This window comes from Humulus lupulus, chromosome 8 (genome assembly GCF_963169125.1).
Source record: "Humulus lupulus chromosome 8, drHumLupu1.1, whole genome shotgun sequence".
Taxonomy (NCBI): Eukaryota; Viridiplantae; Streptophyta; class Magnoliopsida; order Rosales; family Cannabaceae; genus Humulus; species Humulus lupulus.
The window spans coordinates 144,323,019-144,395,107 of record NC_084800.1 but is presented as its reverse complement, the minus strand read 5'-3'; the positions used below and the strand labels follow the sequence as shown (position 1 = coordinate 144,395,107).

General features: G+C 40.0%; 1 protein-coding gene, 1 long non-coding RNA gene and 1 other non-coding gene across 4 annotated transcripts; 1 reads left to right on the top strand and 2 right to left on the bottom strand.

Moving 5' to 3' along the window:
• Positions 1-20,024: 20,024 nt before the first annotated feature.
• Positions 20,025-40,092, bottom strand: LOC133798536 (uncharacterized). 2 transcript variants are annotated; one of them, XR_009875925.1, is made up of 4 exons: positions 39,618-40,092; positions 35,834-35,973; positions 30,632-30,700; positions 20,025-25,876 (listed from the first exon to the last, which is right to left on the bottom strand). It is a non-coding gene; the product is annotated as an uncharacterized LOC133798536 (long non-coding RNA). The 2 variants fall into 2 exon arrangements; XR_009875924.1 differs by lacking the exon at positions 35,834-35,973 and having other exon boundaries at positions 39,618-40,090.
• On the top strand, positions 29,840-29,945 carry LOC133798971 (small nucleolar RNA R71). Its single transcript, XR_009876184.1, has one exon. It is a non-coding gene; the product is annotated as a small nucleolar RNA R71 (small nucleolar RNA).
• Positions 40,093-40,359: 267 nt separating the features above from the next.
• On the bottom strand, positions 40,360-44,277 carry LOC133798535 (protein IQ-DOMAIN 3). The gene is made up of 6 exons (XM_062236868.1): positions 43,958-44,277; positions 43,353-43,441; positions 42,912-43,232; positions 42,141-42,368; positions 41,814-41,933; positions 40,360-41,260 (listed from the first exon to the last, which is right to left on the bottom strand). The coding sequence occupies exons 2-6, from the start codon at positions 43,425-43,427 to the stop codon at positions 40,559-40,561; spliced, it is 1,446 nt and encodes a 481-aa protein (XP_062092852.1). The 5' UTR covers positions 43,428-43,441; positions 43,958-44,277; the 3' UTR covers positions 40,360-40,558.
• Positions 44,278-72,089: the final 27,812 nt, after the last annotated feature.

Sequence of the window (72,089 nt, the reverse complement as noted above, 5' to 3'; positions counted from 1 at the left end):
GATCCTGAAGCGCAGCCTCCATCCCAGGCTGGTCGAGGCAATCCCCCGCTGCCAAGGCAGAATAGGGCTGGGCAGCAGCCCCATAGTCCTAGACGCCATAGAGGCGAAGAGTCGAACCCACCGAGCAGGGGGAAGCATCCTTCTAGCAACAGAAGGAACTCAGAGATAAGTTCTGCAGTCCGGGTCCCCCCACGGCATGATAATGCACGGGGACCTACCGACCAACGCAGGCTACCCTCTAACGCTCGAGAAGTTCCGACCCGAGGGGGCAACCAAGGGGACAGTCGATCCCACCATATCCAATCGAGGTTCAGAGATGGCCATGGTTACAACGAGGCTGACTCAGGTAGGGGAAACACTGGTCAGAGAAATGAAGAGAGAGGTGGGGCAGAAGCCCACCACCTAGGGAAGATCAACCCGAGAGACGTAACGCTGAGGGGCAGCCCATGCAAAATAATGTCTTTAACCGGCTCGGAGCAAGCGAGCAACGGCGAAGAGACGAAGATTTAAGAGATGTACTCAACGATCACCAGGAACAGCATGACGAGTACATTCCCTCAGCAACAGAGGGCTCGAAAATTCCTGACGTCGTGCAAGCCCAAATAGATGCCCTGAACCAGGCAGTACAACAATTGGTCGGGGGAAGAACGTCTCATATCGAGTACGACAGGAGAAGGGGCACTCCTTTCGTTCAGAGGATAGCTGTGGAAGAAACTCCCAGGAAGTTTAAGATGCCCACACTTCCAAACTTTGATGGGTATGGTGACCCAGTATCTCATGTCAACAAGTTTGAGATATAGATGGACATTCAGAAAGTGTCCGAAGACGCTCGGTGCAGGATCTTTCCTGCAACACTTTCTGATGCTGCGCAGGAGTGGTTTTTCAAATTCCCTCCTGCAAGTATTGTTTCTTGGGAGCTGTTTGTAAAGGAATTTTATGGAGAATTCTATGTCGGTCATGTGCACCCAACTGAGGCGAACCAGCTGGTGGAGATACGCCAGCAAGAAGGAGCGCCACTGAAGGATTACGTCCAGTGCTTCATGCGAGCAGTGGCTGGAGCCAAAACAGTAGGAGATGAGGGAAAGATGATGGCCCTAACTGCGGGAGTTAGGCATCGCACGCCTTTGTGGAGTATCCACAGAAAGCATGGAGTTAAGACAAACATCATTTAGTTCATCCTCATCTCATTTCATCCATGTAACATGCCAAGGTGTTCAAAATGCCTCATTAACATAGAGTTCCATCTCGACGGAGACCAACTCCAGGCATCTAGGAGAGACCCCCACCTGCCAGAGAAGGCAGGTACTCCAAGACCACCAGGTCAGGGCTGAGAGAGGGATACAACCCCTTCTGTGGACACCCTTGCCAAAGACGCTCATGTTCTACTAGTGTTCCTGATAGGCACAAAAGATGTACTTACTGTGGAATTTTTCGTCGGTTCAGACTCCAAGGTATAGGATTTGTAGTAGGCTCTGTTGGGAGTATAGCTTATTATCACAAAATTAATATGATAATTAAAAAGAATTAAACTCAATATAATCTCATAAGCAATGGAAGAATAATACAACTTATGTTAAGGGAAAGAGAGGACCTCTGAATTTAGAAAACCCTAGCTACATAAAATCATAAGTTTATGATTTAATGTAACAAATCAATGGAGGTGAACATGAAGGCTTGACACAATATAATTTTTGTCTAAAAAACAGTATTCCTAGCCTCTCATAAGAGATTTCTTGTAGCTACTACAATGTCAAAATGAGTCTTGGAATTAACAAGTCTTGGTCTTCAAACAAGTCAATTTTTCTTGATGAAGATCTTAGAGAAAACTAGTAATCTTTTTGAGTTTGAGAGAGAGAGTGTGGAGAGTGATCAATTCACAAAAATCTCAAATGAACCCTTTAAATAGTGTAGGAACCATCATTAGTGTTAACTAATGAGATTAGAGCATTTTAAAATATGTTTTGGAGTCAAAACATGTAATTGTACTGGTTTGTACAGATGACCCACGCAACACATCGCCTGGCACACGATGCGTCACCTGTCTAGTTTGTCTTATGCTAGGTGATGCATCGCTTCTTAATGCCACCAAACTTTTTGGGTACTCTTATAAACCCTAAAGAAACACTTTGGACTCAAAATGATAATTTTAAAATGCCTACAACAAAAGTCAACCAGCTCATGTTGACTTTAGTGAAATAGTTATGATTTTTCACCTCTTTGTGCATAACTAATTTCATAATGTATTTAACCAATCCTAACAGACTCTACTATTTGATGTTTTGGAGGTCGACTAAAGTAAACCAACAGTTCTTTCTCTGCATTTTTTTGGATTGGTTCCTCCTCTGTTGTATCCATTTCTTGAGTATTTTGTGGAGTTGTGAGACTCAAGGTTCGGTGGACTGAGCAATATCTAAAGATAATGCCAATCATGTTTCCCAAAGACAAGCATCACTTACAGTCCTCTCTTAAGTGAAGTGTTGGGATAGAAAGATTGTGTTTCATTAAATGTAACATCTAAAGAAACATGCATGTGCCGAGTAAGAGGATTATAGCACTTGTAACCTTTCTTAGTGGAAAAGTAACCTAGAAAGACACATTTAGAAGATCTAGGATTGAATTTGGTGTGATTAGGCCCTTAGATATTAACATAAGTGTTAGGATTGGGTAAATACATAGTGAAATTAATTATGCACAAAGAGTTACAAAATCATAACAATTCCACTAAAGTCAACATAAGTGGGTTGAATTTGTTGTAGGCTTTATAAAATTATATTTTTGGGTCCAAAGTGTTTCTTTAAAGTTTATATGAATACTCGAAAAGTTCGGGAGCATTTGGAGGTGCTTTGAGAGATGTACCGGGTCAAAATTCAGTGCCACAGGCGTTGCATCGCCTGTTGAAAGGCAATGCATCGACTATTCATGAACAACCCAAACAGGAAACGAATCGCGTGGGCTTTTGTATAGCTACATGTTTCGGCTCCAAAACTTAGTTTAAAATGCTCTAATCTCATTGGTTAATACTAATGACGGTTCCTACACTATTTAAGGGGTCCATTTGAGAATTTGGTGAACTGCTTATTCTCCACTCTCTCTCTCTCTAACTCACAAAGGTTACTAGTTTTCTCTAAGATCTTCATCGAGAAAGCTTGACTTGTTTATCCCAAGACTCATTCCACCATTGTCGTAGCTTCAAGCAATCCTTATGGGAGACTAGGAATAGAGTTTTTTGGACAACAATTCAATTGTGGCAACCCTTCATGATCCTCTCCATTAATTTATTACGTTAAATCATAACTTTTATGTAGCTATGGTTTCTACCAAAAAGTTTCATTCCTTCATTTTATTTAAATTGTGTTTATTCTTCCATTGTTTAAGAGATTATCTAGAGTTGTGTTACTTTGAATACATTAGTATATTGTGATTGATTATCCTAAATTACTATATTCTAGTTGTGTTATTTTGTCATATTCCCAACACAAAAATACTCTATCCCGAAACCCTAGATTTCTCTTATAAGATTGTTCATCTCTAAGGTTATTATTTCAATACTCTAACCAAACACCATGAAAGAAAGTTCATCTATCTCAACCCTTAAGTTCATGTCCCAAGATCTAGTTAGGTAGATCGTTTTGATGGCTATAACTTTGTTCGGTTGTAAGACAAGATAAATGTAACGCCCTGGATAACCAAGACTATTACACTGTGTGTTTAAAATAGTGCAGGACTTGCTAATCAAGTCATTTGAATAAAAATGTGATCCTAAAGTTATAAACAAGTTAGGGTTAAAATATTTTGGTCATAAACAGATCATTTTCATTAAAATAAATGTTTAGAACATAGGATCCCAAATACAGGGTTTAAAGGATAAATTTATGAAATTCCAAAAGTCAAATACAATCCAAACGCCACTCTAATGGCAAAATACGGATTTTAGGTTCTCTGTCCTTGTACAAATCCCTCAGCCATGGCAGACAAGCAGCTGACAATTACACCCCGCCCCCAGAGCTCTCCAACTCATGGTTGGTCCATCTTACCCTTGCCTTTACCTGCACCACGTAGCACTCGTGAGCCAAGGCCCAGCAAGAAAACCATAACAGCATAGCATAATCAATAATGATAATCAAATAATTCGCAAGATAAATAACAAGATATTCAACAAGCCATAGCAAACACATAATCAGTGATGATAGTCAATGAATCACAAGCCAATCACTCTGGTATTTAATAAGCTATAAGCATTAGATTAACAATAGTAAGCATATTTTTACTCAACTATTTACCACAATAATCATACAATACTCAGGGTCGACGCCCTCAGGCCGCTCCCTCTATTTAGCCCACTGACTCCAGCTCGCTTAGGCCGAGCCCAATGTTTATCTAGCTTACCCCAGCTCTGATTGGCCGAGCTGCGTCCTGTGTGCAAATTATCAGCCTTGGCTCGCTTAAGTTGTTTATTTCATGCTCACATGGAATATTATAATAATACAACATTTGTATTCAGATATAGGGAACCTTAGTCCCAACACAGCCACAAATGGGTGCAGTTTTCTTACCTTTAATTCCTGGTGGAGAAAACGAAATGGTTCCGAGCAGGATCCTTAACCCCGAGCTTTGGCGATAAACCTAGTCACAGTTTCTAATGGGTAATTGTTAACTTCCAATCCAAATAAATACCTAGGAGATAGAAACTAGCTCTGGGACCTCAATTTCTACTAAATTGGGTAGTAGAAATTGTCCCAAGCTCCTAGGTTCGAACCCCCGAGCCTTCTCAATTCTAGAAACAATTCTAAGGCTAAAATTCTCAAGCGAGTCGTGACTTGGCTTAGTGGGTCATGATTTGCCCCCAAGTCAAATAGCAAACAGGCAAGCCAAAGGGGGAGGTGGGTCACGACTTGGCCTAGTGAGTCGCAGCGCGCCCCATCTCAGAGAGCATCCCCAGGCCAAAAGACCACACACGTCGCGGTGCCCCAGGGCTGGGTCGCAGCACACCCCCTTCGAACCCAGAAAATCTGGGTTTTCTCCTCCTTATTCCCAGCCAAGCACAACAAGAATTCAACCCAGAATTTCCCTAGCAAACCACCTTAATTCAACACCAAACTAGTTACGAATTCAAGACTAAGTCACTTACTTTAAACACACAATTCCTAACAATTACCCTAGAATCAATACCCCCAATTCAAACACAAAATTCACACTATATTACTAAAGTTAGTACTGCAATTCAGCAACAAATGCTCTACCCAAACCTAGTCTAAATCATCCAAATAATCAGAATGTTCCTAACATAACTAAGGACAAGAATTTACCTCTGCTATGGCTAAATTTCCCACCAGCTTCCAATCCATGTCCTTGAGCTTAAGTCCCCAAGCTCCTAAGCTGAATTTTTAGGGTGAGCAGCCTCAATTCCTTAAGCCTTCCCAGCCTAGAACCAACCTTTCCCTTCCATTTCCTTCCTTAGCCTCAAAACACATGAGAGAGATGAGTAAACCGTGAGAGAGAGATGAGAGTGTGTACTAAGGTTTATAACACTTTCTAACTTAATTCCTAAGTATAAACTGAGTATATCACTCGATAGACAAAAACTCTTTTTCCCTCATGCTATATTAAATCCTTTAATTATTCTAAGGGTAAATTAGTCATTTTCCCCTAGTTCCCACTAAAACCTCAACTACTCCTAATATTAACTAATTAATCTCGTCATCCAATTAATTACCAATTGTTTATCCAATACCTAATAATCCCCAATATATTCCCAAAAATACCCTAGGCCCCCCCGAGTCGGGTATTAATCCCCGCTGTGACTATTTTGCCAATCTTCTCACTAAGACTGTCTCGAACCATATACTGCGAATATAACCACATAATAATGTGGTCTCAAAAATTAATCGCATTTATGACCTCAACAGGAAAAAATTACAAATATGCCCTTATAAGCTAAATAGGGCCCACATGCATATTTAATACTCATAAACATGCATTTCACATATCCATATAATCATATAATCATATATGCCACAAAATCATGCATCTAAACAGTTAAATCACACATATACCAATTATGCCCTCCCGGTACGCTAATCAAGGCCCTTAAGCCTTATTAGCAAATTTTGGGTCATTACAACTATCCCCTCCTCCTACTGAGAATTTTGTCCTCAAAATTTACCTTAATAACTCAGGGTACTGATCCCGCATCGCTGATTCAAGCTCCGAGGTCGCTTCCTTTACCATGCTATTCCTCCACAACACTTTAACTAGAGGAATCGTCTTATTCCATAGAACCTTGTTTTTCCTGTCTAAGACTTGAACCGGTCACTCCTCATAAGAAAAATCAGTTTGTAATTCCAAATCCTCATACTTCAACACATGAGTTGTATCTGAAACGTACTTCTGAAGCATAGAAATATGGAATATGTTATGAACTCCTGACAACGATGGCGGCAAAGCTAATCCATAAGCCACCTGCGTGATCCTCTCCAGGATCTCGAAAGGTCGAATTAATCTAGGGCTCAACTTACCCTTCTTCCCAAACCATCTCACCCCTCACAGTGGTGAGACTCACAGAAACACGTGGTCCCCGACCTGGAACTCCACGTCCCAACGCTTAGGATCAGCGTAGCTTTTCTGTCTGCTCTGTGAAGCGAGCATTCGAGGTCGGATCTTCTCAATAGTCTTATTGGTTTTCTGAACAATGTTCAGTCCCAAATAATTTCTCTCACCCATCTCATCCCAATGAATGGGTGATCTACACTTCCTCCCATATAAAATTTCATATAGTAATTCCCATCTATTTCCATTATATCCCCAAAATACCCCTAGGCTCCTCCCAAGCCGGATATCCGACCCTGTTGTGACTTTCTAGCAAAATTGCTCCCTAGGATCGTCTCGGATCACACATCTCAAATATATCCCCATAACACTGGGATCTCACTCATAACACATGCATATTTCATACATACAATCATGCATGTTCAATCACATAATTACAAAATTCATATAATATCACAATTAAATCAATTATTTCTCTCTCGGAACACTTATCAAGGCCCTAAGCCTTATTAGCAAATTTTGGGACGCTACAACTATCCCCTCCTTATCAGAATTTCATCCTTGAAATTTATTTCGTCCTTTGAAATAGAATAGTCCTTAGCTACTCCATCTAAGACCTTTCCTCTCTCCTCCTGTAACTGTGCATCTACCCACTTACCCTCCTTAATCTGCTCTAACAGAGTCGACTGTAAAGTTATGTTGGTTAACCGCCCCACAACCAACTCTATCCTTGCTCTGGACATCTCCTCGTCCAATTCTCTCGATATCTGAGTAGAACTAAACAACTGTCCTGGGCCTCTCTGGCTCAGTGCATCCACCACTACATTGGCTTTCCCTAGGTGGTAAAGAATGTCAAAATCATTGTCCTATACCAACTCCAGCCAACGTCTCTGCCTCATGTTCAGGTCCTTCTGGGTGAAGAAGCACTTCAAACTCTTGTGATCGTTGCATATCTCGCACTTCTCTCTATACAGATAATGTCGTCACACTTTCAATGCGAATACCACCACTGCCAACTCCAGATCATGGGTAGGGCATCGCTGCTCATACTCCTTCAACTGTTGTGATGCATAAGCTATAACTTTCTCATTCTCCATAAACACACAACCCAGTTCCAATCTTGATGTGTCACAATATACTACAAACTTTCCTCCCTCCGAAGGAAGACTCATCACAGGTGTTGTAATCAGTCATCGCTTCTATTCCTGACAGCTATTCTCACACCTGTCTAACCAGACGAACCTAAGATTCTTCCATATCAATTTTGTCATCGATGCAGCAATCTTCGAGGACCCTTCCACAAACTATGTGTAATATCCTGCTAACCCAAGGAAGCTCCTAACCTTTGAGGCGTTCCTTGGCCTCAGCCAATCTCTCACTGCCTCCACCTTAGATGGATCCACCTTAATCCCATCCTTACTAACAATATGTCCAAGAAATTTCACTCTAAGTAGCCAAAACTCACACTTCTTAAATTTGGCATACAACCGATGCTTTCTCAACCTCAGCAAGACATGTCGGAGATTTTATTCATACTCTACTTCTGAACTAGAAAAAACCAAAATGTCGTCGATGAAGACTCACAAACTGATCCAAGAAGTCCTTGAACACCCTGTTCATTAGGCCATTAATGCTACTGGGGCATTGTTTAAACCAAATGACATGACTAGAAACTCATAATGCCCATACCTCGTTCGGAAAGTCTTCTTCGGTATATCCTCTTCCTTGATCCTCAGCTGGTGATAACCAGATCGAAGATCAATCTTCAAGAACATCGTCTTTCCCTACAGCTGATCAAACAGGTCATCGATCTTTGGTAAAGGTTATTTATTCTTGATGGTCAACTTGTTTAACTCCCTATAGTCTATACACATCCTCAAAGTCCCTTCCTTCTTCTTCACAAACAAGACCGAAGCACCCCTTGGTGAGTAACTTGGCCTGATAAACCCCAAATCCAAATGTTCCTGTAACTATATCTTCAATTCTTTCAGCTCTGTTGGAGCCATTCTATATGGTGATCTAGACACTAGCTCAGTCCCCGGTGCTAACTCGATGATGAACTGAATCTCCCTATGCGGCGGCAGCCTTGGTAAATCCTCAGGGAACACATCTAAGAACTCACGAACTAATCTAGTCTCTCCCGATCCTGCTGGAAAAACTCTGGTAGTATCCACCACACTTGCTAGGAATCCTATACAACCTCCCTGTATTAGGTTTCTAGCTCTCATAGCGGATATCATGGGTATGCAGGGTGCACATACCGCATCCTCAAAAACAAAAGGATCCTCTCCCTAAGGCTCAAAAGTCACCATCTTCTTCCTGCAATCAATGGTAGTCCCATATCTGACCAGCCAATCCATCCCTAAAATCATGTCAAAATCCTCCATACCTAACTCAATCAAGTCTCTAATAGCTCCCTACCATCAACCATCACTGGCAGTGCTCTAATCCATCTTCTAGAAACCACCAGTTCCCCTGTAGGCAATATAGTCCTGAACCCCGCGGTATAATACTCACTAGGTCTACACAATCTATCGATCACCTTACTAGAAACAAATGAATGTGTAGCACCATAGTCAATCAATATAGTAAAAGGAGAGCCAACGCTAGAAAGTTGACATGTCACCACTGAGGGACTAGCCTCAGCCTCTGCCTGCATCAAGATGAACACTCAAGCTGGAGTCAAGCTGTCCCCCTTCCTCTTTCTTCACTGTTGGGCAGTCCTTCTTGAGGCGTCCCACCACCCTGCACACATAGCAGACCTTTGCCCGACATTCTCTCGGATGGAATCTTCTACACCTTGTGGACTCTAGGTAGCTTCTCCATGTGTCACCGCCTCCCTGGTGACCACCCTGAGCATCCCGACCCCTCTTATCAAGACCAGTAGTGGTCAAAGTGTCAGGGGCCTTCCTTCTTCAAATCACTGGGGCCTCTGCCCCTACAAGACCCTGAATATGGAGGCACTGCCCTGCGAACCTCCCATCTCGCATCGTTCTCCCTCCAAATCTTATTCTTCGCCTCCTCTGTGGTAAGGGCCTTCTCAACAACCTGGGCATAAGTCATCCCCCCAAGTACTATTGTAGTCCTCACATCTCGGGCTATCATAGCATTAAGCTCTCTAATAAATATGTCCTACCTAGCTGCGTCAGTAGGCACTAGGTCAGGTGCGAACTTTGCAAGCTTGTCAAACTTCAGGGCGTATTCTATAACTGTCATGTTGCTCTATACTAATCCCGCAAATTCATTTACCTTCGCTGTCCTAATGGTAACATTATAATCTTCTGGCTGAACAAGTCTCTGAACCCATCCCAACTAAGAGTAGACACATCCCTGGTCTATGATGCCACTTCCCACCAATTGTGGGCATCCTCTCTCAGCATATAGGTGGCACAGGCCACCCTATCATTACCTTATAACCTCATGAAATCTAGGATCGAAGTAATCATACTCATCCACTATTTGACCTTCCATGGATCTGGTCCTCCCTCAAAAATTGGAGGATGCTGCCTCCTGAACCGCTTATATAGTGGGGCCCACCTGTTCCCATTCTCAGGTGCCTGAACATCTGGTGCCATAACAGGTGGCACAAAAGGAGCAGCGCTCCCTGATGGAGCCTACTTCCTCAATAAACGAATATGCTCTTCTTGACTCTACAATCGAGCTTGCATGTCTGCAAGTATCTGCTGCCAGTTCTCAGGGGCTAGTGGAGGGTTCTGACCTTGATCATCATCTCTAGCCTCAGATCTAGTGCCAGCTAATCGTATGGATCGCCTTGGACGCATAGCTATCCAATTTTATCTTCAATCAATGACTCGGTGATCAAACTATGATAACAGGGTAAAAATCTTTCCATGATCCATTGTTGAAACTCAACCAACCACAAGCAATAAAGATACAAATAATTATCCAAATATTGATCCACATGCAATCAAGATGTAAATAATCATTAAAATATTCATTCACACGCAACAACAACGCTAATAAGCATGCCATGATATCATCACATAGCAGTCAAGGGCCAGGCCCTATCAGTATCTCATGCTCGCTATTAATAATATAGTAAAGCATTCACATTTCATTCACGCACTTAAGCATATAATCTCATGTATACAATTACCAAACCCTAAGTTGAGTTTGTCTTTAGCGGCGTCTGTACATGTCCAACCAATCTTCAGGAACCCTTAAACCTAGACCGCTTTGATACCAAGTTGTAACGCCCTGGATAACCAAGACCGTTACACTGTGTGTTTAAAATAGTGCAAGACTTGATAATCAAGTCATTTAAATAAAAATGTAATCCTAAAGTCATAAACAAGTTAGGGTAAAAATATTTTGGTCATAAACAAATAATTTTCATTAAAATAAATGTTTAGAACACGAGATCCCAAAAACAGGGTTTAAAGGATAAATTTACAAAATACCAAAAGTCATATACAATCCAAACGCCACTCTAATGCCGAAATACACATTTTAGGTTCTCTGTCCCTGTAAAAATCCCTCGGCCATGGCAGACGAGCAACTGACAATGTACACCCCACCCCCAGAGCTCTCCAACTCATGGTTGGTCTATCTTACCATTGCCTTTACCTGCACCACGTAGCACCTGTGAGCCAAGGCCTAGCAAGAAAACCATAATAGCTTAGCATAATCAATAATGATGATCAAATAATTCAGAAGACAGATAACCGGACATTCAGCAGGCCATAGCAGACACATAATCAGTGATGAGAGTCAATGAATCACAAGCCAATCACTCTGGTATTTAATATGCTATAAGCATTAGATTAACAATAGTAAGCATATTTTTACTCAACTGTTTACCACAATAATCATACAATACTCAGGGTCGACGCCCTCAGGCCGCTCCCTCTATTTAGCCCACTGACTCCAGCTCGCTTAGGCCGAGCCCAATGTTTATCTAGCTTACCCCAGCTCTGATTGGCCAAGCTGCGTCCTGTGTGCAAATTATCAGCCTTGGCTCGCTTAAGTTGTTTATTTCATGCTCACATGGAATATTATAATAATACAACATTTGTATTCAGATATAGGGAACCTTAGTCCCAACACATCCACAAATGGGTGCAGTTTTCTTACCTTTAATTCCTGGTGGAGAAAATGAAATGGTTCCGAGAAGGATTCTCAACCCCGAGCTTTGGCGATAAACCTAGTCACAGTGTCTAATGGGTAATTGTTAACTTATAATCCAAATAAATAGTTAGGACATAGAAACTAGCTCCAAGAACTCAATTTCTATTAAACCAGGTAGTAGAAATTGTTCCGAGCGCCTAGGTTCGAACCCCCGAGCCTTCTCAATTCTAGAAACAATTCTAAGGCTAAAACTCCCAGGCGGGTCGCGACTTGGCTTAGTGGGCCACGACTTTCCCCCATGTCAGAGAGCAAACACCCAAGCCAAAGGGGGAGGCGGGTCATGACTTGACCTAATGAGTCACGGTGCGCCCCCATCTCAGAGAGCATCCCCAGGCCAAAAGGCCGCACACACTGCAGAGCCCCAGGACTGGGTCGCGGGACGTCCCCTTCAAACCTAAAATATTTGGGTTTTCTCCTCCTTATTCCCAACCAAGCATAACAAGAATTTAACCCAAAATTTCCCTAGCAAACCACCTTAATTCAACACCAACTTAGTTACGAATTCAAGACTAAGTCACATACTTTAAATACCCCCCAATTCAAACACAAAATTCACACTATATTACTAAAGTTAGTACTCCAATTCAGCAACAAATCCTCTACCCGAACCCAGTCTAAATCATCCAAATAATCAAAATATTCCTAACATAACTAAGGACAAGAATTTACCTCTACTATGGCTGAATTTCCCACCATCTCCAATACTTTTCCTTGAGCTTAAGTCCCCAAGCTCCTAAGATGAATTTTCAGGGTGAGCAGCCTCAATTCCTCAAGCCTTCCCAGCCTAGAGCATACCTTTCCCTTCCATTTCCTTCCTTAGCCTCAAAACACATGAGAGAGTTTGAGAGAGATGAGTAAACCGTGAGACAGAGATGAGTGAGTGTACTGAGGTTTCTACCAATTTCTAACTTAATTCCTAAGTATAAACTGAGCATATCACTTGATAGACAAAAGACTATTTTTCCCTCATGCTATATTAAACCCTTTAATTATTTTAAGGGTAAATTAGTCATTTTCCCCAAGTTCCCACTAATTCCTCAAATGCTCCTAATATTAACCAATTAATCCCGTCATCCAATTAATTACCAATTATTTATCCCATACCTAATAATCCCCAATATATTCCCTAAATTCCCAAAAATATCCCTAGGCCCCTCCCGAGGCGGGTAGTAATCCCCGCTATGACTATTTCGCCAATCCGCGCACTAGGACTGTCTCAAACCATATACTGCGAATATATCCACATAATAATGTGGTCTCAACATTTAATCACATTTATGCCCTCAACAACCCAAAATTACAAATATGCCCTTATAAGCTAAACAGAGCCCACATGCATATTTAATACTCATAAACATGCATTTCACATATCCATATAATCATATAATCATACATGCCACAAAATCATGCATCTAAGCAGTTAAATCACTCATATACCAATTATGCCATCCTGGCACACTAATCAAGGCCCTTAAGCCTTATTAGCAAATTTTGGGTCATTACAATAAAGTTCCTTCTCACAACCTTAAAAGTCTACTACATACTCGACAAATATTTGTAGACTTTGGGTGCAGCAAAGGATGATGATTCTTAAGAAGTGATCAAATAAAGGAAGAAGCGTTAAGAAAATTATCTCATATGTCATGGTCACATCCTCAACACTCTCTCGAATTATCAATATGATCTCTACACCAACACTACATCGACAAAGGAAATTTGGGAGGCAATTGAAAAGAAATACAAAGTCGAAGAGGAAGAGGAAGAGGAAGGTACCAAGAAATTTCTCATAACTCAATATATGGAGTTTAAATTTTTTGATGAAAAACCCTTCCATAAATTCATGAGTTACAAGTTATCTACTCTTGAGATAATCTAGCCGGAGTTCTTTATTGTGGGTGCCATAATAGCCTAGTTGTCTCCATCTTGGAAGGGATATAGGAAGAAGATTCTCCATAAGAATGAGGAGATATCCTTGGAAGAAATCCAAGGATTGAAGAGGAGTCTCGTTCCAGGGACAAGTGTATCGAAGAGTCCAATGGAAGGACACCCAAGGCAAATGCCATTGAGAAAACCTCTCAATCAAAAGGGAAAGATCACAAGGGTGTGAAAGGACAATTACCTAGCCCCGAGGAAGAATGAAGGGAAGCTCAAGGGTGTGAAAGGCCCTTGTTTTGTTTGTGGCATGGTAGTCACTTGGCTAGGGAATGCAAATTCAAAAAATCTACAAATTTTGGATCCAAGGTCAACACAACCAAATGATATTTGGTTGAAACCTTGAGTGAGGTGAATGTCATCCAAGATAAAGTACAAGGATGGTGGTATGACACTTGTGCCGCCATTCATGTAACTTATGATACAGAAATCTTCAAGACATTGGAAGAAATCAAGGATGGCCATGAAATCCAAATAGGGAATGAGCATAGATCCAAGGTGATGGGCAAGGGAAATGTTGATCTCTTCTTCACATCTAGAAAGAAAGTTCTTCTTACTAATGTGTTGTATGTTTCGGACATGAGTAGAAACCTTGTAAGTGGAAATTTGTTAAGCAAACCGGGCATCAAAGCGGTGTTTGAGTCCAGTAAGCTAATTTTGTCCATGGGTAGCTACTTTGTGGGAAAATTGTATGTTTGTGATGGCATGATCAAGTTATGTACTCAAGACTCCAATTTTGATAATAATTCATCTACATCTTCATGTTATATGCTTGGGTTTGATTCTATTATTTTGTGGCATAATTGACTTGCTCATATAGGTTAGAGTACAATTAAAAGAGTTAATAAATGTGGTTTAATTGTATGCAATGACATTGAGCATGATAAATGTGAAGTATGTGCTAAATCTAAGATGATTTGATACATAGTGATTAATGTGAATTGAATGAAATAATAACTAAGGGTGGACATAGGTACTTCATTACCTTTATTGATGATTGTTATATATTCACATATGTTTAATTACTTAAGAATAAGGATGAAGCCTTTAGCATGTTTAAAATCTATAAAGCCTAAGTTGAAAACCAATTGGAAAAGAAATCAAAGTAATAAGAAGTGATAGGGGCGGTGAATACTTTTCCAATTAATTTAATTTGTTTTGCAAAATGCATGGTATAATACATAATGTACAACCCCTTATACACCCCCAACAAAATGCTATAGCAGAAAGAAATAATAGAAAATTTGATGAAATGATAAATGATATGCTATTACATGAAAATTTGAGTTTTGTGTTATGGATAAAAGTCTTGCAATCCACTTGTCATATTCTAGACCAAATTCCTTTAAAGAATAATCAAATTTCACCATATGAGATATGGATAGGAAAGAGACCAAACCTATGGTATCTCAAAGTGTGGGGGTGCCTTTCCTATTGCAAGAGCACGAAGCCGAAAAGGACCAAGTTGGGTACAAGGGTCGTTAAGTGTTTATTTGTATGCTATGCCTCAAATAGCAAGGCTTATATGCTATTAAACTTGGACTCTAATGTCATAATTGAATTAAGAGAAGTTGAGTTCTTTGAGAAATTATTGTATAATGACAACAAACCTTAAGAACCAATCTCATTAGAAGGAACTCAAGACGAGTTACCTTCAAAGGTTGTAGAGCAACCACTATTGCCTAAAAGAAGCTGACATCTCCCAATAATTTACCTTGCAGTTGTGGTAGTAATTAGGGTATGTTGTATCCACAAAAAAGCAAAATACAAATAAAAGGAGAAATTAATAAATTAGGAAATGAAAAATAATAAGTTTGAAATAATGGAACTTTGAGAAAAAAATGATTATGTAAAATTAAACACTAAATAAGAAGAATGGGAATCATAAAGATAACATGGAAGGCACAAGTTTCATTCATGCAAACAAATTTTTTTAATAAAATTGATTCATTTAACACTGCTATAATTCTACACCATTAATTATAGTTAGAAAATATATAATAAAGCTCACCTTAAATTATTTTCTTAATTAAATTTACACTAACTTCTAATTTAAAAACCTATCAGATTATATACCTTATAAAAGAATAAATTGAAGGAATGGAAAAAGAGTTTGTATTCCTTAATTAGAAAGAGACCAGGTACAATACAATGTATAGCACAAATAAGGAGGACCATAGAACACAAGGCCTTTGTACAAGCTAATGAAAGTAACAAAATATAAAAGGCTAATTAGTTGAAATAATACTCTCTAATTGTTTGGTTTAACATCCCCCTGCAAACTCATCGGGCGTGGCAACATAGTGAGTTTGGTGCGCAACTCTTGAAAACGATATGTGAATAGAGGTTTCGTAAGGCAGTCAGCGAGCTAGTCAACAAAGCAAGTAAAAGAGAGAGCAGAGCTTTCTTCTTAACACGTTGGTGAATGTGTTAGAAACTTTATACATGATCTTTATTTCTTTTCATGTAGATCTAATATTAAACAAATTAATATGAGATAACCTAGAACATATTTCTAAAATTGAATTCAAAGAGAAACAAAAATAAGAATACTTACAGTATACGTGGCGGAATGAAAGAGTCCTCCATTTAGTTTCTCTAACTCTTGTATCCTTTCTGTCGCAGAGTATTATCAAGAAATTGAACCATTCTTCTAATTTCTTCACAGTCTTCCAATGTATCCTTAGAATCACCTAGACTAGTGTGAGCAATTCTTAACACATGAGATAGATACAGAGAGAAGAAGAGAAAATAACTAAGAGGCTTAGAAAAGGACTTGGGTATAGAGAGAATCTAAAACTATCAGAAAACCAGTGATTATACTTATCTGTCGTCTTCTCTCTAAGCACTCCTTTTGTAGACTCAATTAGGCCATTTAATTTAATTAAAAAATCAATAAAATAATAGTAAATTTGAAGTCCTAGGTCGAAATTATCATGGGCTTTAGACCCGTGAAATTTCCCATTTGACTATAAGCCCATTGGATTTAAAATCAAGGCCTGTATTATTTTCTATTAATTTAATTAATTAAATAATTATTTAAATCCTTAATCAAATTAATTATTTATAATTTGCACCTTGATTTAAACTTATTTATTAATTTAGATACCAATTTATCTTAATTAATAAATCTGCCATAATTTCTCTTTTCTTCTCAAAAATACATAACTCTGTGAAACTATCCAAAATTGACTTGGTCAACTTTGATAATTCTAATTGATGATTAAATCAATTAATTGAGGTTACTTAGATGATTTTATCCAAGGTACAATGGGGACCATTGGCCTATGAAATCACGATCCAATAAGTTATCATAAATCTAACAAATAAATTTACTAACTTATTAATTCCTCATGACACGACTATAGACTCGGAATTGCACTCTTGAATTCATAGAACGCTCTATAACAAATGTAGATATGCTATTAATTATCCATTGTTACAACCACAATTGTCATTCAATCCTCTATAGATGGTCTACAATGAGATAGGACTAAAATACCATTTTACCCCTCATTGTATTTTATCCTAAAAACACTTAGTTCCTTGTAAATGATATTTCGGTAAACTAATTTAATTACTGAAATGAGATTTCTATCATTTAACACCTTGAACCAAACTAAAAGGAAACCATCATTTCACTTCTTCATCAGAAGTTATAGATGTTCATATCTATGTTTAACACTCCCACTTAATTACACTACCAAGTTCCCATGATGTAAGTATGGGCTAGTCCGTAGGGTAAGCTGGTAACAAACAAGTCAAAGAACTCAAATAATACAATAAGTTAGAAAACTAACCACTCATAATTGAGATTGAATTTGACCTATGGTCAACTATATGATATGACTAGAATAGATAATAATGGTATGTTTACTTATCTTATCAACTGTCAATATTGGTCATGTCTGATGTAACAAATACATCTGATCTTATCTGCTTTGCTAATGTTCTTGAAAGAACATAACACTGTAATATATAAGTGGATCATATCGTAGATTGGCAAGTCAGCGTAAATTCGGTGCACTGACTCATCATAGGACTAACTTATTTTGAACATATAATCATATTTATATTCCACTGTGATTACGTCACTATAAATAAGATTAGCTATATGCTCGAGATTTAATAGAAGTTTATATTAAACAAATAATCATGAAAATAAAACATGTGAGCAAAGTGATTGACCAAGTCAAAAAATGATTTCTATTCTTTTATTGATAATAAAATGAGATTACAAAGAATTTGAGTTTTAATTAGGGTATAAAACCCCAACATGTAATGTATGGATGAGGCTAAATTATTATGTGAATATGTTTGAGCTATTCGGCATGAGACGATCATAGAATGCAAGTTAGCGGTTTGGTCATAACGGGGTTATTTACCAGGCTTGGTGTGAGTCTCGGGGTAATTTGATGATTAGTACATTACTGGGAATTAAAGGGTAATGGCATATGATTTATTAACTATTTGAGAATATTGGGAATAACGAGAATTGGAGCACATTAATTATGATTAACGGGATTAGAGGAGGAAGGACATTTTTGCCCTTGGTGGCTGTTAAGGAAATAATTAGGCATGGGGGCATTTTGGTCCTTGACCAAGGGTTATATTTTAACTAGCTGATTGTAGAAGCTTAAGGCAGCCAAAACAAAGTTCTCATCCTCTACCTCTCGATCCTTTCTTTTTCTTCTTCTTCGGTTTGGAGTTTTGAAGCTTAGCTTGAGGATTCATCTTGGGAATCAAAGCTTGAGGTCCTAGGCTAGTGTTCAACCATTGAAGGGGTTTAATTCTAAGTAGGAGGTAAGAATTTCAATTTAAGTTTATGGTTTTTGCCCTGTTTTTCAGCTGATTTTTAGATGATATTTTGAACTAAATAGATGGGAATTTGACGAGGTTTTAAATGGTTTAAAGCTTAGGTTTTGTTGGTTGAATGGTGAATAAGCTGTGGCAATTCTTGGGTGTGATTTCTTGGTTGATTGGTGAAGGTTTTTGGCTGGTTTTAATGGAGAAAATGGCAGGGGAGCTGTGTTCGTGGGGTCAAGTCGGGACTTGGCTTAGGCAAGTCGTGGCCCGCCCCTGGTACCCCAGGCAGATTGCTCTCTGACTTAGGGGCACGCCGTGACTCACTAGACCAAGTCGCAACCCGCCCTTCTTTTGTGCCAGGGAGGATTTTTTCAAGGGTTTTAGGCTCGGGGTTTCAATTCTTAAGGCTCGAGATTGAATCTACTAACCGTGCTAGTAGGATTTAAGGTCCCGGGAGCGAGGTTTTAGATTATAAACCTTTTATGAATTATTTTATTAACGAGATTCCATATTTGGTTATGACCAGGTGACCACTAAGAGACCAAAGGATTGATCGTTCTCAAAGGGTCATTCTTTTATTATTTCACGCTTGAACCAGAGGTAAGAAAACTGCACCCAGAATGTGACATGCATGATTATTGATGGGGCATGTTTAGTGCTCTATATGTGGACATTGATTGCATATTAAATGCTTAGCAGTCTTGCTTACTTGTGAGTGGTACTGACTTATTAGTTAGAATCGACAATGGTGTCAATATTGACTATGAAGCTATGACTTATTAGTCAAGTTCGGTAGTAGTACTAAGCACTGGTCGTAGGGAATTGACATATGAGTCAAGAACGGTATTAGCGTGTTTGACGCAAGCTGAAAAGATTGGATCTAATTGACATAAGCATTATCAACATAATCATGAAATGCTTGACCAACCTTAAGTTCGATGAAAACAAAAGCGCTTGTCTAGTCTAAAGGCTAGTTACTTGGAGCCAGAGCCAAAAGGCTCAGGTGACCTTAATGTCACATGGCTTAGGGTGCGGAGGCCAAGTTCATGACTTATTAGTTACTTATCTGGTTCAAGTTCGTGACTTATTAGTCACTTATCTGATTGGGCTGCAAGCCCCAGGATGATTATCAGAATCATTATTGATATTCGCTTATCAGATTGGGCTGCAAGCCCCAACATGATTACTAGAATCATTATTGATATTCACTTATCTGATTGGGTTGCAAGCCCCAGTATGATTGTAAGAATCATTATTGATATTCACTTATCATATTGGGCTGCAAGCCCTAGCATGATTACCGGAATCATTATTGATATTCACTTATCAGATTGGGCTGCAAGCCCCAACATGATTACCAGAGTCATTATTGATATTCACTTATCTGATTGGGCTGCAAGCCCCAACATGATTATCAGAATCATTATTGATATTCACTTATCAGATTGGGCAGCAAGCCCTAGCATGATTACCAGAATCATTATTGATATTCACTTATCAGATTGGGCTACAAGCCCCAGTATGATTATCAGAATCATTCATTGATATTGTATACATGCAACAATAAGTTTTCTTGCTGAGCCTTGGTTCACGGTGCTATGTGGTGCAGGTAAGGGAAAGAAAAGCTCACCCATCCTTGAGTGGAGAGCTTAGGTGGCAATGTGTACATATGCGGCTGCTTGACCACCACGGCCAGGGTATTTCTCAGAGGAACTAAGGGTTAAACCTATTTTTGCCGCTTAGGTCGGCGGGTTGTAATTTTTACACTGTAATGACCATTTTGGATTGTAAGTAACTTTGTAAACACTTTTATGGGCCCATGTACAGTTTTATGTTTTAAATAAAATATATCCATTCCTTTTTATCAAGATTTTTTACCTTAGCCTATTAATAACACCTAGAAGCACGTTTATAACCAAATGACTCATTTAGTGAGTTAAGCACTGTTTAAAGTCCACAGTAACGGTCTTGGAGTAACCAGGGCGTTACACCGGGCCACCTTCTTTATGTAGTGTTTCAGTCTCTGGGCATTTACTTTGAATATTATCCCATCGGTTGGGTCTGTGACCTCAACAACACCGTTTGGGAAGACAATTTTCACAACATATGGACATGTCCACTATAACGCCCTGGATAACCAAGACCATTACACTGTGTGTTTAAAATGGTGCTTGACTTGCTAAGCAAGCTGTTTGAACCCAAATGTGTAATTAAAGACTATGTCAAGGTAAAGTATTAAAAGATTTGGTCAACAAAATGGTTATTTTTCATTAAAATATTAAGTTTATACACGGGATCCCAAAATCACCTTATAGACTTGTAAAAGACAATTAGAATACAATTTAGTCGTCTTGAGCGGCAAATCAGGGTTTGACCCTTGTTCCTCCCAAGCTATCCCGACCGTGGCGATCGAGTAGGCCGCATATGTACACACCGCCCCTGAAGCTCTCCAACTCATGGCTGGTCCCACTATCTCTTTCCCTTACCCGCACCACGTAGCACCCGTGAGCCAATGCTCAGCAAGAAAACTTAAACCAACATGCACAACTAGGAAATACTATATAAAAGAAGTAAATATAAATCATCAAACTCAATCAATGATAGGATATAAATAACTAACCAACAACATTATTCAACTCAGTCAAATATGTAAACCAAACTCATCAGTCAATAAAAATTCTTAAGTGTGAACCACACTTCTGTTTATGGTAGAGTGTCCAGGCTCGACGCCCTTAGGTCGAGTTCCCTGGTCTCTTAGTCGACCCCAGCACCCTTAGGTCGGCCCGCGTTTCGTACGCTTGCTATCGACCCCCGGCACCCTTAGGGCGACCTGCAAACATATACATTCACAATACACAATGCATATCAAGTAATCAATGGTAGCATATAAAAGCATGTCCATCCAAATATTCTCAGCTATAGATAGGTTCATATTCATAATATATTCATGTACCGGGGGGGTTAAGCCCCAATCACAACTCAGGTACAGTTTTCTTACCTCAGGTCCCGAGTAGCTAGCATATGATAGCCCCGAGCACGATACCTAATCCTGAGCCTTTGTGGTATAACCTAGTCACAAAGAGATAGTGGATAACCATTAAAATTCCTAAACCAATTGAAAGCTTTGGAATAAAATACGAGCCCCTGGGACCTCAATTTCTACCAAACCGGGTAATAGAAATTGTCTCGAGCGCTTAGGTTTAGATCCCCGAGCCCAAAAGCCTAATTTGGCTAAGTCTGCCTAGACGGGTCACGACCTGGCCCTAAGGGTCGCAGCATGCCCCCTGGTCAGAGGCGCTAAGACCCAATCCCTACAGACATGCAGGCCGCAACCTAGCCCTGAGGGTCACGGAGTGCCTAAGAGACAAAAAGCCCCCTAGGCTTCTGGGGCCATGCGGGCTGCGACGCCCATGAACAGGGTCGCAGCGCGCCCTCCCAAGCATATTCAACAGAATTCAACTCAAATATGTGCTAAAGCCAGAATTGTGCCCATAACTCTCAATAACACACCCTAAATACTACAAACAACCTGAAATTCATATCAAATCCTTAATCCAATTCAAACTAGAACTCTACTTAGCTACAACCTAGCTTAATCACATAAATTCTCACAGAAAATTCAGATTGTGAAGCTTACCTTAACTATGAATTTAACTTCCCTTGACTTGCTCTACGTATTCCCGGCTTCAATCTGTAGCCCTCAAGCTTCAAATTCCCAGCTACTGCAACAATTCTTTAAGAGTCTCCCCAAAGTCTTCAAGTGCACCAAAAATAAAAAGAGAGGGAGAGAGAAAAGGGAGAGAGAAAAGGAAGAGAGAGTTGGGGAAAGTTCAGATATATTCCAACTTAAGTCTAATATTTTCTAACTATATCTTTTAGTTATAATGACCAAAATGCCCTTTATACTAACCTAGCCTCCTAATTGCCCATAAGGGTAAAACGGTCATTAATCCTAATTCACACTAATTCCTCAAGTCTTCCAAAAATTCCCAATTAATCCTGATGTTCCCATTTAATCACAAAATTATCGCACGTTAATCAATAAATCCCAAATACACACTAAGTCCCCAAAATACCCCTAGGCTCGCCCCGAGCCAGGTATTGGACCCCGTTGTGACTATTTCGCTAACTCGCTCACTAGGATCGTCTCGAGTCGTATACTGCAAATATATCCACATAATAATGTGGTCTCACTCATTTACACGCATATAATCACATTTATGCCCGCAACGGACCAATATTACAAATATGCCTTTACTGTCAAGAATGGGCCCACATGCATATTTAATACACATAAACATGCATTTAAATCCATATTATCATATAAATCACGTATGTCACATAGTCACACATTTATTCAATTAATTCAACATGTATATCCCATTATGCCCTCCAGGTACTTAGCCTTAACGGTAAATTCAGGTCGTTACATCCACCTTGATCTCAGCTTTCCAGGGTGGAGATGCAGATGAGAGTCATAAAGATGCACTTGTTGGTTTGGCTCAAATTCTTTCCTTAGGATCTGCTTATCATGAGCCGATTTCATTTTAGCCTTGTAGATCTTAGAGTTTTCATAAGCATTGTTCCTTAACTCCTCAATTTTTGATAACTGAAGCTTGCGATTTAGTCTTGCCGCCTTGAGATCAAAATTTAGGCTTTTAAAAGCCCACTAAGCTTTATGTTCCAACTCAATAGGAATATGGCAAGCTTTGCCATAGACTAGCCTATAAAGAGACATCCCAAGCTGAGTTTTGTAAGAAGTGTGGTATGCCTAGAGAGAATCTAGAAATTGTGAGGACCAATCTTTGTGGCCTGGGTTAACCGTTTTCTTTAAGATTTTCTTAATTTCTCTATTAGCTAACTCATCTTTGAAATTTGTCTGTGGATGGTATGGCAATGTAACCTTATGAAGTACATCGTACTTTTGCATTAAGGTCTCGAAAGAGTGGTTGCAAAAATGAGTGCCTTGATCACTTATGATAGCTCGTGGTGTGCCAAACCTAGATAACACATTTTCCTTTACAAATTTCACAACAGTTGTGTTATCATTATTTTGACAAGGCACAACTTCCACCCATTTTGAGACAAAGTCTCTGGCCAGCAGAATGTAAAGGTAACCAAAAGAGGGTTGAAATAGTCTCATAAAGTCTATCCCCCAACAATCGAATATTTCTATTACAAGAATTGGGTTTAATGGCATCATGTGTCGTTGGGAAAAATCATCTAATTTCTGACACATTTCACAAGACCGGTAGAAATTGTTAGTGTCTTTGAACAAAGTGGGCCGATAAAGACCACACTGTAATATTTTTGCAGCAATCTTTTTCATAGAAAAATGACCACCACATGCTTCATTGTGGCAAAATTTCAAGACACTGAAAGTTTCATCTTTTGGAATTCAACATTTCATTATTTGGTCAAGCTAGTATTTGAAAAGATATGGATCATCCCAATAAAAATTACGAATCTCGACAAAAAAATTATGCTTATCTTGTGCATTCCAGGCAGAAGGAATATCTCCAGTCACTAAGTAATTGACGATATGAGCATACTATGGTTACTTAGTGACTGCGAAGAAATGGTCATCAGGGAAGTCATTTCAAATGGCTAGGCCATCAACATAATCAGAATTAAAGACGAGACAAGTGGTCTGCTATTACATTTTCAACTCATTTCTTGTCCTTTATGGTTAGATCAAATTTCTGTAACAGAAGGATCCACCTAATCAAGTGCGCTTTAGCATCCTTTTTGTATATGAGGTATTTATGGGGGAAATGGTCTTTAAAGACTATGATAGGTGACCAATCAGGTAGGAACAAAACTTGTCAAGTGCAAATACTACAACAAGTAACTCCTTTTCAATAGTAGAATAGTTCATCAAAGCGATGTTAAGAGTTCGACTTGCATAGTAGACGATGAAGGGTTTCCCTTCCCTTCTTTGACATATGACGACCCCTATAGTGTAATTGTCAGCATCATACATGATTTCGAATGGTAAGTTTTCATCTAGTTGCTGAATGATAGGGGCTGAAGTAAGTTTTGCAACAAAAGTACGGAAAGACTCCTCACACTCAGGTGTCCAGTTGAACACAATATCTTTTGCTAGGAGGTTTGATAAAGAGCAAGCGATTGTTGAAATATTTTGTATGAACCTCCTATAGAATCATGCATGCCCAAGGAAAAATTGAATGTCCTTCACACTCAGGTGTCCAGTTGAACACAATATCTTTTGCTAGGAGGTTTGATAAAGAGCGAGCGATTGTTGAAATATTTTGTATGAACCTCCTATAGAATCATGCATGCCCAAGGAAAAATTGAATGTCCTTAATAGTCTTGGGGGTGGGAAGCTTTGATATGAGTTTGATCTTTGATTGATCGACCTCAATTCCTCGTTCTGAAACAATGTGCCCCAAGACTATGCCAGATGGCACCATGAAATAACATTTCTCCCTGTTGAGTACTAAGCCTTTCTCTTTACATTGTTTAAGCACGGATTCTAAATTAAGTAGGCTTGATTCAAAAGAATCTCCAAAGACTGTCATCATCCATGAATACTTCCATGAATTTCTCAATCATGTTGCTAAATATGGTCATCATGCAACGCTGAAAAGTTGTTGGAGCATTGCACAAGCCAAATGGCATACGCCGTAAAGCATAAGTACCAAAAGGAAAAGTGAAAGTGGTCTTATCCTATTCTTCTAAGGCTATCTCGATTCGGTAATACCCTGAATAACAATTGAGAAAACTATAGAAAGGATGGCCTGCCACACGTTCCAATATTTGGTCGATGAATGGAAGTAAAAAATGGTCTTTGTGGGTGGCTGTATTTAATTTTCTATAATCAATGCACATGTGCCACTTAGTTGTGACCTTGGTAGGCATGAGTGCCCCCTTTTCATTTTGTACCACTATTAATCTGGATTTCTTGGGAACAACCTGAGTTAAGCTAACCCACTTACTATCAGCAATGGGATAGATCATTGTAGAATCAAGAAGTTTCAAGACTTCAGCCTTAACTACTTCCTTCATCATTGGGTTTAATCTTCTTTGAGGGTCACGATGTGGCATAGCCTTGTAATGCCTTGGATAACCAAGACCGTTACATTGTGTGTTTAGAATAGTGCAAGACTTGCTAATCAAGTCGTTTGAACATAAATGTGTTTCTAAAATCAAGTGACAGGTCAGGGTTAAAAGATTTTGATCGTAAAATGGTTGATTTTCATTAAAATAAGAGTATGATACATGGGTTCACAAAAATAAGATTTGCATGGCGGATACAACCCTCAAAATTTAATACAACCGTAGCTAGTCTAAATGGCAAAATACAAGTTTGAGCTCTAGTCCTTATAATTCCCTCGGTCGTGGCAGTTGAGCAGCTGTCGATGTACACTCCGCCCCCAAAGCTCTCCAACTCATGGTTAGTCCAGCTTTCCCTTGCCTTTACCTGCACCACGTAGCACCCGTGAGCCAAGGCTCAGCAAGAAAACTTTAATCACCAAGCATAGATAACAACAGTTCAACTAATTAATAAAGTACAAGCAATAAGTTAGGAAACAGTAAACATATACCTCCAAGCATATAATTCAATCTTTAATACAAATATTTATGTATCGGGGCCCTTAGGCCGAGCCCTCTAGTTATTTATTTGATCACGGCTTGCTTAGGTCGAGTTGTGTTCAGTACGCTTAACATCAGCCTCGGCTCCCTTAGGTCGTACTTTCACACCACACATAACAGATATATAGGTTACAGATAACATGTGTTTATTTACAGGAAATCTCAGTCCCATCCACAATTTGGGTGCAGTTTTCTTACCTCGAGTCCTGAGCAAAGGATGTAAAGCAGTCCCGAGCACGATCCTCAATCCTGAGCCTTAATGGTAAGCCTAATCACAAGCGACAGTGGATAACTATCAAAATCTAATCTAATTAAATTCTTTGGAAACAAATACTAGCCTCTAGGACCTCGAATTCTACTAAACCAGGTAGTAAAATTTGTCCCGAGTGCTCAGGTTTAAGTCCCCGAGCCTAAAAACCAAACTTGGCTACGGGTTCCTAGGCGGGCAGCAACCTGGCCCTAAGGGTCGCGGCACGCCTCAAGTCAGGGGTGCTAGCCTCTTGTTCTAGGGGGGGAGGCGGGCCTCAACTTTCCCTCTGGGACCGCGGCGCACCCACAAGTCAGCAAGCCTCTCAAGGCCTTCTGGGGCACACGGGCCGCGACGCCCATGAACTGGGTCACGACGCGCCCTCGTGAACCCAGAAATCCCTAGGTTTCTCTGCATTTTTCCCCAGCTTAATTCATCAAAAATCTAACCTAACATACACCAGAACCAGAATTCGACCACTATATCACAATAGCCTACTTAGATCACCAAAATCTCATAAAAGTCTAACCCAAAATCCTTCTAATAACCAAGAATTCATCAAAATTCCCTTTGAAACTTAGAAGTTACAAACACTTAAACTAACAGCAAAGTTCTACCATTAATTCATAGCTGAAACCTTACCTTAAATATGGCTCTTCCCCTAAGCTGCACCTCAAACACTTCTGGCTTCAATCCTTCAATCTCCAAACTTCAATTCCCTAAGCCTTCTCTTCCAAAGCTTCAAAATTCCCTTAGGCTCAAGTGAGGGAGAAAGAGAACGTGAGTGAGAGGGAGAGAGAGTGCTGAGAGTTTGAGAAACTTCTAGTGGTTCTGATTGTTTCCTAGAATCTCAGCTGAGTATACCTTTTAACCCAAAAGACCAAAATACCCCTCAAGACAACTCAACCCCTTTGTTTCCCTTAAGGGAAAAATAGTCATTTGCCCCGTTTCCCACTAATTCCTCGAGTCGTCCTACAAATTTTCAATTAATCCTGACATACCCAACTAATCACCAAATACTTACTCATTACTCGATAAATCCTCAAATATATGTTGAACTTCCCAAAATACCCCTAAGCTCACCCCGAGTCGGGTATTAAACCCTGTTGTGACTATTTTTCTAATCCGCTTACTAGGATCGTCTCAAGCCGTATACTGTAAATATATCCACATAATAATGTGGTCTTAATCATTTAACACATATAATCACATTTATGCCTACAACATGCCAAAATTACAAATATGCCCTTATAAACAAGAACGGGCCCACATGCATATTTAATACTCATAAACATGCATATAAATATATTCATATTATCATATAAATCAGGCATGCCATGTAGTCACGCATTTTAATCAATTAATCACACATATATCCAATTATGCCCTCTTGGCAAGCTAATCAAAGCATTAATCCCTATTAACCTTTTTGGGACGTTACAAGCCCCTTCTTCCAATTGAATGTGATGAGAGCAAATCAATGAACTAATACCATTGATGTCAGCTATCGCTCACCCTAATGTGTCTCTTTATTCTTGCAAAATGTTGATTAACTGTTCCTCTTGTTTTGTATTAATCTTGGAGGATATTATGACTGGAAAAATGTTATTGGCTCCCAGGAAGTTGAGCCAACTTTGGTTAAGGAGCTTTTTCAATGGAAGGTTTTGGTTTTTCTCTGTCATGAGGAAGTTCCTCACACAATGGGCTCCAAAACTTTGTTCTTCTAGCCTGTGAGTGTTTGATGATTTCAGGGTTGATTTTTGGCTCATCAGGCTCAGAACTTTCTGAAATTTGGAAGAGGTGATTAATCTTTTTAGAATTATATTGTGATTCATCCTCTTCTGTAACAAGTGTATTGATCAGAAAGGATTGGAAACACTTATCGTTATCAGGTGGTTGTTTCCCAATGTGGATAACATTCACTTCTAGAGTCATGTTCCCAAAAGAGAACTTCATGAGACCATTCCTACAGTGAATGAGAGCATTTGTTGTTTCAAGGAAGGGTTTACCTAGAATAATGGGAATTTTGGACTCCATACTTACTTCAGATTGAGTGTCCAAGATGAGAAAATCATTGGGGTAATAGAATTTTTCAATTTGAATCAAGACATCTTCAACTATTCCTCGAGGTTTCTTAACTGATCGATTGACCAATTGTAGCACCAAAATTGTGGGCTTGAGTTCTCTTAGACCTAATTGTATGAGATTTACACCTGCTCCTAAGTCTAGAAGGGCTTGGCCAAATTCTTATTCCCCAATTTGGCAAGAAATGGTGGGACAGCCAAGATCTTTGTACTTAGACGGTGTCTTGTAATTAATTACCCCACTAGCTTTTTCTTTCAATAATGTTGTTTTTCTTGACATGGTGCTTTCTTTTAACGGTGCACAGATCCTTGATGACCTTGGCATAAGTCAGCATTTGTTTGATCACATGTAACAGATGCAACTTAATCTTTACTTGTGTCAAAAGGTCTAGGATTTCACCTTGATTTTCCAGTACCTTTCCATTGGATTTAAAAGCTTGAGGGAAGGGCACCTTTATTGGAATTTTGCTTGGCATATCAGCATCTAGAGTGAGCATTGTCATACTCACAGTGGTCGTATTCTTAGATGATGACGAAACCATACTTTGACCACTTCGAGTAGTGATGGCATTAACCTCTTTGAGATTTGTGTCTACACATTTGGAGGTTTGTGCCATGTTTTTCCCTTTGTGATGGATTAAAGATTGAGCAGGAAGTTTACCGCACTCTTGAATTGCGAAAGAATTCTTTAACATTGTCATTTGGTTCTTCATATCCTTCATTTCCTCTATCATTTTCATAAAGCAAGATTTGAACTCTTAGTTCGAGGATTTGGATTCTTGGGTGAAGGATAAGATCCCACAATTCGTTTCAAGTTGTGCCTCCACTAACATTTGCAAGGTATTCTCAAAAGAATTCCTTGGCTCCATGTTATTTTGAGGAGCAATGTACGCTTTTAGCACTTGCTGCTGTTGTGGATCAGGTCTCCATTGACTCTCAAATGCTCGTGTCTGGCTTGTATCCTTCCAGGTGAAATTTTGATGGTTGCGCCAACAAGGACTATAAGTGTTTGAGAAAGGGTTATAAGGCTTCTTGTAATCTCCTAAGGTGTTACATTGTTCCTCATTTGTTCCTCTTAGCACACTAAGAGTAGGACACTCTTTCGGTTCATGTTCCATCCCTCAACAAATGAAGCATGGATATCGCATTTCGACTTTTGTGACCATGTGGATTCATCTACCTTCTTTGGTTGTGAGAGCCTCAACTTGTTTAGTCAGAAACTGAATTTGAGCTTTAAGGATATCATCTTCCCTCAGTTGGTAGACTTTTGTTGATCGTGGTTTATCCATAGCACTTGGTCTAGTCCATGTGTGAAATTTTTCAGCGAGATCATTAAGATATTCAAAAGCCTCCTTAGCATCTTATTGAAGGAATTCTCCATTGCACATCATTTGTATGAACTTTCTTTCTCTGGTTGTGAGTCTATCACAAAAATATTTGATCATGCGTCAGCGTTCGTATCCACGATGTGGGCATTGATTTAACAAATCTTTAAACCTATCACAGACCTGATAGAAAGTTTCATGGTGATTCTGGTTGAAGGTAGAGATTTTTCTTTTAAAGCTAGTAGTCTTATGGGGTGGAAAGTATTTGGCAAAGAATGCCGTTGTCATTTCATCCCAAGTTCCAACTAGGTTTTAAGGAATGCAACCAATAGATATATATATATATTTTTTTTTAAATTTGTTTTTTAATAAAAATATTGTACGTTTTTAAAGTATTAAAAGTGCAAGTGTGTAATAGTGTAACAAGTATACTCCAAAAATATTCTCAAACCAATTAGGAAGGTTGCCAAGGTACTATTTCAGGCCCAAGAACTTTTCTAGAACTCCCCGAGGTTCTTAGAAATGATTGGAGGAAGGGTAACGCTAACACATACCTTATTTAACAACCATTTTTTCTTAGACTGAACAAGTTTGGGTTTTACTGATTTCCAAGAACTTTTATAGAACTCCCGAGGTTCTCAGTACTTTTTTAAAAAAAATATATATATGCTTTACAATTTTATGATTTCAAGTTTTATGCTTTTTTTTCGAAAAAAAAAGCCTAAATTTAGAAAATAAAATTATAAACCTAAAAGCAAGGTAAAATAAATAAACAAATAAAATAATAACAAAAATAAATAAAAAGAAACTAAAAAAAATTACTAAGAAAAAAAGTAAAAGAGAACCAAAAAAATATTATAGTTTTTTTTGCTTTTTTTATAAAATAATAAAAAAATCACTATGCAAATCTTTATTTATAAAATTACCTCCCCGGCAACGGCACCAAAAATTGATATCGCTCAATAATTCACCTTGCGATTGCAGTAGTAATCAAGCTATGCCGTATACATAGAGAGACAAAATACAAATAAAATGAAAGATTATTAAATTAGGAAATTAAAAATAAGAAATTTTAAAATAATGTAACTTTGAGAAAAAAATTATTTTGTAAAATTATACAGTAAATAAAGAATAATGAGAATAAAAAATACAACATGGAAGGCACATGTTTCATTCATGCAAACTCATTTTTTTAATAAAATTGATTCATTCAACACAACTATAATTTTACGTCATTAATCATAGTTGGAAAATATATAATAAAGCTCAGATTAAATTATGTTCTTAATTAATTTTATACTAACTTCTAATTTAAAATCCTATCATATTATATACCTTAAAAGCGACAAAATACTCATGGCAGAATGCAGTAAAAAATATAAAATATAACAAATATCCTAAATTAAATAAATAGCCTATATTACATAATAAGAGCATGACTAAACTTATGTAAAAGACACCAATAAATTTAGAATAAAAAATTAGAAGAAAAGAAATTTAATTGTAACGAATATAAAAATAAAGAACAAATAGAATCAATATATTAGAAAAATAATGTTGAACATGAACTCCACTCTAGCCTTTCCACAAGAAAATTTAGCCTAAAGTAAGCATTGTTTTCACTCAAAAAAAATATAAAAGAAAAATAAAAGAACAAGTGTATTTCTCTCTAACTCTGCTCTCTAATCTTATCTCCCAAAAACTGATGATTTTTCACTAGTTGTAGGGTCCTATGTATAGTGAAAATTTTCTCCCAAAACTAGTGAAAACGTGTAATAGAAAGTGGGGAAAGTGACTTCAAATTCTGATGCAAAACGGGACACGTGGCATGTGTTGGGGTTTTATGCCCTAATTAAAACCCAAATTCTTTGTAATCACATTTTATTATCAATAAAAGAATAGAAATCATTTTTTCGCTTGGTCAATCACTTTGCTCACATGTTTTATTTTCATGATTATTTGTTTAATATAAACTTCTATTAAATCCCGATCATATAGATAATCTTATTTATAGTGACGTAATCACCTTGGAATATAAATATGATTATATGTTCAAAATAAGTTAGTCCTAAGATTAGTCAGTGCACATGATTTACACTGACTTGCCAATCTACGATATGATCTACTTACACATTACAGTGTTATGTTCTTTCCAGAACATTAGCAAAGTAGATAAGATTGGATGTATTTGTTACATCGGACAGGACCGATATTGACAATTGATAAGATAAGTAAACATACCGTTATTATCTATCCTACTCATATCATATAGTTGACCATAGGTCAATTCAATCTAAATTCTGAGTGGTTAGTATTCTAACTGATTGTATTATTTGAGTTCTTTGACTTGTTCGTTACCAGCTTACCCTACGGACTAGCCCATACTTACATCTTGCGAACTCGGTAGTATAATTGAGTGGGAGTGTTAATCATAGATATGAACATCTATAGCTTATGATGAAGAAGTGAAACGATGGTTTCCTTTCAGTTTGGTTCAAGGTGTTAAATGATAGAGATCTCATTTCAGTAATTAAATTAGTTTACTGAAATATCATTTACAAGGAACTAAGTGTTTTAAGGATAGAATACAATAAGGGGTAAAACGGTATTTTAGTCCTATCTCATTATATACCGTCTATAGAAGATTGATTGACAATTATGGTTGTAACAATGGATAATTAATAGCGTATCTATATTTGTTATAGAGCGTTCTATAAATTCAAGAGTGCCATTCCGAGTCTATAGTGGAATCACGAGGAATTAATAAGTTAGAAAATTTATTTGTTAGATTTATGATAACCTATTAGAGCTTGATTTCATAGGCCCATGGTCCCCATTGTACCTTGGATAAAATCATCTAGATAGTCTCAATTAATTGATTTAATTATCAATTAGAATTATCAAAGTTGACCACGTTAATTTTGGATAGTTTCACATAGTTATGTAATTTTGAGAAGAAAAGAGAAATTATGGCAGATTTATTAATTTAGATAAATTGGTATCTAAATTAATAAATAAGTTTAAATCAAGGTTCAAATTATAAATAATTAATTTGATAAATGATTTAAATAATTAAATCAATAGAAAATAACACAGGCCTTGATTTTAAGTCTAATGGGCTTATAATCAAATGAGAAATTTCACGGGCCTAAAGCCCATGATAATTTCGACCTAGGGCTTTAAAATGGCTATTATTTTATTGATTTTTTAATTAAATTAAATGGTCTAATTGAGTCTATAAAAAGAGTGCTTAGAGAGAAATCAAAAAAATAAGTCACAAGTCAGATTTTCTGATAGTTTTAGATTCTCTCTAAACACAAGTCCTTTTCTAAGCCTCTTTGATTATTTTCTCTTCTTCTTCTCTATATCCATCTCATGTGTTGAGAATTGCCCACACTAATCTAGGTGATTCTAATGATACATTGGAAGATTGTGAAGAAAATAGAAGATCAGTTCAATTTCTTGATAATACTCTGCGACAGAAAGGATTCAAGAGTTAAAGAAACTGAAGGAATGACTCTTTAATTCTATTGCGCATACTGTAAGTATTCTATTCTTTGTTTCTCTTTGAATTAAACTTTAGAAACATGCTTTAGGCTATCTCGTATTAATTTGTTTAGTATTAGATATACATGAAAATAAATAAAGATTTTGTATAAGCTAATCTAACAGCATGCTCAGAGTCGCTTTGGAAAAAGGGCTGCTGGTGGAGTGGGGGACAAACTCAGACACGTGTCACTTCATGGTGGACTCAGTAGGGATGGTTGGGGCATGGGAGACACAGTCAGGCCACGTGGTGCATTTGGATTTGTTCTGCAGAGAAGTAGCAGGCGGGGGTAGGTGCAATATGGGACAGTGTAGCCACGTGTCATGTAGCAAGAAGCTCGGTCAGGTGGTGGGCCAACTGTGTCAGATGGCTGTCAGGTGTGGCCACGGCTGCCACGTGTCAAACTCTAAGGGCTTCAAGTTGTTTGGGCCTAGAATCCTTTTATTTTATTTTATCAACTTTGTGCTTCAAATTCTATATTTATCATCTTTCTCCAAATTTGAAAAATAAATACAAAATTAGGTTACATTAAATAATTTAAAGGTAAATAATTTTGGCATTTAAAATCATGAAAATAGATAATTTAATTCTAATTTATTTCCCCAATTAATACTTAAAAAAGTATAATTTTGTACACTAATAAGAAGCTAAAGGCTTAAAGAGATAGGATCACAATATAAAAACTCATAAGTTGAAACTCTTTACTTTGTAGAGGGTAATCACAAAGGAGACACTTGGAAGTATCCAATGGTACTTCAAGTAGAGGATGATCCTAAAACCTTCTAGAGAGCTATGTCTTCAAGGGACTCCACATTTTGGAAGGAGACAATAAATGATGAGAATTGATTCAATTATTTTTAATAACCACACTTGGGAGATTATTGATCTACCACAAGGATCAAAGTCAATAGGTTCTAAGTAGGTATTTAGAAGAAAATATCATACTAATGGGAACATCCAAGCCTTTAAAGCAAGGTTGGTGGCCAAAGGGTTTAGACAAAAGGAATGCATATACTATTTTTATACCTATACACCGGTGGCGATGACAACTTCAATAAGAATGTTGTTTGCCTTATCATCAATATACAACCTACAGGGTTAATCAAATGGATGTCCAAACGACAAAGCTAAATGGTAATCTCGATGAGAAGGTTTACATGGAACAATCGGAAGGGTTTGTTCTAAGAGGAAATGAACAAAAGGTGTGTAGACTTGTTAAATCATTATATGGTTTTAAAAAAGCACCAAAACAATGACATGAGAAGTTTGATGAAGCCATTGTTTCGGATGGGTTTAGACACAATAGCGCGGACAAGTGCTTGTGCTCTAAGACTTATGATGACTATGTCATTCTAGTGTGTCTATATCATGATATTAAGTAATGACATGAAATACATAATAGAAACAAAGATGTTTCTATCTTCTATTTTCAAGAAAAGACCTTGGAGAGGTTAATACCATACTTGGTATCAAAGTTAGAAGAAATGCGGATGGATATGTCTTAGGTCAAGCTCACTACATTGAGAAGATGCTTGAAAAATTTAGTCATCTTAATATTAAAGAGGTAAACACATCATTTGATTCAAGCTAAAAGCTTGAAAATATTTAAGGAAGAGTGGTGGCTCAATTAGGGTGCATAAGTACAATAAGGAGTTTAATGTATGTCGCACATTGTACAAGAGCAGATATTGCATTTTCCATTAGTAAACTAAGTATGTTTACTAAAAATCCAAGTATCAAGCATTGGAAGGCCATAGAAAGATTTTTTGGATACCTCAAAAGGACAAAAGAACTATACCTCAAATATTTGAAGTTTCCTAAGATACTTGAAGGATATTCCAATGCAAGTTGGATATCCAGTGTAGGAGATAATCTCTCTACAACCGGTTGGGTTTTCACCCTTGGTGAAGGTGCGATTTCTTGGGGATCTAAGAAACAAACATGTATATGTCACTCAATCATGGAGTCCGAGTTGGTAGCTCTAGCGGCAAAAAACAAAGAGACCGAGTGGCTTCGAGATCTCATGATGGATATACCAAAAATTGTGGTTGATGTATCGACGATCTCGATACATTGTGATAATCAAGCCACTATGATTAAAGCTTACAATAACATATACAATGAGAAGTCTAGACACATAAGTCTAAGACATTACTACGTGAGAGAATTGATTGCTAAGGGAATCATATCAATTTCGTATGTCAAATCATGTGATAACTTAGAAGATCCATTTACCAAACCTATAGGGAGTGATTTGGTTATTTCTAAAAATAGAAGGATGAGACTAAAACTCCTTGAAAAATAGATACCCCAATGATGGCAGCCCAAATACATCAAGTGTCGAGTTCATTGGGTAAGAAAAGTTTGTTGATAAGGGAATAGTTGACAACATTAAAAACTTAGAGTTCCATCTAGAATAGTTAATGTTCGTTGCTACCGGACATGAGGGTTATGTTGGGAAACTTATACAGGATCTTTATTTATTTTCATGTAGATCTAATATTAAACAAGTTAATATGAGACAACCTAGAACATGTTTCTAAAATTAAATTCAAAGAGAAATAATGATAAGAATACTTACCTTATACGCAGCGGAATGAATGAGTTCTTCCTTCAGTTTCTCTAACCCTTGTATCCTTTCTATCGCATAGTATTACCAAGAAACTGAACCAATCTTCAATTTTTTCATAGCCTTCCAAAGTATTCTTAGAATCACCTAGACTAGAGTGGACAATTCTCAACACATGAGATAGATACAAAGAGAAGAAGAGAAAAGGACAATGAGGCTTAGAAAATGACTTGTGTTTAGAGAGAATCTAAAACCTATCAGAAACATGTGTTTCAACTTGTGTTTTGACTTATGTTTTCAACTCTCTTAACATTCATTTTATAGACTCAATTAGGTCATTTATTTAATTAAAAAATTAATAAAATAATAGCCAATTAACAGCCGTAGGTCGAAATTATCATAGGATTTAGGCCCGTGAAATTTCTCATTTAATTATAAGTCCATTGGACTTAAAATCAAAGTTTGTATTATTTTTTATTGATTTAATTAATTAAATCATTATTCAAATCCTTTATCAAATTAATTATTTATAATTTGAACATTGATTTAGACTTATTTATCAATTTAGATACCAATTTATCTTAATTAATAAATCTGTCATAATTTCTCTTTTCTTCTCTAAATTACATAACTCTGTGAAACTATCCAAAATTGATAATTAAATCAATTAATTAAGACTATCTAGATGATTTTGTCCAAGGTACAGTGGGGACCATGGGCCTATGCAATCAAGCTCCAATAAGTTATCATAAATCTTATAAATAAATTTACTAACTTATTAATTCCTAGTGACTCCACTAAAGACTCGGAATTGCACTCTTGAATTAATAGAATACTCTATAACAAATATAGATACGTTATTAATTATCCATTGTTACAACTATAATTGTCACTCAATCCTCTATAGACGGTCTACAATGAGATGGGGTTAAAATACCGTTTTACCCCTCATTGTATTTTATCCTTAAAACACTTAGTTTCTTGTAAATGATATATCAGTAAACTAATATTAATTACTGAAATAAGATCTCTATCATTTAACACCTTGAATCAAACTAAAAGGAAACCATCGTTTCACTTCTTCATCAGAAACTATAGATGTTCATATCTATGATTAACACTCACACTCAATTATACTATCGAGTTCCCAAGATGTAAGTATGGGCTAGTTCGTAGGGTAAGTTGGTAACGAACAAGTCAAAGAACTCACATAATACAATTAGTTAGAATACTAACCACTGAGAATTGAGATTGAATTGACCTATGGTCAACTATATGATATGACTAGAATAGATAATAATGGTATGTTTACTTATCCTATCAACTGTCAATATCGGTCTAGTTCGATGTAACAAATACATCCGATCTTATCTACTTTGCTAATGTTCTAGAAAGAACATACACTGCAATGTGTAAGTAGATCATATCGTAGATTGACAAGTCAATGTAAATCATGTGCACTGACTAATCTTAGGACTAACTTATTTTGAACATATAATTATATTTATATTCCACTGTGATTATGTCACTATAAATATGATTAGCTATATGCTTGAGATTTAATAAAATTTTATATTAAACAAATAATCATGACAATAAAACATGTGAGCAAAGTGATTGACCAAGTAAAAAATGATTTCTATTCTTTTATTGATAATAAATGAGATTACAAAGAGGTTGAGTTTTAATTAGGGCATAAAACCCTAACAGGTTATTAAGCCATAGGCTTTTAATAAAATTCAGTTTAAGAGAAACAAGTATCTATAAAGGTAGCAAAGATGATGTAAGAATTTCACATATGTGAACCTAGAGGTGGAGCCGCCTCTCAAGAGAGTAGGATTTTTCTCTCTGGATGGTTCATGAATGGATAAGCACAAGGCCATAAAAGTGTTAAGCAGGCAAAGTGGGAAATACACGAGTAATTTGGTAGAGATGTGTAAGATACTACCAGTTTTATCACTAGGAGTGTTTGATTCAATCTTTTAAGAATACTTAATATTTCTGTAAAGCTTTGTAGTATTTTCACTAAGATAAAGCTCAAATCGAAAGGTACTGTATTTTATGCACTAATATCGTTTATGTTAGAGATAGAGGATGTATTTAACCAAGTGGAGAATTGTTAGGATTGGTCAAATAAATAGTGAAATTAGTTATGCACAAAGAGGTGCAAAATTATAACGACTCTACTAAAGTCAACATGAGGGGCTTGACTTTTGTTGTAGGCTTTATAAAATTATATTTTTAGGTCCAAAATGTTTCTTTGGAGTGTATAAGAGTACCCAAAAAGTTTGGGAGCATTTGGATGTGTTTTGAGGCGATGTATAGGGTCAAAATTCAGTGCCAAAGGCGTTGCGTTGCAAGTTGAGAGGCATTGCATCACCTGTTCTTGAACAATCCAAACAGGTGATGCATCATGTGAGATGTCAGTACAGTTACGTGTTTTGACTCCAAAGTTTAAAATGCTCTAATCTCATTGTTTAACATTAATGAGAGTTCCTCCACTACTTAAGGGGTTCATTTGAGACTTTGGTGAACTGATCTCTCTCCACTCTCTCTCTCTCTCTCTTAAACCCTCTCTCTCTAACTTACAAAAATTACTAATTTTTTCGAAGATCTTCATCAAGAAAGCTTGACTTGTTTGAAGACTAAAGCTTGTTAATTCTAAGACTCATTCCACCATTGTAGTAGCTTAAAACAATCCTTATGGGAGGCTAGGAATATAGTTTTTTTGGATAACAATTCAATTGTCAACCCTTCATAATCCTCTCCATTAATTTATTACATTAAATCACAACTTTTATGATTTGATGTAACTAGGGTTTCTACCAAAAAGGTCATAACTTGTGTTTATATTTTCCCTTGTTTACGAGATTATATAGAGTTATGTTCCTTTGAATACACTAGTATATTATGATTGATTATCCTAAATTACAATATTGTAGTTGTGTTGATTAGTCATAATCCCAAGAAGTAAAACCAAATGTTTTGATGGGAATTTGAGACATCGGGTGAGTATAATCTCTTAAATAAGTAGGGAAATGAGAGATTGATATTGTAGAACTCGTAAATGTGTCCTATTGATTAAATAAATTACAGTTAAGATGGCATATCCCCATAATTGTTTTGGAACAGATGTCATGAGCATAAAGGTACCAACCAGCAACCCCATTTTGTTGAGTAGTACTTGCACAAGATTTTTTGTGAATAATACCATGAGAGACTAGATACTCTCCAAGAATAGAATTAATATCAAATATCTTCAACAATTTATTTTATTAATTTGTTTCCCTTATGGGAATGATATACAATATTCAGCTTCCCTTATAGAAATATTCCGAATATCTTCAATAATTCATAATATTAATTTGCTCATAAGACATTTTTTTATACATACTTTCTTTAAAATAAAATTCATGTTAAAATTAATTTTTTTTATCTTTTTATATACCACTCAAAGATAATATATATTAATTTTAACTTGTATATATTTATTTTTAGTCTAAAATTTACATTATTTATATATTTTATAAGAATATGAAAGGAAAAAACTTGAGAAGGGTATGCATAATTTTTTTTTTAAATATATATTTTAATTTTAATTATTAATAATAGGCGGGAGAACTTTATAAAGCTTTGGGTCTGTATAATATTGTATATCTTCACACGCTTAATTTGATTTTTTTTTTAAATCTCCTCTAATATGTGTAAATCAAACCGAATCAAGCCAAGAAATTTTTAGACGTTCATTCAAAATTAAATCAAACTCTAAGATGGAAAAACAATGATTAGAAAATACCTTAGTGTGTGAGAGAGTGATGGTGGCATCGAGGAGGTGCCAATGAGCATCAAGTGAGCTTCTACGGGAGTTGAGGGAGTGTCTAGGTGGCGTTGAGGGATGTCGCGTAGAGAGAGAGAGGGTGGGTCGAGGTTGGAGAGAGAGTGTGTGTGAGAAAGAGGGGAGGGGAAATCATTCAATATCAGTTAGAGGGTATGTTTGTCCAAAAATTATTTTAAAGCATATTTTTCAAAGTTTGTAAAATGCAAGCTTATATTTCTCAATTAGACGCCTCATCAAGAATATTTGGCCAAATTTCCTACTAGTAAATACTACCTACCATGCATAACATAGCTAAACATAAATAGAGAAAGGGAGGAAAAAAAAACAAAATAAAAAAAAGTTTATTTGCTTTGAGAAGCAAAAGAAAGTATAAAAGAAAACAATGATAGGTTTATTAAAAAAAAAGAAAGTTGATTTATCTTACTTAACTTACAAGAACGATAACAAACAAACAAAATAATAATAATAATAATAATAATAATAATAATAATAATAGAAGAAGAAAATTCAGTTACAAGAAACGAGTGAAAATTAGGTGAGCTTAAAGAAATGGTCAAACAAGTTTAACCACCCCACACATAGTTAATTAACACTGTTATTGTTTTGTTTTTGTTTTTATCGAAGTTATCCACTGTGTTTTCGTTGACAAATCTCAAGAAGAATACGATAAATAACATATAGCCGTGTTAGAGAAGAAGAATAAGATCAAGACAAAGAAAACTATGTTGACATGGATGATGAACATAGGCAATATGATAAAAGCATTCTCCCTTCCACATCACACATCACACATCACACATCACACATATACCATTACTTTTTTTGTTTTTATAATAAAAAATAAGTATACTTTGATTGAACATCTGCCTATATTGATGGTATTCTTTCTTTGTCAACCACTATCTGCTGCCTCCATTCCTCATGTTCTCCTCCCTGTCCTTAATAGTACTGGAATCCATCCTGGGTGGACCAGAGTGCCTCCTTGATACAGCTGGCGAGCCAGCAAAAGACAGACGCTTCTTGGCAGAGGACACTGATCCCTTATCAGGTGTGCCATTTGTCTCGAAGCCCAGAGGGCTAGGCAACCGGGATTTGGCCTTTGCTGACTGTGTAGGTGCCATGTAACTTGGAACAGCAGGGGAGCTGGCAAAGCTCTCATTGTCTGTCACTGAAGACCCTGCAATGCTATGCCTCCGGTGCCTCTCTGATTGGATGCTGAGCATGCTTCTGGAGTCCTCATCTCCACCCCAGCCATTTCGTTTGGGAGTTCTTCCAGTTAAGGACGACAATGATGGTGCCTTGGACAATGGTGTTGACGGGGATGGCTGACTAGGTTGTTGGTCCCATGATTTTTGCGCAGTAGGGGAAGGTCTGGTATCGTGGCTGAGATTGCGCCGGTGATAAGCTTTGGTAATATCTCCCATAGACATGGCATTGCTTGCTGCGCTCTTGATGGAAACACGGTCATGATAATCTACTGTACTTCGGCTCTCCCATGGACGGGCTGCCATCCATCGTTCTAACCAACTCCAGCCCCAGTGGGGATTATTGGGATCCATGAATGTAGGATTTGCAGATTTTGATGAGTTCTTCAGAGTTTGCTATTAGAGAGTGTCATCCAGGCAAAATTTAAATTAAGAACTTAAAATTAATCCAATATCATTAATTGTAACTTCTAGAATAGTTCAATATAAAAAGACAAGGACAAGTAGCAGCATGTAATAAATAGAGAAAATGACAGAATAGGCCATAATAGCTGGCTTCCTCGTTAAAAATGCAGTCAGAAGGTGTAATGAAAAGACTGGAACTTGTAGCATCTAAAAATTACTTGCAAAACTACTTTAATTTGGTGAGAACGAGAGAAGATATAATAACATTTTATTGATACTAGAAGCAAAAGGCAACTTCTTAAATGTGCACTTATACTAGTATATACTAAAGCACTCTTTCAACTCTTTAAGACATTCAAATTCATTAAAAGAACAAGTTCACATGGTAACTGATTTTTAATAGTCATCAAACTTTTTTTGGTAGTTCTTGAAATAGCAAAACCTTTAGATATTTGCTACTTCAGGTTCACAGATGGGATTCAAGGATGGCTCCAAAGCTTGACTAAAAATTTATATTAAGCTCTAAAGTAAAAGAGTCTGGTACCTGATGAGAAAATGCATAAGCCAAAGCCCTCTCTCTTCTCACAGCTGCTTCTTGTTTGCTTAAAAGTTTTGCTTCGATTTGTTCCTTAGATTGATGGCTATCAACCCATTCTTCTCCCATCTGTTTCAAACGTAATATTTCAGTCATCATGGATATGGCTAAAAAAATTAACTCGATCTTGAGTCCACCACTCAAATAGGAGGAGGACAGAGAGCAAAAGTGAGAAGACCAGAGCATTGACAGAGCTATACCGAACAAAAAAAAGAGCAACACAAACAACTTGTTCATGCAAGGTCATTAAGACAAACATTTAGTGGAGAAACTTACAGAAACTCTCAACCTCTCAAGCTCTTTCTCTCTTTTCTGTTGGAGCTGTCGCTGCAGTGCCTGATTCTCTTCAGACATTCTAATTCTCCTTGCACGGATCTGAGACTGCACGCGGGCCAAAGTCTGCATGCATCGTAATGTGGTGGTTGCTTGCCTTTTGACAGACTGCCCCTGTATCAATGATTTCAACCGTACCAGGCCTCTCAAAGCCCTCAGTGCTCTCCTTGCCTGAAATCAAACAATAGCAGAAAAGGCTGTTACTCGGAGGTAACGATGCTAGAATATCATTCATTGACTTACTACAAAAAGCAGAACATCCTTTTCTACAAACTAAAAAAGAGAACAATTAAAAACATTTCAGACACTGGTCACAAAATGAAAATCATTAACGCATAAACATGGTGAGGTGTTCAAACCTTTATCAGAATAGGAAAATAAAATAGAACAGAAAAGGAGAGAGAGAGAGAGAGAGAGAGAGATTAAAAGAAAAAGGAAAAAAAGAAACTTTTCCTACATTCATTGAGTGAACTTGTTTAAATTGAAAGAAGATCCTCCGCCAATTCTCATAAACTTTTAGAGGATGTTAAGGTCATATTTTAAACTAGAAAAGTGATGGGAAAGATATGAAACCCATGTGTTACATAACTACCAAAGAGAAGCATCATCAAACAGACACAAAACTTGCAGTGTAGAGCTTTCAGATTGTAATTATAGATTTGACAATTTTCTTGCTAAAAGTGGAGAAGTAATAAACTAAGGCATGTGACATACCATGTAGCCCCGGAAAGCCGTCTGAATCTTGATAGCAGCGATCTCCTCTTTTGATAATCCATAATACCGAGGCACGGCAGTAAGACGAACAACCTCTGCAGCAGCCTGAGCAGCGGCAACAGCCGCCTCTGCAGCCGCAGCAGTGGCAATCGCCACAGAGTAAGCGTGCTTGCTCTGTTCATTCTCAATCTCAGTCAATTTCACTTCTACTGGAGGAGGCGAATAAGCACGAGGAACAGGCAATGCAGTTTCTTCGGTTGAAGAAACCACATTCGAGTTGCTGCTCTTTCCAAACCATGTTTTCTTAGATTTACGGGTTTTCTGATAGGAAAAGAGAGCAACTTCTTCTAATTAGATATTATGTATTTACACCAGAAAAGTATAGCAGGTATATAAATATATATACAAAATATATATGTATTTATGTATGTATATACGGACCTGATCTTTCTTTTCCTTGGGGCCTGGACTGAGAGCTTTCTTCACTGCAGCAAACCAATTCCCTTTCTTCCCCATTCCTAATCACTCATCTGTGAAAAACCAAAGAAAACTACGAAATATCAAAATGAAATGACACAGGACAATTTTGTTTTGTCTCATTGACGAATTCAAAACAACAAAAATAATTTTTGAATGTAAAGAGAATATAATACAAACTTTCAAATCCAATAGAACAACCAATAAAACCAAATACTCAAACTTCCATAAAGTCAAAACTGTGACAGAAAGTTTATCTCATATATATTTGATATAGAACAAACACAAACAATAAACACGATATAGTAATCAAAGTAATATGAGAGATGAAAAGTTGAAAACTGAAAAAATAAAATAATAATAATAAGAAACCGTCATTCAACAGAGGAAACGACAAAAAAAAGAAACTTTTAACCAATCCATTAAACGAACCAACAAACGAAGGAAAAGAAAAGAAAAGAAAAAGTATAAATTCTAATCAAACAGTAAATTTAGAGGAGAACCAGTTGAAAAAACCGACAAAAAATGGCAGACCAAGTAAAACATATCAGAAACAAAATGTCAAATACCTCTGTCCATGGGTTCTCAGATCTGTGTAAAGCTCAAAAAACTCTCTTTATCTTCTCTTCCAATCCAAAAATTACTGAAGAAGAAGAAGAAGAAGAGAAGAAAAAAGAGAAAAGTTTGATGAGCACGCGGTTTCTGGGAAGAGAGAGAGAGAGAGAGAGAGAGAGAGAGAGGGAAGGAAGGGGGACCAGAGGGAAGCAGATCTTGGTTATAAAAAGCTTCAACGTTGGGAGAACGGCATACTGTCTTGCTATGACAGCATGTAATGGATATTTGGTGGGTCACGAAAAGGAGGGGAGAGAAGGGGCCTAGTAATGATCCCTTACTTCTTCAAATTTAGCAACAAACAAAAAATAACAATTTGCCTATCAAACATGATACAACAAACACCAAAACCTTGCTGTCTTTGTCTTACCGTTTTTACTAATTTTTTATTATTATTATTTTTGTTTTCAAGAAAACAGTAGTGGCAGCAGTTAATTTTACTGGTTGTGATTTTCTATTACCGACCCTACTTCGAATCTGGTGCTCCAACACTAGTCACGTGCCACGTGACTTCACTTTCTTATATTCAGAATCATAGATTAATTAAGCATTCATGCAGAGATGGTTTTACTATTTTATTACCCTTTCTTTGATTTTATACTTCTTTTAATTATTTAATGAATACTAAATTATTAAATATTTTTAAGGAAAAATTACATTTTACATAACAAAAAATTATAAGATTTACAATAATAATAGGGTGTATACTATTTATATTATTACATCATTTTTATACTAATTTTAATAAATATTAGTATATTTAGTTTTATTTTATATATCTTCATATTTTGTAAGTATTTTAATATTTGGTGTGTTTCCCAAATTAAATTTGATTGGACTATTTTGAAAAGGAAAATTTTCCATATTGGGGGGTTTCCAATATTATTTACTCTTTCAATAAAACATATCATAATAGTTCTTTCTCTCTGCAAAAAGGTTTCCATTTCCTCTAAAAAATTCACCTGAAACCCATTTCTCCTCCATTGCATACTGCATTTTGTCACCCGTCTCCACCACTCGGTGCCGTCGTCGCCCATCTCCACCACTCAATGTTGTCGCTGCTCATCTCTATCATTGTATTTAATCAAAATCTCTTTGGTTTAATTTAAACAGTTTGGCTTATTAATTTGTTTGTACCTGTATATGAACTTATTGGTTTATTTCTGTGCATAAAAATTATTGGTGATGGTTTATTTTGTTGATAATCAAAATCTCTTTGGCTTAATTTATATAGATTGGTTTATTATCTTGCTTGTACCTGTATATGAACCCATTGGTTTATTTTTGTGCATAAAAAGTTATTGGTGATGGTTTATATTTTGTTGATAATCAAATTCTCTTTGGTTTAATTTAAACAGTTTGATTTATTTTAATTGAACATGTTGTTGAATGGATTTCTGTATTTCAATGTATAGATTCAGGTTGTTTATTATTGTTATTGTTTATTTTGATAACCAATAAAACTGTTTTGGTTTATTTTGTATTGTTTGGTTTTATTTTAATTGTATATTTTTTGTGAATAAATGTTCTGGTTTATTATGTTGTTTGATGATTTTTCTTTTTTTATGAGATATATGGTTTATTTTTCGGATTGAATTTGTAAGAGTTTGTTGCTATTGTAATTATTAAGGTTTATTTTTATTGTACATGTTGTTAAATGGATTTGTTTAATTTTATTAATGCAATACAAGATGTTCCAAAAAAAAAAAAATAACTGTGAGAGAGGTTTCTTTGAATAAGCAAATGAACCACATATAGTCCATATCCACTAAATTAATATTGGTCTTTCCATGAAATCGACAAATTGCTCTAAAAATAGGAGTTTCGGTCTTTGTCTTTGCAAATCTTGTCCAATTTTCCATAAAACTGTAGTTGATAAATATTCTGGTTCCTTTTGAGTTGTTTATATATATATATATATATTGATTTTTTTATTGTAAATATTAACAGGTTTGGGATCTATATTTCAAACTAGAGGATAGGATCGATTGGAAGCTTGTGTACACATCAGATTATGATCCTATAAGAGTGATCAAGGAGAATCTCTCCAAAGAACAACTTGCTATGTTGAGGGAATTGGGTGTTGGACACCTTATCGACATCAATCCTTTAGTATACCAGTCACAACTCCCGCACCATGTGTTTGTGAGGGAGATTAAACAACCGAACCCTAATGATATTAGGTTTTATGTTGGTGAGAAGAGGATTAGGTTCAGTATGGCTGAGTTTGGTCTTATAACTGGATTGAAGTGCATTGGAGATTCTGATTTGTCACATTTTGCTGAAGTTGAAAATGGGATGTGTGACAGATACTTTCCTGACCAAACTGTCAAGAATGGAGATATGAAGGATATGTGTACAGTCAAGTATAGAAATGATGTTGTGGCTGTGAAGTTTGCTAAGTTGCATCTAATAGTCAACTTTTTTCTTTCAAAGGATAAAGAAAAACTTGTTCATCTAGAACTTATCAATCTCATTGGTTCTGATGAGTGCGATGAATTCCCATGGGGCAAGCTGACATTTGAAGCAACATTCCCTTCTCTGAGGAAAGGTCCCAAGAGGAAGAACTTGAAGAATACTATATGCTAAGAGGCCCAAGGTTTTTAAACGGAAGAAGCCAAGCTTCCTGTACAAGTTGGAGGGTTGTCCTTGGGTATTCCATGTCTGGGTATATGAGTCCATCAATGTCTTAAGGGAGAAAGACATTTGTAAATGTTTACCAAATTCACCATTTTGCATCTCTTGGATAGAAGCATATTTGGGTCTTCTAAGCTATGATACCATATTTAATTATACTTATTTGTTTATTTTTGGTTGTATGACCTTTTCTTTTGATGGTTTATAAATATAAACGTTTGTGTTTACTTTTATTGCAGTTGGTTGTGGATAATTGTATACCCCCAACTATTGAGATGAAGAAGTTTAAGCTGGAGTAATTTTCCTTTGTTACCTGTAACACCCTGAATAACCAAGACCGTTACACTGCGTGTTTAAAATTGTGCAAGACTTGCTAATCAAGTCGTTTGAACATAAATGTGGTTCTAAAGTCAACTAACAGGTTAGGGTTAAAAGATTTTGATCGTAAACGGTTAACTTTCATTAAAACAAATGTTTGATACATGGGATCCCAAAGATAAGGTATAAGTGGTAAATATAACTCCCAAAAGCTGATACAATGAAAGCCAGTCTAATGGAAAAATACAATTTAGAGCTCTCTTCCTGTAACTTTCCCTCGGTCGTGGCAGTAAAGCAACCGATGATGTAAATTCCGCCCTCAGAGCTCTCGAAGTCATGGTTGGTCCAGTTTTCCTTTGCCTTTACCAGCATCACGTAGTACCCGTGAGCCGACGCCTAGCAAGAAAACCATAAACAACAAACATATATAGCACAATAATAATTAATAAACTTCAAACCAATTAATTCAATTAATGAGCAGAATACAAGTATCAAGCTAGGCAAGGATTAGCATATACTTTCACACATAACTCAAACTATAATACGAATATTTAGGTGTCGGCGCCCTTAGGTTGAGCCCTCTGGTTATTTAGCTAACCCCAGCTCGCTTAGGGCGAGTCCTCTGATTATTTAGTTGACCCCGGCTTGCTTAGGCCAAGTCCTCTAATTATTTAGCTGACCCCGGCTGGCTTAGGTCGAGCTGCGTCCAATACGCTTATCATCAGCCCTAGCACTGTAACGACCCCAAATTCGCTATTAAGGCTTAAGGGCCTGGAGTAGTGTGCCTGGAGGGCATAATGGGATTCTGTGTGTGACTTTTATGAATTTAATGCATGATTATGATTTAATGCACGTTATATGACTATTTGATTAATTGTGATGCATGACTATGTGAATTAGTATGCATGTAGACCTGATTGAGCATATTTGTAATTTGGCCATGTTGGGCATGACTATGTTGTTACCTGTGATCTATGACTCGAGACGATCCTAGAAGGAGCGGGTTAGCGGAAAGTCAAAGCGGGAACCTGTACCCGGCTTGGGTTAAGCCTGGGGAGTTTAATTGAGAATTTGGGAATTTATTTGATGATTAATCAGGTTGGGTAGCGAGCGGGAATTATTAGGAACACTTAAGGAATTAGTGGGAATTTGGGTAATATGACTAAAATGCCCCTTTATGGACATAAAGGTTTAGAATTAGTAAGGGAGGGCATTTTGGTCATTAGGCTTACAAGAGATAAAATAAAGAAGGCCTTTACACTTAGTGGATTTAGTAGAGAAAAGTTATAGGCTGAAAAGAAAGAAAGAAAGAAGAGAAAAGAAAAGAGAGGGAAAGCTGAAGGGTTTGGCTTTGAAGATTCGGTTTGTGGCTCTCCCAACCATTTCCCTTGATTTTTCTTGAGGTTAAGCTCAGTGGAAAGCTAGGGTTAGCTGGGCATCAAGGATCCTAAGCTAGGCTTGAGGATTGGCAAAGGATTAGCAAGATCACATCAGAGATTTGAGGTAAGTTCTTGAGGTTTTCGGATTTAGGGTTTATCTGGTTTTGAGCTGTGTTTTTGAGCTAAATGGAGGGGGTTTTTGGGGAAAACAGGTCAAGGTTGTGAAGGTGCAAGCCAAGGAGGCCTAGGGTTCAGTTCAAGGTCGAAATTCCACCCACGGTATGATTTCTAAGACCCTATCCTTGTTGTTTGAGTGATTTTCTGGTTTTTGGGTTCATGGAGTTAGATTTTGAGTTGTGGGTTGCTTGAGCTTGGGGTTGAGTTCATGGGGTGCTTGGGATGAGTGTGAGGTGTGTATAAGTTTGTTTTTGGGCTTGGAAAAGAGTTGGACAAGTTTGGGGTTGAAATGGGAGAAGAAAATCGCAAGATGCGATTTTTGGTTTTGGTCTGCTGCAGCTAGCGCTACAGCGCTAGTCAGGGGGCGCTGTAGCGCTAGCCCTGTTTTGTTGAGGGTGGTTCTGCTTGTAGCGCTACAGAGCCCTCTTTTGAGCGCTGTAGCGCTGCACTGTTCACAGAGGGGATTTTTGGGCTTTTGTGAAGGGATTTTGACCTAGGGTTCGGGGCTTGATTCCACCACTTTGTTTTGGGGATCTAGGACTTCCCGGGGGCTCGGGATTAGTCCCGAGGCTAGGTTTTGGTCTTGGGATTTGGTGATGACTTTGACTTGTGGATTTTGCTTAGGTAGGCGCTAGGGCTCGGGTAAGATCGTGCTCAAGGAGTCAGGTTGATCAAGGCTACTGAGTCTAAAGGTAAGAAAACCGTAACACCCAAGAATAGGGCATGGCCCCAGAATGTATTATGTGCAAATGTTTAACCTTAAATGAATCATGATGTGTGTGAATGATTATTTCGAATGTACTATATGTGTGATTACGATGAAATGAACGGCAAGGGCCGAGTACGGCGTAGGCCGGGTACGGCCGTGGGGCCGAAAGTAACACACAGCACGTGGGATGCTTATATTCAGGGTGGGACCCAAGGGATACATGGGTTATCCTCGCGGTGAGAACCGAAACCCCAGGCTTTGGTAAGGCCTCTGGGGCGGCATGGCCGTACTTGTTTATTATGATGGTTTTCCTATTTATCAGTGAATTATGCCAGCTATATGATTTGCATATGTTATGTACTATTTGGGTTTTCTTGCTGGGCTTTGGCTCACGGGTGCTCCGTGTGGCAGGTAAAAGCAAGGAGTCAGTCAACCGGCCATGAGTATGAGGAGCGTGGGGGCGGCGCGTACATGTTCGGCCTGCCCGACTGCTTTGGTTGGGGGCATTTTGTATATGGCTGTATTAAACCATTCTTTTGATAACTGATCGACTGTAAATATATTTTTGAGTTGCAAATATTTTGTAAACCCTATTTTGGGACCCCAGATGTTTTATACTTAACGTTTTCAATGAAGTTAAACATTGTAAAAGAGTACAGCCTTAAATTCTGATTTATTCACACTTTTGGTTTTAAAAACCACTTAGAGTCAATTAAATGCACAATTTCTGTTTTAAACTCACTTAGTAACGGCTCTAAGGTAGTAGGGCGTTACAACTTGGTATCAGAGCGAGCCAAGGTTTATTGGTTCTGGAGATTGACCGAACATGTACGCACGCTGCCATTGAAAAGCTCGACTCAGGGTTGATTGGTATGGTAGATTGATATATTCATGAATATGTGTTTAATGCTTTGTGTTCTTGCCTAGATTGTTGTAACGCCCTACTTCCTTAGAGCCGTTACTTAGTGAGTTTTATGACAAAACAGTGTGCAAAGATCTCGCTAACCGAGGTTTTGAAACGAAAGTGTGACTAATTAAAAGTTAAGGCTGTAATCTTAGAAAAATGCGTTGTTTCAATAAAACTCCTAATATTAAACATTGGGATCCCAAAATAAGGTTTGAAAACTATTTACATCTTAAAAATGAGTTCACAGTTGATAAATCATAAAAATCATAGATTATTACAGCCATTTTCAAATAAACCCCCAACCAAAGCAGTCGGGCAGGCCAAACATGTACGCGTCGCTTCACGCTCTCCGTACTCATGGTTGGTTGACTCAGACATTGCCCTACCTGCAACACAGAGCACCCGTGAGCCGAAGCCCAGCAAGAAAACTCATGTAGAACATAACATATGCAATGTATACAGTTTATCATAACAGATAATCCTCAAATAAACAAGTTAACCATTAGACTAAGCAAACATGGCCATGCCGCCCCAGAGACCTTACCAAAGCCCTGGGGTATCGGTTCTCACCACGAGGATAACTCATGTATCCCTTGGGTCCCACCCTGAATATAGCATAACACATGTATCCACCGGGCCCCGCCCTGACTATAGCATCCCATGTGCTAGGTGTTACTTTCGGCCCACGGCCGCCCCGGCCTACGCCGTACTCGGCCCTTGCCGTTCATTTCATCATAATCACACATATAATATAACACAACAACATGCAATCAAATATTAATTCATTTAAGTCTGCACCCTAGCATGTGATGCAATATAGGGCCGCGCCCCGCAATCATACTATGGGCCCACGCCCTATCCTACGGGTGTTATAGTTTTCTTACCTGAATTCCGAGACTCCTGATGCACTAAAGCCGCGAGCACGGTCCTCAAGCACGAGCCTCACCAACAACCTAGTCACAACACACAAGAAACATCCCTCAATACTAATCAACCCAAAACCACTTCCCGGGACCAATCCCGCACTCTCGGGACCTCTAAAACCTTAAAACAACACCCCGGAGACATCCCCCGAACCCCCGGAGCAAAGGCCTAAAATTGCCTAAAAATGATGCCCTGAATTTAGCCTTGTGCCGCGGCACCACATCCTTGTGCCGCGGCACCCATCAGTCAGAGGCTCCCTCGCCGCGGCACGAAAAACCTGTGTCGCGGCACGCCTTCGCAGACCCAGAATTCTGGGTTTTCTCCTGCGTTTTCTCCGAGCTAAAACCTTCCCAATTCATACCAAACCAATACCCAAACCCCAAAATCAAATCCAAACTTCATATGACCCATCTAGCAACCCATAAACATCATCAAAGCAATCAAACACACAATCAAATCCCCAAAATCCACATCCTTGATTTCAATTTCAGAAAATTAAAAACTCAAAGTTCAAACTTAAACCATGCTCAAATCTCTTAACCCATAACATAATCAAGCCTTAAATGTGTATAAATTCCTTACCTCAAGTAGAGAATCCCATCCCAAGCTCCCTTGATTCATCTCCTAAGTCTCCAAATTTCAGCTCCTTCACTTCTCTTCTTCTTCTTCTTCTTCTTCTCATTGCCCTAACTTTCCTTCTCTTTGGTTTTTCTTCTCTTTAGTTTTTATCAAAACCAATCAATGCCAAGCCCCAAACCGTGTACCCCCTATAACCCAGCTGCCATAAATCAATTTCCCAGCCAAATGACCATTTTACCCCTCCTTGCCTATCCTTTCCCAACTAAACCTCAAGGGCACTTAAGTCCTTTTACTTCTATTTCATTTCTACCATTTTCTACCTAGAACTTGTTACTCTCAGCAGTAACTAATGGTTACCCAGGTTACTAAATCTCCAATAACCATTACCCGCTAAATCTCAACTTAACCATAAAATTCCCGAGGTACCCCTAGGCTCCTCCCGAGCCGGGTATAGAAATCCCGTTGTGACTCTTAAGTTAAATTTCTCTCTAGGACCGTCTCGGCACGTGCATCACAAAATAACACCACACTCACGTGGTACAAATCACGGAATACAATTATCACAAATATGCCCTCGGCGGGCTAAAATTACAATTATGCCCTTCAAACACAATCAGGGCCTACATGCATACTAATACACATATACATGCGTCTCAGATAAATAAATAGTCAAATAACATGCTTTAAATCATAACCATGCATTTAACTCATAAAATCACACATAATTCCCATCGTGCCCTCCTGGCACGCTAATCAAGGCCCTTAAGCCTTATTAGCGAATTTGGGTCGTTACAATTGTTATGAGCATGAGGATTGTAATAACATATGCATGATGCCAGGGCAAGGCCCGTTGTATGCTGCATGATATTTGTATGTCATTTTGGTCGATTGATCTTGGTTGTTGTTGAGATTGAGAGGTGGAAATTGGACCTTGTTATCATGCCTAATGAGTGATGTCACTGATTGCAGGCATTTAGTTGTAATGCCTCGCCAATCGTCGAGACTCCGCGGCATTCAGGCAGAGGATGATAACCAGGGGCAGGACCCTCCACCTGCTCCTCGGAACTGGCAGCAGATCTTAGCCGAGATGGAGGCTAGGTTGAAGAAAACAGAGGAAGAGCTTAGTCAGTTGAGGCAACCAGCTCCTCCACCAGCCACGGTGATACCACCGCCGCCTAGTGTGGTACCAGCTCCGGTTCAACCTGTGACTGGGAACAGGTGGGAACCTCTGTATGAAAGATTTAGAAAACAGCAACCTCCTACCTTTGAGGGCGGAGCAGACCCACTGCAGGCTGAGCAGTGGATGAGTACAATGTCTGTGATCCTGGACTTCATGAGGGTTGAAGGAAGGGATAGGGTTGATTGTGCCAGTTATATGCTTAGAAATGATGCACGTATTTGGTGGGAGGTAGTAGGGCAGCGAAGGGATACTGCAACTATGACTTGGGAAGAATTCAAGAGCATTTTTAACGAAAAATACTACAGCGTAGCCGTTCGAGCCGCGAAGGCGGATGAGTTCAACAACCTGACTCAGGGCAGGTTATCTGTCACTGAGTACGCCCTGGTATTTGACAGATTGGCGAAGTTTGCGCCAGAGCTAGTGCCGACTGATGCGGCCAGAAGGGACAGGTTTATACGGGGATTAAATGTAATGATCGCCCGTGACGTGAGTATTACAATGGCTCCAGAGACTACCTATGCGCAAGTGGTAGACAAGGCCCTCACTGCTGAGAGGGCTGAGGATCAGATCTGGAAGGATAACGCTGCTAGGCGTGATACCAGGAGGGTAGTGCCTTCTTCTTCTGGGCCTAGTCAGGGCAGCGGCCCCAGTGAGCAGAAGAGGAGAGTACCAGACTCATTTACTCCCTATGGTTCTGACAGGAGGGTTCGCGGTTCTGTGGGTGGCCGCCAGGGCGGAAATGACAACTGGAGGGGCTGTCCATTGTGTCCTCGATGCAGGCAACGGCATCAGGGTGAGTGCTGGTCTAGGGCATGCTTTGTTTGTGGTAGCACCAGTCACTTGAAGAAAGATTTCCCGCAGGCTAAGAAGGAGGAGCCAAGGCAGGGTGACAGCCTCGCTCCTGCTAGGGTTTTCACCTTGACTCAGATTGAGGCAGAGGCCAGTCCATCAGTGGTCACAGGTCAGATTTCTAGCGCTGGATCCTTGTTTACTGCATTGATTGATTCTGGTGCTACGCACTCATTTGTTTCTGCTAGGGTGATTGATCAGCTGTGTAGACCTAGTATTTTGTATGCTAGGGGTTTCCAGACTATATTGCCTACAGGAGAACTGGTAGTCTCTAGGAGGTGGGTTAGAGCATTACCAGTAGTAGTAGACGGTAGAGAATTGTTTGTTGACCTGATTGAGCTAGATATGGACGATTTTGATATAATACTAGGAATGGATTGGTTGACGCGGTATGGAGCAACAATTGATTGTAGGCGACGAATGGTGACCTTTGAACCGGATGGCGAGGCACCCTTTGTGTTTGTGGGAATGGTGAATGGACCACGGGTGCCTCTGATCTCAGCACTAAAGGCTCGAGACCTGATGCAGGAGGGTTGCATAGGATTCCTAGCGAGCATAGTAGATTCCTCCAAGGTGGCGACAGTGGGACCGAATGAAACTAGAGTGGTCTGTGAGTTTCCAGACTTGTTTCCTTCAGATCTGCCGGGATTGCCGCCGCAGCGGGAGATTGAGTTCGGCATAGAGTTAGCTCCGGGAGCAGAGCCAGTATCCAAGGCACCTTACAGAATGGCTCCGGCAGAATTAAAGGAATTGAAGATTCAGTTGCAGGAACTACTTGATTTGGGGTTTGTCAGACCAAGTTTCTCGCCGTGGGGTGCTCCAGTATTATTTGTTAAGAAAAAGGATGGATCGCTCCGGATGTGCATAGACTACAGGGAGTTGAATAAGCTGACTATCAAGAACAAGTATCCATTGCCTAGGATCGACGATTTATTTGATCAGCTCCAGGGGAGTACAGTGTTTTCGAAGATTGATCTCCGATCAGGCTACTATCAGTTGAGGATCAAAGAGGAGGACGTACCAAAGACTGCTTTTCGGACGCGGTATGGGCATTATGAATTTTTGGTTATGTCCTTTGGGTTAACCAATGCCCCGGCGGCATTTATGGATTTGATGAACAGAATTTTCAAGGATTATCTGGATAAGTTCGTGATTGTGTTTATTGATGATATCCTAGTATACTCCCAGTCAGAGACAGAGCATGAGCATCATTTGCGCCTAGTGTTGCAGCGGTTAAGAGAGCATAAGCTATATGCTAAGTTTAGCAAGTGCGAGTTCTGGTTATCGCAAGTTTCATTTCTAGGCCATATTATTAGTAAGGATGGGTTACTGGTCGACCCAAGCAAGACGGAAGCAGTGAGAGATTGGCCTAGACCTGGTAGTGTTCCTGAAGTTAGAAGTTTCCTTGGACTAGCAGGTTACTACCGACAGTTTGTAGAGGGGTTCTCCAGAATTGCTACTCCATTGACAGAACTGACAAGGAAGAAGACCAAGTATGTGTGGACAGATCGATGTGAGAATAGCTTTAAAGAGCTGAAGCGGCGGTTGATTACTGCACCAGTGCTGAGCCTGCCAACAGATGATGAGAAGTTTGTGGTCTACTGTGACGCTTCCAGACAGGGTTTGGGATGCGTGTTGATGCAGGCTGGGAAGGTGATAGCGTACGCATCAAGGCAATTAAAGGAGTACGAGCAGAGATATCCCACGCACGACCTGGAGTTAGCTGCAGTGGTATTCGCACTTAAAGTTTGGAGACACTATCTGTATGGAGAGAGGTGCGAGATATACACTGATCACAAAAGTCTAAAGTATTTCTTTACCCAGAAGGACTTGAATATGCGCCAGAGGCGGTGGCTAGAGCTGGTAAAGGATTACGATTGTGATATCCTGTACCATCCTGGGAAGGCTAATGTAGTGGCTGATGCATTGAGCCGGAGGGGCCCAGGACAGCTGTATAGTTCAAGGTAGATATCTGACAGATTAGCTGGAGAGATGACCAGAGCAGGTATAGAGCTAGTGGTTGGTAGGTTGGCCAACATTACTCTCTAGTCAACGCTCCTCGAGAGGATTAAGGAAGCATAAGGAAGGGACCCCCAGTTAGTTGAACGTAGAGAGAATGTCCTAACTGGAGCAGCTAAGGACTTCTCTATTTCTGAGATGGGTTTGTTGAAGTACAAAGGACGGATTTGCGTTCCGATTGATCCAGACATTCGGCGAGAGATTCTGGACGAGTCTCATACCACTCCCTACTCTTTACACCCAGGTTCTACGAAGATGTACCATGACCTGAAGGTTTTGTATTGGTGGTCAGGCATGAAGAGGGACGTGGTGGACTATGTGGCTAGATGCTTAACCTGTCAGCAGAATAAGGCGGAACATCAGAGGCCAGCAGGATTATAACAGCCTTTAGGGATTCCCGAGTGGAAATGGGAAGATATTGCCATGGACTTTGTGGTTGGATTGCCAAAGACCGTGGGTCAGCACGACTCGGTGTGGGTGATTGTGGACAGGTATACGAAGTCCGCCCACTTCTTACCTATGAAGACGACTTATACTGTGGAGCAGTATGCAGAGCTTTATGTAAAGGAGATTGTTCGACTTCATGGGGCTCCGAGGTCGATAGTATCCGACAGAGACCCCACTTTCACTTCCAAGTTTTGGAAGAGCCTACAGGAGGCAATGGGCACACAGCTTCGGTTTAGTACCGCTTATCATCCTCAGACGGATGGACAGTCTGAGAGGACCATTCAGATACTGGAGGACATGTTACAAGCTTGTGTGTTGGATTTTAAGGGATCTTGGAGTAGGTATCTCTCTCTGATTGAGTTCTCGTACAATAATAGTTATCAGGCGACTATCGGAGTGGCTCCGTATGAGATGCTGTATGGAAGAAAGTGCAGATCACCGATTCACTGGGATGAGGCAGGTGAGAGAAGGTATTTAGGTCCTGAGATGGTTCAGAGGACCAATGAGGCACTTGAGAAAATTAGAGCTCGTATGCTCGCCTCCCAGAGTCGCCAGAAGAGTTATTCAGATCAGAAACGCAGGAGCGTGGAATTTCAGGTTGGTGATCATGTATTCCTCAGGGTTTCACCCCTGAGAGGAGTAAAACGTTTTGGCGTTTGGGGAAAGCTGAGTCCCAGGTTTGTTGGTCCATTTGAGATTCTAGAACGAGTTGGGGAGGTGGCTTACAGGTTAGCAATGCCTCCAGCTCCATCAGGCGTTCATGACGTGTTTCATGTATGCATGCTCCGGAAGTATGATTTGGACACTACTCATGTGTTGAGCTATGAGAACTTGGAGTTGGATCGGGATTTATCGTACGAAGAAAAGCCTGTTCAGATCCTTGATAGAAAGGACAAAGTCTTGAGGAACAAGACCATCGCCTTGGTTAAAATATTGTGGAGGAATAGCAAGGTCGAAGAGGCAACATGGGAACTGGAGTCGGATATGCAGGAGCGGTATCCCGAGTTGTTCAGGTAAATTTCGAGGACGAAATTTTCATGAGGAGGGGATAGTTGTAACGACCCCAAATTCGCTATTAAGGCTTAAGGGCCTGGAGTAGTGTGCCTGGAGGGCATAATGGGATTCTGTGTGTGACTTTTATGAATTTAATGCATGATTATGATTTAATGCACGTTATATGACTTTGATTAATTGTGATGCATGACTATGTGAATTAGTATGCATGTAGACCTGATTGAGCATATTTGTAATTTGGCCATGTTGGGCATGATTATGTTGTTACCTGTGATCTATGACTCGAGATGATCCTAGAAGGAGCGGGTTAGCGGAAAGTCAAAGCGGGAACCTGTACCCGGCTTGGGTTAAGCCTGGGGAGTTTAATTGAGAATTTGGGAATTTATTTGATGATTAATCAGGTTGGGTAGCGAGCGGGAATTATTAGGAACACTTGAGGAATTAGTGGGAATTTGGGTAATATGACTAAAATGCCCCTTTATGGGCATAAAGGTTTAGAATTAGTAAGGGAGGGCATTTTGGTCATTAGGCTTGCAAGAGATAAAATAAAGAAGGTCTTTACACTTAGTGGATTTAGTAGAGAAAAGTTATAGGCTAAAAAGAAAGAAAGAAAGAAGAGAAAAGAAAAGAGAGGGAAAGCTGAAGGGTTTGGCTCTGAAGATTCGGTTTGTGGCTCTCCCAACCATTTCCCTTGATTTTTCTTGAGGTTAAGCTCAGTGGAAAGCTAGGGTTAGCTGAGCATCAAGGATCCTAAGCTAGGCTTGAGGATTGGCAAAGGATTAGCAAGATCACATCAGAGATTTGAGGTAAGTTCTTGAGGTTTTCGGATTTAGGGTTTATCTGGTTTTGAGCTGTGTTTTTGAGCTAAATGGAGGGGGTTTTTGGGGAAAACAGGTCAAGGTTGTGAAGGTGCAAGCCAAGGAGGCCTAGGGTTCAGTTCAAGGTCGAAATTCCACCCACGGTATGATTTCTAAGACCCTATCCTTGTTGTTTGAGTGATTTTCTGGTTTTTGGGTTCATGGAGTTAGATTTTGAGTTGTGGGTTGCTTGAGCTTGGGGTTGAGTTCATGGGGTGCTTGGGATGAGTGTGAGGTGTGTATAAGTTTGTTTTTGGGCTTGGAAAAGAGTTGGACAAGTTTGGGGTTGAAATGGGAGAAGAAAATCGCAAGATGCGATTTTTGGTTTTGGTCTGCTGCAACTAGCGCTAGTCAGGGGGCGCTGTAGCGCTAGCCCTGTTCTGTTGAGGGTGGTTCTACTTGTAGCGCTACAGCGCCCTCTTTTGAGCGCTGTAGCGCTGCACTGTTCACAGAGGGGATTTTTGGGCTTTTGTGAAGGGATTTTGACCTAGGGTTTGGGGCTTGATTCCGCCACTTTGTTTTGGGATCTAGGACTTCCCGGGGGCTCGGGATTAGTCCCGAGGCTAGGTTTTGGTCTTGGGATTTGGTGATGACTTTGACTTGTGGATTTTTCTTAGGTAGGCGCTAGGGCTCGGGTAAGATCGTGCTCAAGGAGTCAGGTTGATCAAGGCTACTGAGTCTAAAGGTAAGAAAACCGTAACACCCAAGAATAGGGCATGGCCCCAGAATGTATTATGTGCAAATGTTTAACCTTAAATGAATCATGATGTGTGTGAATGATTATTTCGAATGTACTATATGTGTGATTACGATGAAATGAACGGCAAGGGCCGAGTGCGGCATAGGCCGGGTACGGCCGTGGGGCCGAAAGTAACACACAGCACGTGGGATGCTTATATTCAGGGTGGGACCCAAGGGATACATGGGTTATCCTCGCGGTGAGAACCGAAACCCCAGGCTTTGGTAAGGCCTCTGGGGCGGCATGGCCGTACTTGTTTATTATGATGGTTTTCCTATTTATCAGTGAATTATGCCAGCTATATGATTTGCATATGTTATGTACTATATGGGTTTTGTTGCTGGGCTTCGGCTCACGGGTGCTCCGTGTGGCAGGTAAAAGCAAGGAGTCAGTCAACCGGCCATGAGTATGGAGAGCGTGGGGGCGGCGCGTACATGTTCGGCCTGCCCGACTGCTTTGGTTGGGGGCATTTTGTATATGGCTGTATTAAACCATTCTTTTGATAACCGATCGAGTGTAAATCTATTTTTGAGTTGTAAATATTTTGTAAACCCTATTTTGGGACCCCAGATGTTTTATACTTAACGTTTTCAATGAAGTTAAACATTGTAAAAGAGTACAGCCTTAAATTCTGATTTATTCACACTTTTGGTTTTAAAAACCACTTAGAGTCAATTAAATGCACAATTTCTGTTTTAAACTGACTTAGTAACGGCTCTAAGGTAGTAGGGCATTACAAGCACCCTTAGGCCACATAACAAATATATAACTCACAGAATGCATATATTCAATTATAGGGAATCTCAGTCCCAATGACAACCACATGGGTGCAATTTTCTTACCTCGAATCCTGAGCGATAAATAAAGAGCGATCCCGAGCACAATCCTTAGTCTTGAGCCTTAACGATAATCCTAGTCACAATCAACAATGGATAACCATCAATCTCTAATCTAAATAAATGTTTTAGACACAAATACAAGCCTCTGAGATCTCGAATTCTACTAAAAAAACGTAGTAGAATTCGTCTCGAGCGCTTAGATTTGAAGCCCTAAGCCTCCCCAAGCCTAAAACCTTGGGTGCCCTTTATTTTCTATTTAGGGCCGCGACTTTCCCTTTAAGGCCGCGGCCCACCCCTTAGACAGATGCCAAGCCCTCCCTTCTGGAGAACACGGGCTGCGACTTACACCCTCCTGGGTCACGGCACACCTAGCGAATCAGAGGCACCCCAACCTCTTCAAGCACGCGGACCATGGTGACTGAAGAATAGGGCCGCGACCCGACCCCAAACCCAAAAATTCCAACCTTTTTCCTGCATTTTTCCCCAGCTATAACCTCAAAGTTCAACCTCAATTACACACCCAAAACCTCGTCAAGCCCATAAATGAGTCCAGGTCTTTTACTTACATATCTTAAACATTTAAACACCAAAAAAATCCTACTGAACCTATCATCTCAACTCAGCTACAAACCAAACTCAAAACCTAGACAATTCAGCCTAACAACCTAAAATTCTAGCAAAACAGAACAAGATTTCTCACCTCAATTGTAGCTTGATCCTCACAGTTTTCCTTGGCTAGTCCTAACTTTAATTCCCCAGCTTCTCCCAGCTTAAATCCCTAGCTTTTTCTCCTTCAAGTTTCAGAATTTCCCTTTTGTTCTAGAGAGAGGAAGGAGAACGTGAGATGGAGGGAGTGAGGGAGTGAATTTCTAAATGTTCCAAGAGTGTTCTTATAGTTTCCTAAGACTCAACTGATCAAATACCATAACTAAAAAGACTAAAATACCCCTCAAGTTTTCCCAGCCCTCTAATAGCTTCCAAGGGTAAAATTGTCTTTCTCCCAAATTCCCGCTAATTCCTCAAGTCCTCCTATCATTTCCCAATTAATCCCGCATGGCGACCTCTTATGGGCAACGGTATGTCCAGGTCGCCACGGACCTCCCTGAGGCTGATTGGAGTGGTCTTGGGAGTTTTGCTATGTTGGAGCTCGGGGAGACTCTTGTGCGTTCCGCCGCTTGGGTGAGTTTATGCATCTTATGTCAGCCTTATCCCTTTTCTCTCTCTTTTTTGTTGTTGCTTATCATTGTTATTGTTATTTTTCTTGTGCAGACCTATACAGTGGCTTAGCGATTTGCCGACTCGGCTCAAGACCTCTCCACGTCGAATGCTGAGAGGGACCGTCTTACGGTCCAGGTTCAGGGGCTCAAGAGGGAACTTGCTGAAACCAGGCTTAAGCTAGAGAAGGCCTTGGCGAAGGCCTCTTCCTCATAAAAAAAAGCTGAAGAGGGCGATTGCCAAGGCCACGATGCTGCAGGAAAGGGTCACTAGCTTAGAGACCCTACTTGAGGGTGCCAAGGCTACTATCGCAGCGTTGCTGGGGAGGGTCGCTTCCTTAGAGGTGGACAAGGCAGCTATTGAGTATAGATCCATAGAGCGTGCCCTTTACGGAGTATGGAGGCAGAATCCTAACTTCAATTTCTCCTCCTTTGGCAAGCATGCCGTTGCCCGGGTTGCTGAGTGGAACACCCATGGTAGGAGGCGTTGAGATTATCATTCTGCGATTTTTGCCAATTAGTTTAATGTGGATGTATGCTCATTCGAGCCCTATTTTTCTTGTAATATCTCCGAGTCCTATTATGTTATCAAAACTCTTTTTTTTATATGTATATACATATGTGATCATTCATCTTTATTCCTCTGTGTTCGAGGTCCTTTTGAGCCCGCACGGTGGGGTTCGATAGATTCTCTTTTTTATTTATCACGCTTGAGGTCCTTTGGAGCCCATGTGAAGGGGTTCAATAGGTCCCTCTTTGGTGCCTCTTCATTGTTCTATAAGGATATATTGACCCCTTGGGTTCTAGTTATCCTTTTATAAATTTCTGTGCGCGCTTATTATTTCTTGCGAGAAGCGTCCTTCTCGTCATTATTCATAGTACTATTTTTGCAAGGGTCTCTTTTAGGACCCTTTTTGGCTAGACGGCTTGGTGGCCGCTCTAGGCTTATCGGAGGGTGCTTCCCCTGGGGCATTTCCTCTTGTGGAAGCATTTACTCTTACTTAGGTGTTTTTCTTGTAGGACCTTTTGGTCTCCTTGATGTTCATAAGGGTAGCTAATCCTTGTGAACTCAAGCGATACCTTACAAGGTCTTCTTCTTGATTTATAAAGGGGTTATATATATATAAGGGTCTCATTTAGGATCCTGAGATAAGGGGTCTTTTTTGGGTCCTCTTGATAAGGGGGTCCTTTTAGGATCCTCTTGATAGGGGGTTCTTTTAGGGTCCCTCTGATATACAGGATCCTTTTAGGGTCCTCCTGATAAGGGGGTCCTTTTGGGGTCCTCTTGATAGGAGGTCCTTTTAGGGTCCTCCTGATATAAGGGGTCCTTTTAGGGTCCTCTTGATAAGGGGGGTCCTTTTAGGATCCTCATGATCGGGGGTCCTTTTAGAATCTCTTTTGATATCAGGGGTCCTTTTAGGGTCTTCCTGATAAGGGGGGGGGGGGGGGGGGGGGGTCCTTTTAGGATCCTCCTGATCGGGGGTCCTTTGAGGATCCTTTTTGGTATCAGGGTCCTTTTAGGATCCTTTCGATATAAGGGGTCTTTTAGGATCCTCCTAATATAAGGGTCCTTTTAGGATCCATTTTGATATCAGGGGTCCTTTTCCTTGCTATATATTTTGCCTCCTGTCCTAGCCCCCCCCCCCCCCCCCCCCAAGTGCTTGGTGAAATTTATTTCAGCAGGCACTTTGGTGAATGCTTTAGAGAAGAAGAATAACACGTAAAGTTGCGAACAGTTTCATGCATAGAGTGCGGGTTACAATGACACATATGAAAGGGTTACATCTAATTAGGAGGTTACCCCTGTAGTCTCTTTGATTCCTATCTATTAAGTTAACATGACAGGGAACAAACTAAACATAGGTCTTCTTTGCATCGGGTGCAGAAGTCTCACTGGTAGTATTTCTTGAGGTGTTCCGCATTCCACGCTCGAGGTATGACAGTGTTATCCATGTGGGCCAGTTTGTAGGTGTTTGGTGGTATGCATTGAGCGACCTGGTAGGGTCCTTCCCAGTTTTCCCCTAGTACCCCCGCCCCCGGGTCTCGCGTGTTGGGGAGTACTTTTCTTAGTATCAAGTCTCCTACCCTGAAAATTCTCTCTCGTACCCTTGAGTTGTAGTACCTCACTGCTCGTTGCTGATATGTGGCTAACCTTAGTTGTGCCCTTTCTCTCTTGGCTTCCAATAGGTCCAAATTCCCAACCAATGCTGCGATATTAGCCTGGCCATCATATGCTTGCGTGCGAATGGAGTGAATCTTCATTTCTATCGGAAGGACAGCCTCGCAGCTGTAGGCCAGGGCGAAAGGAGTCTCCCAAGTGGTGGAACGAGGGTTGGTCCTGTAGGCCCAGAGTACATTGGGGAGTTCCTCAATCTAGGCTCCTTTCAACTTTTCAAACTTTGTTTTCGAGTTCCTTTTTAGGATCTTGTTGATGGCCTCTACTTGTCCATTGGCTTATGGGTGTACTACTGCAGAAAAACTCCTCTTGATTCCTTTTTCCTTGCAGTATTCCTCAAATATTCCTCCTTCAAACTGTGTTCCATTGTCGGAGATAATCTTGTAGGGTACTCCAAACCTGCAGAAGATATACTTGTTGACAAAGGTGGCGATTTGCTTAGCCGTTATGTTGACTAAAGGCTCCGCTTCCACCCACTTAGTGAAATAATCGACTGCTACCACCGCGTATTTAGGTCCTCCTCTTCCTGTTGGCAATGCTCCAATCAAGTCAATTCCCCACATAGCGAAGGGTCACGGATTGGTCATGCTCACCAGCTCATTTGGTGACTGTCGGGGGTAATTCACATGTCTTTGGCACTGTCACACCTTCTCGCGAAGTCACTCACATCCTTCTCCATGGTAGGCCAATAATACCCCTGGAAGATGGCCTTTTTTGCCATGGACTGGCCCTCAGCATGATTTCCACATTCCCTTTCATGTATCTCTTGCAAAAAATTTAAAGCCTCTCCCTTATCTATCCACCGCAAGAGCGGGGTAGAGAAGCCTCTCTTATATAAGGTTCCATCTACTAGGGTGTACTGAGCTGCTTTGTAAGTTAGTTTACGGGCATCTTTTTTGTCCAAAGGCAAGGTCCCGTTATTTAAGTACCTCATGACAGGTGCAAACCATGACTCCTCAGTGCTATTGATTCTTTCTTCTGCTATGCTTGGCTTGGGGAGGTATTTGACCGGTATGGACTCAAGCGTGTCTTCGTCTCGTGAGGAGGCCAGTTTCGCGAGTGCATCGAAGTTTGTGTTTTGCTCCCTTGGGATCTATTCTATGGTGTATTTTTTGAACTGATCCAAATACCCTTTCACCTTGGCGAGATATACAGCCATTTTTGGACCTCTAGCTTGGTATTCACCCTTCACCTGAAATACCACCAGTTGTGAGTCACTAAAGACATGCAAATGGGTTACCTTTAACTCCCTAGCTAGCCGTAGGTCAGCCAACAACGCCTCGTACTTTGCCTCATTGTTGGAAGTTTCGAATCCAAATCTCAAGGCACAATACATCTTGTGCCCCTCAGGTCCCGTCATTACTATGCCAGCGCCGGCTCCTCCTTCGTAGATGCCCCGTCTACATGGAGGCTCCATTCTTCAAGGTGTTTTTCCTCTATATGCGCCAGTTCATTCTCTTCTATTTCTCCCTCCTCATGGGGTCGGTATGCAAACTCAACTATAAAATCTGCAAGTATCTGCCCATTGATTGAGGTCCTTGGGGTGTAAGTGATGTCGAATTGACTTAATTCAATCGACCATTTTAACAACCTTCCCGAAGTCTCTGGCTTGTGCAACACTTGACGCAGGGGGGTGTTTGTGAGCACCTCGATAGCATGAGCATGAAAATAGGGCCTCAACTTTCGAGAAGGCACTATCAAGGCATATGCTAACTTCTCTATTTCTGAGTACTGGGCTTCTGCGTCTATTAACCATTTGCTCACATAGTACATGGGCTGCTGGTGCTTCTTTTCTCCCTTAACCAAGGCGGCGCTTATAGCATGCTCTGATACAGCTAGATACAAATACAAGCTCTCCCCTTTTTCTGGATTGGCCTAAAGGGGTGGTTTACCAAGGTGTTCCTTTAGTTTGGTGAAGGCATCCTAGCATTCATCATCCCAAGCGAACTTTTTGTTCCCTTTTAGGATGTTGAAGAAATGGAGGCATTTGTCAGTAGACCTGGAGATGAACCTATTGAGGGCTGCTACTCTCCCCGTTAAGCACTGCACCTCCTTTTTGCTTCGTGGTGGGCTCATTTCCAGCAGCCTTGATTTTTTCAGGGTTAGCCCCAACACCTCGAGAATTCACCATAAAACCCAGGAACTTTCATGATGAGACTCCGAAGGTGTACTTGAGCGGGTTTAGCTTCATTCTAAACTTCTGAAGAGTGTCGAACATCTCCATGAGATCGTTGGTGAGCTCTCCGGCCTTCTTTGTCTTTACCAACATATCTTCCACATATACTTCCATATTCCTTCCTATTTGATTTGCAAACATTTTGTTCACTAGCCTTTGATAAGTAGCACCTGTGTTTTTTAAACCAAAACACATCACTTTGTAGCAATACAACCCCTTGTCTGTTATGAACGAAGTGTGCTCTTCATCAGCCGGGTTCATGGGTATTTGGTTGTACCCGGAATATGCATCCATGAAGCTAAGTAGTTCGTGGCCCGCTGTGGCGTCTACTAACTGCTCTATCCTAGGAAGCGGGAAGCTGTCCTTAGGGCAGGCCTTATTGAGGCTAGTAAAGTCCGCACAAGTCCTCCATTTTCCATTGGGCTTCGGGACTAGCACTGGGTTTGATACCCATAGTGGGTAAAATGCCTCTCGGATGAACCCATTTTCCTTCAACTTTTCAATCTCCTTTTTTAGGGTCGCGTATCTTTCTGGGTCCAGTGCTCTCCTTTTCTACCTCACAGGCCTTGCTTTTGGGTCGATGTTCAGGCGGTGGCACATGACCACTGGGTCTATTCCTACCATATCCTTGTGACTCCAGGCAAATACGTCGAGGTTGGCTTTCAAGAATTCTACTAGTTTCTCCTTCACGCCACCCATAAGGTTTTTTCCTACCTTCAACTTTCTTAACGGCTCATTCATGACCGCCACTTACTCCAACTCCTCTACTGGTTTAGCTCTGGGTTCTTCTGTGACTCGTGGGTCTAATTCGCGGGTTCTCGCCTTCATGCACAACCATTGCCATAGGCGTTGATGGCTTTGTGGCCGTGCAGAGGGATGTGTTATAGCATTCCCTCACTTCCTTCTACTCTCCTTTCATGCATGCTATTCCCCCAAGAGTTGGGAATTTCATAGTCAAGTGGTATATAGAAGTTATCGCCTTCAATTCTCTTAGGTAAGGTCTCCTTAATACCGCATTGAAGGATGAGGCGCAATCTACCACAACAAAGTTTGCCATTATGGTGGTTTGTCTGGGCTGTTCTCCCATAGTAAAGGCTAACTCGATCGCACCTAGGGACTCTATTGAATCTCCCGTAAATCCATACAAGGAGGTACTGCAGGGCTTTAGGTGCCGGATGTTTAGTCCCATCTTCTCCAGAGCTAGGTGATATAAGATGTCCACAGAGCTTTCGTTATCCACCAAGACCCGATGCACCCTCATGTTAGCAAGCTGGACAGTCAACACTAGGGGGTCATTATGGGGGAAATGTACACCCCGGGCGTCTTCCTCAGTGAAGGTTATTGAGTCATTTTCACCCTTAAAAATCTTCGGGGGGCGTTGCTCCAAACTTAGGACGCATGGTGGCGGACTTCGTCTGGCCTCCCTGGCATATTTATCTCGCCCTTTCCTTGATTCGCCCCTGAATCTTGGTCCTCCAAATATGGTCCTGACCTCTCCTTGTACTTCCAAGGCCACCTCTCACGCTCGCGGTGAGGATGCTCCTTCTTCCGGATTTTGGTTCTGCTTGCGAACATATCTGCCCAAATGTCCCCTGCGAATAAGCTCCTCGATTTCTACCTTCAAATGGTTACATTCTGCAGTGGTGTGGCCGATATCTTTGTGATACTGGAAATATTTGCTGGGGTCTATTTTGGACCAGTTTTTTTTCATTGGCGGGGGCCTCCGGAAAGGGACCTGGTTTTCATTCGTGACGAAAATATGATCTCTAGCATGGGTGAGGTCAGCATAAAAAGTGTAGGGGCCCTATCTACGCTCATCAGTGCGCTGATGCTTTCGGGGTCGATCATCTCTCGTTCCCTCATATACCCTCTTCTTCTTGGCACCACTTTGGCTTTCTCGGATTGAGGGTTTTGGTGGTGACTGGCCTTTTCCGGCCTTAAGGCTTTCGTGACCATCTTCCACGCGAATATATTTCTGCGCCCCCTCGTAGAAATCATCCAAATCTGTGACCTCCCTATTGAGCATGTTATCCCATAACTTGCTTCCCAGGCGTACTCCAGCTGTGATGGCCATTTTCAACTCTCTACGGGTCAAACTCCCTACTTTGGGCGCCTCCATATTGAACCTGTGAATGTAGCTCTTTAGACTCTCATTTTCTCCTTGCTTCACGTTGGTGAGGCTGGTGCCTGACATTGTGTAGTCCCGCACGGCGTGGTGTTGCTGGAGAAATTCATTGGAAAACTGCTGCCAAGATGTGATGGACCCTGGTCTAAGTCTTTTGAACCATTTGTACGCAGGTCCTTTCAATGTGATAGCGAAGCAATGGCATCTGGCCCCACTACTAATCCCCCTTAACTTCATCAGGTCATTAAATGCATCCAGATGGTATTTAGGATCTGTGCTTCCTTCGTATGGGATCATGTGGGGCTCCTTGAAGTTGGCTAGAACCCGGATGGCTTGGATCTCCTTAATGAAGGGCGACTCATGGTCGAACTCATCCTCAAAGGCTTGTCCTCTAGAGGCGGTGATGATTTTGCTTGGTAGGCTCCTCATTTCTGTGTCCAGGTATTGTCTCCTCTTGTTCAAGGAGTCTCTCAGCGTGGATGGGTTAGGATCTCCCTTTCCTTTGCCTTCTCGGGGCGCCATAGGAGGCGTGGTCCTTTTACCCGCCCTATTTTTGTTGAGTTCCTCTCGTAAATCTGAGGGTCTTCTCCTTGAGGTGACCTCTACATCGTTACGAGGGGCAGCGTTGGTCTTCGGCTCTGGCCCCTGGGGCTGCTTCGGTGGTCCAGAACATTCGTGTTGCTTCGTCTGCGGGGTGTTACTGGTGGAGAGTCGAGTCCTTCCGTCGTCTACTTGGACGATGGTTTCTACCCCCTCTTGACCTCTCTCTTTCCGCTTAGGGAGCTTTACGTTTGATCTCCCTTGCAATAGGCCATTTAGATCCTCTTGCATGTTTTCCAAGGTGGTTTCTAGCCTCTGGTTCATACGGTGAAGTTCACGTATCTTATCTTCATGGAATCAAGACCTAGAATTCGAGCTCACAGAGTGGACCCGAGGGTGCTTGTCAGGTCTGCGCATCGATGGGCCCGGATCCTGCTGGCTGGAGTTTGGTACCTGCGGCGGCCTTGGAGGCAGGAACTCACCGGCACCCCTTGCTGGGGCAACCATTGGCCTTGGATGATCCTCCTCAGGTGGGACCGCCGAGGATGAGGCTTCCCTTTCATCTCCGTGAACCTCATGCTCCTTTGGGGCCTCCACATTTGCGGGTGGAGGAGGATCCTTCATAGAGGCTTTTAGCTGATCTTCGTCGAGATGGACCTCCACCTCTCGCGGCTCTCTCAATTGTTTCAAATGTCATGGCATCTTTTTCTTATCGGAATCGACGGAAGAACAGTGGCTTGATACTTATTCTTCCCACAGACGGCGCCAAACTATTGACGGTGAGAACTCGTCAACGAAGTTAAGTTAAGAAAAATAAAATTATAGAGCTTATCGATGAAGAACTTCAAAAATCTAAACAGAAACTTAGATAATAGTTGCATAAATAAAATGGTGAAAAGAACTTGTATTTCTTGTGGTATGATGCTACAATGTTTTTTCCAACCCCCTTCCATGTGGAAGTGAGGTTCCTTTTATAGTGGGCTCTAATGGCCCCTGATACATTGTGGTCCAGGGGACTAGGTGGTACACAAGTACACTGTCAGGAGAGTGGTCTCAGGGGTAGTGGTGTTGGCTCCAGTATGTGGTCAGATACCATGAGGATGTCTCCACTACTTATTTCGTACGAATGTTAGAGGAGTGGCATCAGGCGTAGTGGTGCTGGTGGTGGTGTCGACTCTAACATCTGGTTAGAATCATACAGGCCATGTCCCCTCTCCCAATACTCCCACTACTTGTCTGGCATGAGTATTTGGATCAGACATACGGGGTCTTACAGGTCGTACCCCATATGAGCTCTATACTTGTACGATTTTTTTTTTAATTATACTTGTTCTTTTGCCTCTAAACGTTGGAGTTTCCACAGGTCCTCATAGGATACACCGCTTTGAGGTGCTAGGCGCAAGGCCAACTGGGATGCCTTGGGCGCACGAGGCGCTAGCCTGGGTGAGCCGCGAGAGGGAGCCCTTGGCTCATTGGTGTGTGGCACTTGTAGGCGGGGGGCGAGACACCGTCTCATGAGGCCCATGGTGCGGGGCCGAGGCGAGGGCGAGACACCGTCTCATGAGGCCCATTGCGCGGGGCCTTGGGTGCGCGGCCAAGGTGAGGGCGAGACGCCGTCTCACGAAGCCCATGGCGTGGGGTCTTGGGTGCGCGGTCAAGACGTGGGTGAGATTCTGTCTTGCAAAGCCCATGGCGCGGGGCCTTGGGTGCGCAGCCGAGGGGTGGGCGAGACACCGTCTCGCGAAGCCCATGGCGCGGGGCCTTGGGTGCGCAGCCGAGGGGTGGGCGAGACACCGTCTCGCGAAGCCCATGGCGCGAGGCCTTGGGTGCACGGCCGAGGCGTGGGCGAGACACCGTCTCGCGAGGCCCATGGCATGGGACCTTGGGTGCACGGCCGAGGTGAGGACGAGACATCGTCTCGCAAGGCCCATGGCACGGGGCCTTGTGTGTGCGGCTGAGGCGAGGGCGAGACACCGTTTCGCGAGGCCCATGGCACGGTTGAGGCGTGGTGAGGCGCAAGACGCTCCTAGGCGCGAGGCGCCTCCTTACGTGGGGTTCCTCCTGGCGCGAGGCATCTCCTGACACGAGACGCTTGTGGGCGAGGAGCATGGCGAGGCATGGCGATCCCTTGTGATGCCTTGGTGGCACGGCTGTGGCGAGGCGAGGCGAGGGCATAACAGCCTCGCGGGGATGTGGGGGTGACGACCTTCTGTAGGTGCCTGAGGGGCTTGAGTGGCACACCTCCTAGGCTTGCGAGGCGCGAGACGGGGGTCCTGGGTGGCACACTTACTGGGGCTATGTTTGTCAAGATTTCCCAACACACACCTAGGGACATGTGTCCTAAGCACGTACTTTGAGTCTTTCATCAGCGTGGAATTTTGAGCATCTACAATAGTCAAATGTTTTATATGGTTTATGATATAGTCTTATGTTTATGATTTATGACATATATGTTTTAGTAGATTTTTCTTGCTGGGCATTAGGCTCATTCCTTTATTTTTAGATGGTGCTGGAAAATGAACTTGGAAAGTGGGTCGAATTCGTGGCAGCTTGACATGTGTATTGAAGATGGATGGATTGAATGGATTGCTGGAAGATCGCGGATGACGTTGTTTTTAACTCTTTTGATTTAGGTTTTTTGTATTTCCGCACTTAGTATTTAAAAAATTGATTGAAGTTATGTTTTTTTATGTTTTATGTACTAAACAATGGGTGCCCATACATTACTTTGTATTTGGCACAATATTTTGGGTTTTAAATAATGTTATGTTATTTCTTATATATGTATTCACATTAGTAGCTATGTTTAGTAGTTTTTAATGGTCCGAGGTCTAGAATTAGTCGGGGCATTACAGTTGGTATTAGAGCCCACAGTTCATATGCGTGAAGTTCTCCTTGATACACACACACAAGCTCCGGATCTAACCGCCAATGTAAGTGTTTATGTTATGGTTATTGTGTTTATGTTATTAGCTAACAGTTTAGCCCTTATGTTTTCAGTTAAGAATGGATGGAGCCTTGACCTATCAGGATATCCCATCCATTAACGCATTGAAAAGGATTAGAGAGCCAAGGAATACAATAGTAGTGTTAGAAAGAATCACTCAAAGATTGATCTTATTCCACAAGGAGATAGTCCACCTTTAGACTACTAAGCAAATTATGATGAGAGCTTCGGAACAATATGTCCTAGTAATTAGGCTTTTTAAAGATTTTCCTTCTGTAATTTCAGCATTAGAAAAAATATGGGAGACTATAGATGATGATGATGATTTACCGATAGCCATAAGATATTATTTTCTCATACTTAGGTTCACCTCTAAGTTGGAATTTCAATTCACTAATGAACAAAAGCATAACATCTTCATGAATCTTCCCCGAGGTAATTTTGAGGCTTAAGATAATGATGATTATGAAGAAATAGATGATGATATGTTAGATGAAGGGTCAGATGTAGAAGATCTTGATTTTTTGATTTACACTAGTTATTTTAGTTTAGTTTATTTATTTGTTTATTCTTGCATATATGATTATACTTAGTGAAATCTTTTTCCAAATGAATATTATTGTTATTTTTGAATGATATGTATGATTTTGATTTTTTTAACAATCATAATAAATAATAAATTCAATAAATAATGACCAAGTTTGGTGAGGGTGGATACAAATCAATGGACTGGGTTCTGCATTGAGAGTTTAGGGGGCCATAGTAGTGGGAACGATTTTACTGATCCCAGCCCTCCCTCAATATGGTAAACCTTGGAACAGCGACGAGTTTCGAGCATGAGAATTAAGTCATATAGGATGATTAGAAACAGACTTAGAAAATAATAAAGATGACTAATTTTTTAAGTATAGAAACACATCGTAATTATAAGGAAGGCTTACATAATTTTTTCATAAGAAATCATAACTAATAAGTCTGAGTTATGTTTGCTTAGACTAAGTCTTGCCTTAGAGCCTATTAGGGTAAATTCTAATATGTTTTTCTCGACTGTTAGAACTTTGCTGAAGATGTTGCTTAGAAGGTCTGCACGGACAGCCGGAAATGCCTCCAGCACCACCAACAAGATTAATGAAGCCCCTCCAGTTTGAAGAAGGGGAACGCGTGCTACCAATGCTGCTGCTAATAGAAGTGCATCGCCTCCGGTTGACAACACCGCTGAAATTGTCCAGCTACGTCAACAAGTGGAACAATTGCTGTAGCAACAATGACAATAGACTCAGCCTCAACCTCAGACTCAGCCCCAACCTCAGCCGCAACCACAGCCTCAGCCAGCGGTT

Excerpts from the sequence above, each read along its gene's own strand:
- LOC133798535 (XM_062236868.1), bottom strand. The coding sequence starts at position 43,427 with ATGGGGAAGAAAGGGAATTGGTTTGCTGCAGTGAAGAAAGCTCTCAGT. Across the intron at positions 43,233-43,352 it reads CCAAGGAAAAGAAAGATCAG|AAAACCCGTAAATCTAAGAA; the intron begins GTCCGTATATAC and ends TTTTCCTATCAG. Across the intron at positions 42,369-42,911 it reads CGGCTTTCCGGGGCTACATG|GCAAGGAGAGCACTGAGGGC; the intron begins GTATGTCACATG and ends GTTTGATTTCAG.